Source organism: Mangifera indica, chromosome 4 (assembly GCF_011075055.1).
Source record: "Mangifera indica cultivar Alphonso chromosome 4, CATAS_Mindica_2.1, whole genome shotgun sequence".
In the NCBI taxonomy this organism is placed as follows: domain Eukaryota; kingdom Viridiplantae; phylum Streptophyta; class Magnoliopsida; order Sapindales; family Anacardiaceae; genus Mangifera; species Mangifera indica.
This window is the reverse complement of record NC_058140.1, coordinates 8,230,307-8,302,395: the sequence shown is the minus strand read 5'-3', so window position 1 is coordinate 8,302,395 and position 72,089 is coordinate 8,230,307. Positions and strand designations below refer to the sequence as shown.

Here is a 72,089-nt window from a genome sequence, read left to right as displayed (position 1 = left end):
CATGAATATTTTCTTGTAATTAATGCATACTTGATATGCCATGGTGTAGCTTTTGATACTACTTATTGTTAAGATTTTTTTATTGATGATAATTGCTGACGAAAATATTAGAATTTTACCAACCTCATCGGCTAGCTTCTTTTATTTTTTTAATAATTTGGCTATATTTTCTATTGTTTTATTAGTTACAATACTTTGAGAATTACTAAGTATTTATAGGGTTCTCTTAACCTTAATCATGTCATCATTTGTACTAATACTCAATGATTTAATTTCTTGATTACATCAATTTTTCTTAAATTTATTTGTTAGAACTAGAATTTTCCTTTTATCCGAACCCAAGTCTAATTCTTCTTTCGCTAGGACTAATTATTTTTCCAACACCGTCCCTTGATTTTTAATCTTCTTCAAATTCTTATTACCTCCATCTTCTATTTGTTTTTTGCTTCAACTTCATGCCTGGGTCTCTGAACACTTGTTTCTTCTTGAACGGTTGCATCAGTATTACTTTTGCCTTTTCAGACTTTACTTCAACTTCTTGAATCTTCAATGGAGGGAAAAAAAAAGTAGCATAATCTGATTCTTAAACATCAATTAAAGATTCAACTTCTTGTAAGATTTTTATTTTAGGAGTTTTTAGCGTAATCTTCTAAGTGAGCTGTTAAATTGTGTTCGCCTTGAAGGTTGATTTCTTGGGTAGATTTAACTTGAGGCAATGTTGATCCACCAAAAGCAATAGATTTCTTTTTCTTGAAAAATTGGCATAGAGTAAAAAAAAAATTTGGTAAGATAGAGGAAAAAATTGTTCTCAAATATTTCAATAGTTGTTAATATAGTATTATTCTGTGGATAAATGATTTTGTATCTATTGCTATCAAAAGAGATTGAATATCCACTTTATGTTATTTAACCTACACTAAAAGGGTTTTGAGTCAATTTAGAGACATATAAAACATCACTAATAAGCTTTATGCTATCTTTTTATTTCATATTTCAAATGTAACAGTCTCTCCAACCAGATGCCCTCTAGATATCCCCTTATGGCAAATCCAGATGATTCACACCTGGAAGGTGTGCAATGACACAAAAATCTCACCTTTTTTAAAACAAGCGATTTGGAATATAGGATTTTTCTTTCCAAACCTCAAACATATTTGCATTACATCAACCCCAAATACTTGTACTCAATCTATGCTAATACACAGACTCAGGTTTTAATATTAATTTTTTAAAATTAGTCTAAATATATATAATAATTATAAAGTGGAAACATGTGAAATGTTTTTTGTTCAAATTTTCTTAACATAAAATAGCATCTTTGATAAGTATGGTAATATGAGACTTAAACCTTACATAACAATCTTAAATACTTTAACATATAAACTTTCATTTTCATCTTATCTTTCCCTCATGTAATACCTAAAATCCTTGCATAAACCATCCTTTATCTATTACCTGCAAAACATTTAAAAAGGAAGGGTAGGCCTGGTTATGGACACTTATAAGTTAGGGTATATATCTAAAGCCAATCGTCATAACTATTTTAACAATTGAAATCATAATTTTAAAAAATAAAATGAATTTACTTTTTTATTGTAAAACTTGTATGCAAAAGTAGATAAATGTCTTTAAAATGGTTGATTCATGACAAGAAGATTAGTGTCTATAATTGATTGTGAAAACTCTATATTCACATGAATTGATCATTCTAGAAACGTCTATAATTTGATATTACCTTGACTAAATGCACAAATAATATTGTTAGAATTATTATAGTATTGTACGAACCCATAGAATGGTGGTTACAAATCTCACATATCACGGTTGTTTGAAGACAACTTGGTGTAATACATTGATGCACATTATGTAGACGTGTCCAACAAACTAACCCACTAAAAAGATTATACATGGATGGTTAGTCTAGTATCTATGGAACATATCCTCTAACAAGCAGTAGTACATGTGATCCTTCACTTGAGGTCATCAGATCGTCTTATATAATGATCAATATGGTTTGATACTAGTCCAATATAGTTTTTGAGAAAAAAATTATCAAAACGGTAGTGATTGATATATTGAGATAATTTTGTACTTAAGAATGGTGAATCTTATCGTCTTAAATAATAATCAATATGGTTCGACACCAACCTAATATAGTCCTTAATAAAAAATTATCAAAATAATAGTGATTGATATATTGAGAGATGTATAAATGTTATGGTGGATTGAAAGAGGATTCATCATCCTTAGATACAAGAGATAATATCTCTACTAGGCCTATTAATGACCACTTGAATCTACGGTCATAGTAGGATTGAGTTGTTATTTAGTCTAATATTGTTCGGTCACTGATATAAACGTCAATTAATGCATATCGATGGTGCCCTAAGAAAAGACATTAATTCTATTCCTTAGTCTCAAAGAGATGTCTTATGTGAAAGGATTGAATTGTACAATAACCATCTTGTTGACATGTAGAAGTTAATCACTAACACTTTGTCATTTGGGTGGTCATGATGCTTATGTTAATCAATTTTTAAGAAACATTGGGTTGATTAAGATGAATTAGGTCCAGTGTCTAGATTATCGGTTTCAAGTCCCGTAAATTATAGAACTTAAAGTATAAGTTCTTATATTTTGAGGAACAAGATAAAATAACCTAGAATTACATGGGTAAGGGTGCAATTAAGAAGTGTTGACTTTATTTAAATTGGATAAAGGTGGTTTGAAAATAGATAAGTACTAGAACAAGGCATACGATAGTGCATGGTCGAATGCAAGCTTGTGCATTATCTCTGGTTTATCTTATCTATCAATCCTATCACATATCCAAAATATGGATAATCATATATTCAATAGGAGATGATAAGGATCAGATGCATAGTTGTGCATGATGATGAATAGTCATGCATTGTATTCTCTAAAAGAAGACGAATTTTCAATATTTTAGAACTTTTTGCCAAAACATATATAGTTACACTCGTCCCAAAATACTCAAACCTGTGCACAATTGTACTAGTAAACCAAGGTTTGCACGTTTTGCCTTCGATTTCTTATGCCTTGTGTGGATACTAAGGCATCATCCTCTTACTAGATCGACAATGATTTTTATCATTATTCCAACGTTGTAACAAATGAAAAAGTTGCAAACACAAGTATGAAAATCTTAAGACATTCTATGATTGTTTAGATTGTTTAACATGAATACATGTTAATAATCTACAAGCAGATCTTGCACGAGAGTTTATGGCAATTGATGTGTGATATATTTTGTAATTAACATTTTTGTATAATTTCTATTACGTACAAGTTTCTTTTTTTTCTCCATAAATTTCCAATAGTGGTATCAAAGTCATGTTTGAGATATTATCATGCATATAAATTTGTTTTGAATATCGATATTATGCATGTCTATATACATGTCTTTTATAATTTTAATATATAATGGATTGATAACATGCGATTACATGTTTGATATCCTTGGGAACGTAAATATGTTGATTATTATTGATTTTTGCATTTTTAGTTTTTGTAGAATCCAATTGCATAAATGCATTATTGTGAAAACAAGTCGATTAGTCAATTTTGTATTATCACTCGAAATCACTTTCATCATGTGTCGTTGTACACAATGAAAGTTATCAACAAGATGAGATGGGATTTCATGTCTTGTTGTCTTATTTTAGCAACTGTTTGCTAGAAAATGGAAGATTCTTAGCATTTCGCGTTATAACAAAATTATGGAGAACATGCTACGTATAGTCATGCACCATGATTGTATGCCTATGCACAAGCATACTATTATGACTCACGGGTTGTGACCTTCCTCTTGTGACGCTTTGCATGGTCATGCATTTAACATGCATACCCGTGCATAAAATTGTTTTCACAAACATATGGATCATGACACCTATCTAGTTAAAGGCTCTAGAATTTTGCCATATTTCATATATAATGGGATGAATGATCATGCATGATGCATGTATGCCAGTAAATATATAACATCAAATGCGGTTTTAACTATATTGGCTAAAATAGGGACCAAACTGCTAGTTTTGAAACCATTGGGATCTAAAAAATTATGCATAAATTAAAGATGCAAAGAATTTGACGAGTGGGTAAATAAATTAAAATTAATTTTATTTTTAATTTTCTATGTATGTTAAATGCCAAATACACAATGACCAATACACAACCTATAACTTATGGATTATGTTTTTGTTTTGGGAAAGTATGTTTGTAAAAATTAAAATAGGACATGTGTCTTGCCTTCTCTTAAAATTTTATTGTCTATTCTTATCTCACATCTCTCCCCTCGAACATGACTCGAGATTTCTAAATTTTGTATGTAAAATCAGAGTAGGTCTTATTTTATATTAGAATAAAATATAATTAGGAGATTTCTTGTAATATATTTTAGGACCAAGCTAAGGAAGCACTAAAAATAGGGGCTTTAATGAGAGAATAAATATCTTGTCGTTATATATCCTATTGTCATAATTTTAATGACTAATTACAAGAAAATATTATGTCCCAAATACCCCGCTAATTTTACATAAGAAATTTATTAAAGTATGTTTCCTTAAGTCCAAAATACCAAAAAAGTGGGAACCCTAAGTTGACCTACCGACCCTTTTTGGCTTGAGAGAGTCGACATTAGAAAAAGCTATATATCGACACATTTATTTACGTTTTAAAATACATGGTAGGTTTTATTATAAATCACATCATATGCGGATGAAAATTAATGAAACAAAGAACAAATCCCTCAAATAATATCAAGTCTAAAATAACTAAATACTTTCCAACATGACTCCTAGATTAATCTATTGTTTGATGGAACCCTGTCTCCAAAACAAAAGGTACATACCTACCAATGGAAAATCAAGCATTTTTTCCTATCGGGTCCGACTTAACTAACATGAATAACTAATTCACCAAAGTGAAGGTGAAACGTGTTAAAGGTTGAGTAAAGACATACAATAATTAATGTATGGTGATATATATTATCTACCTAAGGATGGCAATGGGAAAGGAAGGGGTCAAATACCTTATTCCTCATTCTCGTCCCCATCCCCAACCTATCCCCGTTACAGGGATGACAACGATTCTTCGTCTCTTACTCATAGGGATAAATCCTCTCTCTGTCCTCTACTTATAGAAAAAAATCCTCTCCCCGGCCTTGTACCTGTACCTACGGAGAAAATCCCTTCTTCATACTCTTTAAACACAACATAAATATATTAAATAAAAAAATTAACTAAAAGTAAAATCAACTCACTAGTTCAAATACCACAAATGATAATATGCACAACAAAAACCATAAATAATTTAAAATTATAAGAATATATTAATATTTTAAGTGAAAATATTAATATAAAGAGGAAGCAACGAGGATGGGGAAGATCGAGGAGGGAATACATAAATCCCAAATTGTGGGGATATTTTTTATCCCTATCTCTGTCTCTTTCCCCATTTTTATCGAGAAGAGTCAGAGACCTTAAATTTGGTTTGAAATTGTCATCTTTATATCTATGCTACTTAAATTGGAGGTCACAATTAAGGTCATATGGTTTGTTGAAGTAACAACTTGACTTGAGACCATGAACTTTTATTATTTATTTTTTGACCTACCTAATTGACCAATTTAACTTGTTTGTCAAAATAAAGGTTGAATTTACTTGATGGGATCTCAGCCAACTAAGAAGTCCACTAGGACTTCCCAAGTCTAATAGTAAGGGTTATTGACTTGAGAAAAATAGGAGCATTAATTTAATAAAAACCTATTTTAAATATATAATTAATTTAAAATATGAATACTAATAAACCTTATTTGCATATATAGATAAGCCAACACTATGCCAACATTTTTGTATGATTTATATTGGAAAAAGACAATAGATTGGATGATAGTAACTACTTATACTAGTATATAAATCTCATGATTGTATTATGTCAAATAGAAAACTACATGTCCTTAAAAGGGTCATACCTTTGAGCCTGGTTTCTCAATGTCACTAAATAGCAACATGATGCTTATAATAAGTATCTTGAAAACTTAGCTGATGTCCAAAGCCTCATGCTAGCTTCAATGATACCTTATAAGCTGAAAAAAATGTATGAAGAGATGAATGTGTCATCTATCCTTCTTCCTTTGTAAGAGATGTTAGCTACTCATTCGAGAAGAGAAAGATATAAGGAGTCAAAGGCTTTAACAGGTGCAAGATGATTGAGGGAGTTCAAGTTGGACCTTATGTAATCAAGATGACTTGTTACATTAATAGGTTGGCATATTTGGGCAACATAATAGACAATGACTTGGCCATTGACTTGGTCTCGTAGTCCCTATCTAAATCGTATTCACAGTTCATGATGAACTACAATATGAGTAGGATAGAAAGATCTTTACTAAGCTCCTAAATATGCTTCAAAATGTAAAGTAAAGTAAGACATAAAGAAAACTACAAGTATGTTTTTGGTTGATACGAAGACACATACAAGCAAGGGTAAGGCCAAAGCCAAGCCTAAGTCTAAGCCTAAACCTCAACAACAACCTTCTACTACTTTGTAACCCACTTCTGGTGTAGGAAAATGAAATATTGTATTCTTCTTTTATAGCAAGTCTAATCACTATAGTTGACAATACAAGGCCCTCTCAAAAAGTAAAAAGAAGAAGTCAATTACTTCAACTTAATGTACAAATATGGTTAAGATTAACTTCTCTCTTTCATCATCTTAGATTGTAGACATAATCTATGGTTCTCACATTTGTGTTGATATGCAAGAACTAAGGTAAAGTATATTACATGCCAATAGAGAGGTGGGACCTATGAGTGGGAATGGAGCACACATTGCTACTTTAGTTATTGAAATTTATTATTTTAAGTTTTCCCATAAGACTTAAATTAAAACCGAATAATTATTATTATATTTCAATATTTTCTAGAATTATAATTTATATGTCTGTTTTGGACAAAAAAGGATATTATTTTTTAGATTGCTAATGGTATTTTGACTATTAGCTTAAATAATATTCACTATAGAACTACACATCTAAATAACAGTTTATATGTTTTAAACTTAAATAAAGATGTTCTCAACATCAATGATAAAAGGATTAAATATCAAGATCTAAATGCCACATACCCAAGGCATTGTAGACTTGGTCACATAAATCTAACCAGTATATCAAAACTCTAAACATGATAGAGTTTTGCAAAGATTTTTTACTTATTTGATGAATGTGAATCATTTCTATCAACAAAATAACCAAGTCACCCTTCATTGAATATAATGAAAGAGCAATTGAATTTTTACACATCATTCATAGTAATGTGTGTCAGCCCTTGATAGTGGAAGACAAATATGGACTCTCCTACTTCATCACATTTGCTAATCATTTCAGTAGATATGGTTATGCATTTTTTATGAAACACAAATTCAAACAATCTAAGAGTATTAAAATCCTGCAAAGTGATCAAAGAAGTGAATTTTTAAGCACTAAGTTCAGAGAAAACCTAAAGAAAAATAGGATAATGTCCTTACTAACTTTTCGTAATACATCTTAACATAATGGTATATTTGAACTGAGAAATAAGACCTTAATGGACATGCTAAGGTCTATAATAAGTTTCATAAACCTATTCTTATCAATATAGGGCCACGCTTTAGAAACTCAACCAAGTCTCATCTAAGTCTGTGGATAAAACTCCTTATGAGTTGTGGACTAGGTGAAATTCCATTCTAAATTACTTGAAGAATTGGAGAAGTGAAGTTTATGTCAAGAATTTGACTTGAACAACTTGAGTTTCAAATCTAAAAGGTGAATCTTTGCGGGGTATCCTAAAGAAACTAAAGGATATTGTTTCTACCACCAATAAAGAACAAAAGGTATTTGTTGCTCGATCTAGTGTCTTCTTAGAAAGAGAATTAATTCTCAAGAGGATTAGTGGAAGGATGATAGAATTTGATGAAGTTCTAATACCACAAGAAACCTTTGATAGTAGCCAAGAAAGATGTGCCATATGAAATGGTTAATTATCATGAAGAGGTCATACCACCTACAATAGAACAAGGTGAACCAACTCAACACATGTAACAACTACATAGGTTAAATCGTGTATGATACAAGCTTGTAAGGTTTAGGTCTCTTATAACTTAGCATGGTGACATACTGGTGATCTATGATAACAAACTTAGGACCTATAAGGACATTATATTGGATTCAAACTTTGTAAAGTGACTTAAATCTGTAAATCCAAGATAGATTTCATGTATCAAAACCAAGTATGGACTCTAATGGACTATCAAGTCATAATAGACAACTATCATAGGGAGAGGAAGTTCATAAATATTATTGCAATCTTTACCAATAACCCAGACATATTATATTTAATTTTCAAAGTATAGCCTATATGTTTAGTACATCATCTTTACGTATATCTACCAGAGGCAATAGACATACCTCATCGCATAATAGTTATGGCTTGTCATCAAGTAGTTAAGGGTAATAATAAAATGAATATAAAAAATAGTCAAATATTGTAACTTGTATATTTATTCAATGATTATGTACAAGAATGAGAACTTTGTTGCTATCGTTATGCTAGAAATAAAAGCACCTTTTTTTTTTTTTTAGTCAAGATTATAAAGCTAATGACATCTTAAAATACTATTATCAGAGCTCTGATACCATTTTGGGCAAACCTTAGGAGTAGTTTATCATTCATGCGCTCTTTTGTGAAAGCACCAAAGATACCTATCAAGATCGTAACACAACTCCATAAGAGCGTATGCAACATACCACAGGCGGAGAGTCCTACTTCGCTTCACAAAATTTTCAAAAGTGAGAGTTCTTGTGGGTGTCATGCCTATTCTCATACAAGTCGACGGTTCATGATACCATAACATGGTTCTGATACCAAATTAAGATCATTAACAAACAAACAAACAAATCACACTTACTAAAGCAGGAATTGTTTTTCATCAAAATTTAATTAATCATTTTCAATATCTCATGCATATATTTCATTGAAAATTAAACAATTATATTGTTATAATATGCATGAATCATGAAGCATAATATAACTAGAAAAGATATAAAAGTACCTTGCTTTTGATTCTTCAGAATATTTTGAAAGAACAAATTTTGCAAGCTTAAACAAAAACCTCTTTTATTTATCTCTCTCATATTACAATTAACTATTTCCTTTTATAGAAAGGAGAATATTACTATTCTAAATTCTAATTAATTTTGAATCCATAGACTTAATAATTAATGGCTTTACATGTGGCTCATCAACCGACGCAAAATGATAAATATAAAGCTTTACACATGGCCTGTTGACCAACGCAAAACAATAAATATACAAACTTTCTATAACAACACTGGGGCCTTTTTCTCTCACATGCTTTATAATATTTATTTCATGGAAGTAAAGTATCTAAGTGTTGACAGCATCTTAGATGTTGATTCGTTGAGTGTTGACAACATCTCATCCTTTCATTTATATTCTGCTTATTGGATACACGTCGTGCCTTATGTGTCGATCATTTAAAGGTTTATCAAATCTTTTTTCCTCTTTTAGGCCTTAGACAATATTAAGTTTTATCTATAGAGTCCATAAAAATTTCAAAGGCATCTTTGTTTTCTACTTCCTCAGTTAGGATTTTAGCCTGAGCTTCTACTTAGGTTTAGCCTCAATTTCTGCTTGAGCCTCAGCTTCCTAAGTTAATACAAGCTAAAACGTCTCCTTTGTTGTCTCCATCGAGCTTTATTGAGAGATATTCTAGATTTTAAATCCACCAGCTATCTCTTGGAGTTAAGCTCGATTCCTTTTTAATAGAGTATTTCGACCTCTTGTGTATTTACTTGGTAAGGTTAATATAATTCCTTTATCCTTGTAAACTATAATATCCCTCCTCAAAAGTTCTTCAATTTTGGACTAGACTTGTAATAATTTACTTATGTGAATTCTTAACCAATACTAATCCTCTTTATCAAGGTTTTTTACTATTTATTATAGTTTATATCGTCTTATTTAGACGTCCTCTTAAACAATTAATTCATACCATGATTCTCCTACAACAAACTCCTATATCTTTATAGGTTGTACATCATCATCTTCTTGGATAGAAGAAGTGATAATACAAGTGAATGTGTGAATTTTTCTATCTAAAACATACAATGCTTATTTCACTACGTCTGATATATAAGGGTCTATCATCGCTTCCTGTATATCTATTTCCATTGCATCTATCCATCCTCATTTTAAGAGTTGTTCAATATTTCCTCTTCTAAAAAGTATCCAAAGAATATATAATTCTATAGCTTCATTTGTAAAAACAAATAGTCTTGTTAGAAGATCATTTACCTCTTCTTTTTACCAATAGGCTATTAATGTTTCTATTGTAACTAGATTCAAATAAGACATATTGAAATCTGTCATCTCCCTAAATATCCTAACTTTTAAAAGCAACTATCTCTGAAGAATATATCTTCCCACAAGTTATTCTTCTTCATAATATACCTTATTGGCTTCAAGCCAAGCTAGTCTTTTTGCTAACTTTCGCATTAGTTGATTAAGTTGTATGAACCCGAAGCCTATTGTGATAGCTATTTAGCACTGAACTTTTAGGTCATCCCACAATGTTTTACTAGCTTCTGTCAGCTTAAAGTTTTCAGGAAATTCGAAGCTATCTATAATACTTATCATCTTTTGTAGCTTCTTCTTTTCCTTTTCCTGCTTTGTAATAGTTTTACCCTACCTCTAGGTAGTCTCAACCTTTTCAAGTTTTTCTCTAGTCTTTTCAAAGTTTTCCTTCTTATTAGTGTCTAAATTAATTTCAATTTCTCTATTTAATATAAAGTTTTTATTAGAGTTAACTTTCTGTTGCACTGCCAGCTTTTGTATATCCACCACGTTGGTTGTGCTGACTTTTTTATACTTCAGGTTTCTCCAATTAGAATTTTCCTTTTCTAGTGAATGAGGGGATCTGGAACATATTAATCTTTGTGGTGTTACAAGTTTTCCCTGTTTCTAAATAATAGTGTTAGTATCTTGCATAGAAATAGTATTTTCTCTTAGCACAATGATTACCTGTTTAATAATAGCGTTTAAGGTCTTCCTTTTGTTCCTGCATTTTCAAAGATTGCGTTTTTCTGTTTGGATAGTTTCTCCTCAAATAGGTCATTAACCTGCATTTAGAACAGGAGAAGTGTCTTTTAGTTTCCTTTTGATCCATTTTCCTGTAAGGGTCTAGATAAAAAGTCTATCAAAAAAATAGATTGATTAGATATATATTCAATCTTAATGTTATATTCAGCAAATCAGATTTGTCATCTAATTAATCTAGTTTTGTCATCCTTTAAAAGAAGTTTCACTAACGAAATTAAATACTTCAAATCCATCTTTAAAGTAAACTTTTGACTGATTACGAATAATCAAAATCCGTCAATATATTCTTTAGCAGCTAAAACCTATTTCTCATGAGTGGGATAGTTTATTTCAGTTGCTGAAATTTTCTTGATGTATATTGAACAATTTGTTCAATATTATTAGTTTCTTTGGCCTTAAGAACTTCTTCCCAGTAATAATCAAAAGTATCACTTCTATTATCATAGAATTTGCATCTTCAAGTAGAGTTAAGTATTATAGGTTTTTAGACAAGTCTTTAGTTCGGATTATGCAATTAGTATGTTTATTAGTCCATTCCCATGATACCTTTGAACTTACTTTCTTTGTTAATCTGTTTATAACCTCAGTTAGATTTGAGATATACTCCCTCATCTGATTCGCTAGTACAAGAAATTGTTATAACATATGTCTTGATTCTAACATATCAAGGAAATTAAACAATTTCTTTGAAATGTGGTCCTGGAGTTGAATGCCTCTTTCCCTAAAGTGTACTTCTAAGAATTTGACCTCAATCTAGAACCATTTTATTTTGCTTTCAGATATAATCATTTCATTTTCAAGGAACCTTTTGGTCACTTACTATAGATGTTTTATATAATCTTTCCTAGTTTTACTAAACACTAGTACATCATCTACGTAAATGACACAAAAATCAAATAAGTCAAGAACACCTTATCCATTTTCCTTTTGAATATGGATGGCGCTTGTTTTAACCCAAAAGGTAAAACTAGCCATTCATATAGTCCTTTTGGACATGTGAATATCGTCAAAGGTATACTTACCTCAGACATTTTGATATGCTAAAATTCTGACTTTAAATCAAATCAAGAAAAGATTTTTGCAAACCTAGCTTTATTTAATAAAGCATTTGTTAGGTATTTTATACGCATCATTTATAGTTTTGTCATTTAAAATCCTATAGTCGATAAGCATCCTAGTTTTTCCTTTAATCTACTCTATTCTATATGTTACCATAAAAGCAAGTGAAAAGTAAGGACTATTACTTTCCCTTATTAGAGCTTTAGGTAGTAATTCTGGGATTTGCTTCCTAAATTCCTCTTTCGTATTAGGAGAGTATCATCAAGAGTATGTTTTGACCTTATTGTCTAGATTTTTTAATTTTATTTCTACAAATATATAATTCCTTTCCCACAATTTTAATGGTAATTCATTAAAACAAGTAGAAAGCTCTTCTTTAAATCTTTTAATTTCTTGTAGATTTGGAGAGTATTCATGACCTTCGACCATTTCAGAGATTTCTTGTTTTCTAAGGTATGCTTTAGAGGATTTTTCTTCCTCTTTCAATCTACCTTGCAAAAATCTTTGAAATATTCTTTTGCAAGTCATTTTCCTATTTTCTTCTAACTCAACTTCTATTATCCATCAATTTTCTCAAGGCTTTATCGAGAATACAATATGATCAGTTTCTTGCCTTAGTTCTAATGGTCTAAAACTATTTCTGATTTTAGCTATTTCAAGTTTTGCTAGAATAGGAATAATATGTCCTCTAAAAATAAATAGTCATTATCTTGGATAAATGGTCTCACTTCTGTTTCTCCTCACAAAAATGAGTTTCTAATAATAAAGTCGACCTCAAGGTACTCTAATAATAAGACTTTCCTTAGGATAAACCTTTTTTCTAGTTAATAGTATGGCTACGTTTTGGACAAATTTCGTAATCATAATTTATCCTTTATCAGTGACTGTATTCATGATAGACTATTCTAGTAGTTTCTATAATTCTTGTAGAAAACAACATTGTCACGTTATACATTTCAGCACTTCTATATCTATCAGAATATCTAAAGTATAGAGTTCATATTTTGGAAATTCCAGTTCCATGGTGATATAAGTATCTATTGTGCATTGTACCAATGCATGACAATGAACCTTATGATTCATTATCATTCGCATTGATGAAGTATCTTCTTCTTCATATACTGGTATCTGCACATATTTATATTCGATTATCTTTTTTATAGAAAAGTTCCTTGAAATGTGATTTTCAGCATCCGAGTTGTCTAATCTTTCTTTCTTCAGTATATTGATCCTTGGTCCACTAGGTCTTACATCTTTTCTTCTTTTAAAAATTGAATTTCTTGGTGAATATACATTCCTTGAAACTAAGTTTCTTGGAATTGGGAGAGTTATGTCGACCCTATCACCAATTTTCTCAATTTTTATTCTAGGTTTATTTTTACTTCCACCATGCTTGGCTATGATGTGAAGGTTAAAACCCAATTCTTTAGCCATGTTAACTGTCTAGGATTGACTATGATAGGATTTATTAGAATAATCGACTTTGATCCTAGCCCATGAAATTTTATATTTGATTGAGAGTGCATTGATATAGGATTAACAGAATTCACTAATCTATATATCATCCTATATTGAATTAATATTCCGTTACTAGATTGTAATAAATCTTTCAATCCATAAGTATGAATTTATAGTACCATGATCCTCTTAAGGCTTGGGTTTAGACTGGCCATAGATCTTGGTCGAATTATCCTATAAGAGTCTTCTAAAGCTAAGTTAGTATGAAATTTTCCAACTAATGCTTTAGAAAAATGGTTCATGTCTTATCTAAGAGTGTAACTTGGACAAGAACATTCATACCTCCCCGAAATAAACCCGGAACACAAACTTGTATAGCTCCTAGTTGTATATAGTGATACTTGTTATTTACTAATTTCATAAGTTCATATAGCTTTTGTAACCATTCATCATTTGACAAAATGATTTTCCCTTCATTTGATTGGGTTAAGGCTACTCTAATAGGTTTTTCCTATACATCTTCTAGTCTTCGAGCCTGAAATATCCATCATAAAGTTTTACAAATACTTCTCTTGGAGAAAACTTTGGAATCACCTATTCATTTGGGCTTAACATAACTAGTAGATGAGCTAATTACTAATTGTGGATTAGTCTCAATTCCAATGAAATGAGTCTCTCATCATCAGTAAATAGATTAGAAGGCTCTTGTAAATTTTTTATTCTATACATAAAAATTTTTTAACCAACTTAGAGTAGAGACCTTTTTTTCCTATCCTAATGAATAGTCTTCACTTCCCTTGATTCTCTAAAGTATTCCGATATCAATTTATAAATTGATTCATCATCTAAGTTTACCTCATATCCTAATACAATCTCATATTTCGAAGTTCTAATGCTAACATCTATATTAAGTAGTTTAGTACTTCTATTATCCACCATTTTTCTCGAAGCTTTATTAAGAATACAATGTGATCAGTTTCTTGTCTTAGCTTTTTAGGTCTAAAACCATTTCTAATCTTAGCTATGTTCGGCTTTACTAGAGTAGAAATAATATGTCCTTTAAGAATAATGTAGTCATTATCTTGGATAAATGGTCTTACTTCTGCTTGTCCTCGCATAAATGAGTTTCCAATAATAAAGTCTACCTCAAGGTAGTCGAATAATAATATTTCTCTGAGGACAAACTTTTGCTTCTTTAACAGTATGATTACATTCTGGAAAATTCCGTAATCACAATTTGTCCTCCATTAGTGATTGTATTCATGATAGGATGTTCTAGCTATTTTTATATTTTTTATGGAAAATAGTATCATCGCATTATACATTTCATTGCTTCTAGTATCTGCACAGATTTATAACTGACTATCTTTGTATGAACTTTATGATTCATTATCATTCACATTGATAAAGTATCTTCTTCTTTATATACTGGTATCTATACAAATTTATATCCGACTATCTTCCTTGTAGAAAAGCTTCTCAAAATGTGACTTTAAGCATCCAAGTTGTCTAATATTTCTTTCTCCATTATATTAATCATCGGTGCACTAGGCCCTACATCTTATTTTCTTTTATAAATCAAATTTCTTGGTGAATACACATTCCTTGAAACTAGGTTTCTTGGAATTGAGAGAGTTATGTCGACTCTATCACTAATTTTCTTAATTTTTATTCTTAGATTTATTTTCATTTCCACCATGCTTGGCTACAGTGGACATTAGAACTCTGATAATAGTATTTTGAATAACCTTGTTGTTGGTTTATTGAATACTATTATAGACAAACTTGAGGATTTAAATCTAAAAGTGGAAAATCTAGACAAGAAACTAAATTACACAATTTATCGTATATTTGTAGTAAGTCAAGAACTGACTAAAATAGAGGAATCAATCTCTAAAATAAGTTCTGACTTACAAAGAATAATAGCTCTAGAATCTAGTCTTACCGTTTTACTAAATAGGTAAAATATGGAAGATTGACCAATAATTTTGACTTTTCTAACACTATCATAAAGATAGGAAATTATCTTATGTTACTAACCTATAATGATATAGAACAAGTATGTTTGATTGAAAGATATACTAAATAATATATCAAACAGTGTGTACTTGATCTTTGCAACAGGAGTCCAACTATTAGAAAAGACTATCTAGTTAGGAGTCAAAAAAATGATTGATGCGGTACGTAAAGCATTGCAACAAGTTGTTATGCGGATACTCCGATTTATACCAACACGGATTACAACCATTGAAACTTACGAGTTAGAATTTCAAAATAAATGGTTGGATAAAGCTGAAACTGTCATAGGATATTGGTACAAAGAATCTCAAAATCCTAAAGAACCATCAACATCACGTGTTATATCTCTTGACTAAGGAAAAACATGGTAGACGAACGCTTAAGTAATTCATTGCTAGCCTACAAAATAAATATCCTAGTCTTCCACCAAGATATGCAAATTTTGTAGTTCATGAGTCCCAAGGAGATTGGGACAAAGCTGAAAAGTTGTATTTAAATGTAATAAAGGAAGAATATTTTATTTCTAAAGAATAAATAAAATAGAAGGTAGAAGAAGAACTTTTGGATATAACTATCTCGGATGCTAATAAAATCAGCAACTATTACGAAAAGGAACTTAAGAAATAAAAGAAAAATGTCGAAAAGGGAAAAACTTTTGAAAAGATATCTCTAAGACCAAAAATAAAAGATCTAAAGAATCTGATCTCAAAATCTCAGGGAAGTTGAGGTTAAAGATAATCTTTTAAAAGGAATGAAAAATTCTTTGCATCTTTTGAATGATTTCTACAAGAAATCTCAAAGCCTAAATATGATCATACAAATTATCCTACAAAGATAAAGTCCGAATTTATGTCTAGACCTATACTAAGATTGGTGGAAATACCGTCTAGCAGGAGTTTTCTCGATATAGATTGTATCAGTAATGTATCTGATGTTATCTCAAATTAGGAAACTGTAAACTGGGTTTATATGCAAAACAAATCTTTTGACCAAGGACAGACCTATTGTTTCCTACAGTCTACACTGCAAAGAGTTGTAGGAAGCTTCTGGATAAACCTAGAAGCTAATATTGGAATTTTGGATACGATGAGATACTTGAAAAGCAGAGAAGGAATTTTCGCTCTTTTTAAAGATATGCACTCTAGGGAATTTACAGGTACTACAATATCTAGTAAAAGCTTAGTAAAGGTAGTTATTTTAGAAGCATTAACTAAGCTTCAACTTTACGACATGTGTTTGTTTGAAAATTTCGTTTGTAAATACAAATGATATTTTTGTCAATTACCCGGAAGAACGCAAGAGGTTATGAAAAACACCTTTTTCACAAAGTTAGCCAACGGGTGGGATAAAGCGTTAACAAGACCTTCAAACTACTCTTGGAAAAAAATCAAATAGTTGATTCCTTAGGAGGTAGAATAGAAGCAGTAAGACAACTCGTAAGAACAAGGTGTCTCAATGGTAAGCTTGATAAAGAAGCTAAAAAGCTTAATTTCGATGATGCTTACTATTACAACTTTGAAAGACTCCTAAGATAATACGGTTGTAGTAAAACCAAACCGAATAAATTTCAAAGTAAAAAAAACTCATAGGAAAAAGAATAATTTTTTTAAAAAAGATAAGTTAATACCTAAGCACTTTCAAACTATGAGGAAAAAATCTATCTATAATAAATCTAACCTTCTTAACCATGGTAGATTTATGAGAAAGACAAGGAAGACTCTCCTAACAGCAAAGGAAAGAAAAGCAAAGAGATATGAGCCTGTATAGATGTTAGCACTAGAACTTTGGAATATGAGTTTGTATTAGGATACGAGGTAAGCTCAGATGACTAATCAATTTATGAATTGATCTCAAAATACTTTGGAGAATCAAAGGAAGAGTCTTCAACTGATGAAGACTATTCATCAAGACAAGAAGAAGAGGTCTCTACTCTACATTGATTAAAAATTTTTATGAATAGAATAAAAAATTTACAAGAGCCTTCTAATTTATTCATCGATGATGAAAAACTCATTTCACTAGAACCTGAGACTAATCCACAAATTGCAATTAGCTCGTCTACTAGTTATAATGACACATTAGTAAGCCCAAATGAATAAGTGATTCCAAAGCTTTCTTCGAAAGAATTATTTGGAAAAATTCATGATGGATATTCTAGGCTCGAAGACTAAAAGATGTACATGAAAAACTTGTTAGAGTAGCCTTAACCCAATCAAATGAAGGGGAAATCATTTTGTCAAATGATGAATAGTTACTAAAGCTACGTGAACTTATGAAATTGATAAATAACAAGTATCACTATGTACAACTAAAAGCTATACAAGTTTGTGTTCAAGGCTTATTTCGAATAGGTATGAATGTTCTTGTCCAAGTTGCACTATTAGATAGAAAATGGACCATTTTTACTAAAGCATTAGTTGGAGGATTTCATACCAATTTAGCTTTAGAAGACTCTTATAAGATAATTCGATCAGGATATATAGTTAGTTTAGACCCAAGCTTTAAAAGGATCATGGTACTACGAATTCATACTTCTGAATTGAAAATTTTATTACAATCTAGTAACGGAATATTAATTCAATATAGGATGATATATAGATTAGTTAATTCTTTTAATCAATGCACTCTCAATCAAATATAGAAGTTCATGGGTCGGGATCAAAGTTGAGTATTCTAATAAATCTTACCATTGTCAATCCTAGATAGTTGACATGGCTAAGGAATTAGATCTTAACTTCACACCGTAGACAAACATGGTGAAAATGGACATAAACCAAGAATAAAAATTGAGAAAATTGGTGATAAGGTCAACATAACTCTCCCAATTTCAAGAAAGTTAGTTTCAAGGAATGTGTATTCACCAAGAAATTCAATTTTTGAAAGAAGAAAAGATGTTGGACCTAGTGCACCAAGGATCAATATACTGAAGAACGAAAAATTAGACAACTCGGATGTTGAAAGTCACATTTCGAGGAACTTTTCTACAAGGAAGATAGAAGGATATAAATTTGTGCAGATACCAATAAATGAAGAAAAAGATATTTCATCAACGCGAATGATAATGAATCATAAGGTTCATTATCATGCATTGGTACAAGGCACAATAGATATTTATATCACTGCAGAATTGGAATTTTCAGAATATGAACCCTATACTTTAGATATTTTGATAAATATAGAAACGTTGAAATGTATAACATAACAATGTTATTTTCTACAAGAATTATGGAAACAACTAAAATAACCTATCATGAATACAATCATTGATGGAAGACAAATTGTGATTACGAAATTTGTCCAAAACGTAGCCATACTGTTAAACAAAAAGAAAAGTTTGTCATAAGGGAAGTCATATTATTAGACTACCTTGAGGTAGACTTTATTATTGGAAACTCATTTCTGCGAGGACAAATAGAAGTGAGACCATTTATCCAAGATAATGACTATATTATTCGTGGAGGGCATATTATTCATATTCTAGCAAAGCTTGAAATAACTAAAGTCAGAAATTGTTTTAGACCTAACAAGCTAAGGCAAGAAACTGATCATATCGTATTCTCTATAAAACCTCGAGAAAATTGGTGGATAACAGTAGTTGAGCTAGAAGAAAATAAAAAAATGACCTATAAAAGAATATTTCAAAGATTTTCTCAAGGTAGATTGAAAAAGGAAGAAAAATCCTCTAAAGCATACCTTAGAAAACAAGAAATCTCTGAAATGGTCAAGGGTCATGAATACTCTTCAAATCTTGAAGAAATTAAAAGATTTATAAAAGAGTTTTCTCATTGTTTTGATGAATTACCATTAAAATTGTGGGAAAAGAATGGTATATTTACAGAAATAAAACTAAAAAATCCAGACAAAAGGGTCAAAACAAACTCTCGATGATACTCTCCTAATACGAAAGAGGAATTTAGGAAGCAAATACCGAAATTACCAACTAAAGGGCTAATAAAGGAAAGTAATAATCCTCACTCTTTGTCTGCTTTTACGATAATAAATAGAGTAAAGTAGATTAGAGAAAAAGCTATGATGGTTATCAAATGTAGGATTTTAAATAGCAAAACTATAGACGATGCCTATAAAATACCTAAAAAATCACCTTTACTAAATAAAGCCCGGCTTGGAAAAATCTTTTCTTAATTTGATTAAAAGTCAAGATTTTAACAAATCAAAATATCTGAAGAAAGTATACCTTTGATGACATTCACATGTTTAAAAGGACTATATGAATGGCTAGTTTTACCCTTTGGGTTAAAACAAGCATTATCCATATTCTAAAGGAAAACGGATAAGGTTTTCTTTGACTTATCAAATTTTTGGATCGCTTATATAGATTATCTACTAATGCTTGGTAAAATTAGGAAAGATCATATAAAACATCTACAACAAATGACTAAAAGGTTCCTTGAAAATGAAATGATTCTCTCTGAAAAAAAAATAAAATGGTTCCAAACTAAGATTAAATTCTTAAGAGTAGAGTTTGGAGAATGAGACATTCAACTCCAAGGCCGCATTTCAAAGAAATTGTTGGATTTTCCTGATGTGTTAAAATCAAGACACATGTTACAACAATTTCTTAGAGTAACGAATCAGATGAGAGAATATGTCCTGAATCTAACTAGGGTTATAAATGGAGTAACAAAAAAAATAAGTTTAAAGGTACTATGAGAATGGAACTAATGATGACACTAACTGCGTAATTCGAACTAAAGACTTGTCTAAGAACCTACAATATTTAACTCTACCTAAAGATGTAGATTCTATGATAATAGAAAATGATACTTCTGATTATTACTAGGGAGGAGTTCTTAACGCCAAAGGAACTAATAATGCTGTACAAATTGTTTGATATACATCAGGAAAATTCTCAGCAGCTAAAATCAACTATCCCACTTATGAGAAAGAGGTTTTAGCTGCTAAAAAATGCATTGACAAATTTCAATTATTTGTAATCAGTTTAAAGTTTACTTTAAGAATGAATTCAATGTATTCAACTTCGTTTATGAAACTTCCTTTAAAGGATGACAAAACAAGATTAAATAAAGGGCCAAAGGACTATTTCCCGCCCAAGGTATGTTTTCTTTTCCAAATTCCCCCCGTTAGCTTTGAAAATTCTATTTACCCACCTATAGGCCATTAAAATTAACTAAGTTCGTTAGTCATATCATTCCCCCCCCCCCCCCCAAACCTTAAAAATTAATAATTTTTTCCAAACTCAAGTTTTCAAAAATTGTATTTTTTCCCTAGGGTTTTCAAACCTTCAGATTCAATTTTTTCGGCTATGACCAACAATCTCCAAGCATCTACTCTTCCTCTCTGAGGGCCTCTACCTCATCAACGAGGATGTCATCTTCGTCTCTGAATGAAGACGATTTGTCTTCGTCAGTGTTACAGAATCTGTAAATATGTGCATTAGTGGATATAAAGCTTAATTATAGGAATTAATTATGGTAGACGTTGATTTTAGGATCTCAATTATAGGAATCAAATATTTTGTTTCCTAGTTTAGAATACCTAATGTGTATATATAAACGTATCTTTGTACTAGTAAATATATGAATAAAAATATACTCTGAATTTCAGTTTCTTCATGGTATCAGAGCTCGGTTTGCCCTCGTAAGCAAATTCAGAAATTTCTTCTAGCCTTAGTGGGCAATTACGTAGTCCACCGGTGTAGAGTGACCATTAGTTCTCACCGCCACCCTAGAAAGGAGCACACTTCACCGATCGTTAGTTTCCCAGAATCCGACCATCAGAAGCTCAACGCGTGACCCACACACGTCGTCTGTTCCTTCTAAAAATGAACACTCAGATCTCCTTTTCTATGGCAAGTTGATTCTCACTGCCGGCACAGTCAGACTCAGACAACGTCGACTATTCAGATCCTCATACTTCCATCGCAGTTCACCGTCGCCCGCATCGTCGCCATCATCAGAATAGTCATCGTCGACGAATCTTTCTTCTTAACCAGATTTCTATTTTTTTTTCACTGGTCTTGATCGTCTATGCAATGTTTTCAGGTCCTAGTTGCTGCAGAAATCAATTTGTGCAAGGGTTTCTTATTATTCCTTCTATTCGACAATTTTGAGAGTTATTATGGCAGACATTAAACCGATAACTATGTCAGAGATGGTTCCAGTAATGTCAAAGATCACTGAACACAAGCTTAATGGTTCCAATTATCTAGAGTGGAGTAAAACTATTCGACCATATCTGTTAAGCCTTAAGAAGGATGATCACCTTACGCAAGCTCCTTCTATGGATGGTACTAGACAAGAATGGCTAAGAGATGATGCTCGATTATTCTTACAGATTCAGAATTCCATTGAAAATGAGGTAGTCAGTTTAATTAATCATTGTGAATTGGTTAAAGAACTAATGGAATATTTAGATTTTTTGTACTCTGGAAGAGGTAACCTTTCTCGTATATATGAGGTGTGCAAAGCTTTCTATCGTGCAGAAAAACAAGATAGAACCATCACATCTTATTTTATGGATTTCAAAAGAACTTATGAAGAACTTAATATTCTGTTACCTTTTAGTCCTAATGTGAAGGTTCAGCAAGCTCAATGAGAACAAATGGCCATCATGAGCTTTCTAGTTGGTCTTCCATCTGAGTTCGAAACTGCCAAATCTCAAATACTTGCTAGTCCTAAAATTTCATCTTTGTATGACACATTTACTAAGGTACTTCGTATAAAAAACACCCCATCATTTTAGAGTAACAGTGCTCTTATTAGTCGAAGTGGTGCATCTGAAACTAGACGCTCATATAATAATAATAGAGGAAGGAGCAACAACAACCATGACAAAGTTATTGATCGTAATCATGAGTCAAGAGGGATTGTGTGTTATTACTGTCATGAGCTAGGCCATACAAATTGCACTTGTAGGAAGTTACATAATCGGGCTCTAAAATCCCAGTCAGCACATGTTACAGTGACCAATATTGCTACCAATTCATTATCTAGAGAGACTACTATAATTTTTACAGATGAGTATGCCAAGTTCTCCCAGTACCAAGAATCACTAAAGTCTTCATCAACTCCTATCACTGTCAGTGCTGAGTCAGGTAAACTAAATACATGTCTTGTTTCCTCCTCATCCAAGTGGGTCATTGATTATGGTGTTACAGTTCATATGATAGGTAATCCTAATCTTTTTTCAACCTTTCAGTTATTTGCATCCTTTCAGTTATTTGCATCCCTTTCTAATGTTACGTTAGCAGATAGATCAACGTCATTTGTTCTTGGTTCTAGAACTGTTAATCCAACTCTATCAATTTCATTGTCATCTATTTTGAGTTTACCATAGTTTTCCTTTAATTTAATTTCTGTGAGTAAACTCACTCGTGCGCTTAACTGTTGTGTCTCATTCTTTCCTGATCATTGTTTATTTCAGGATCTTATGACGAAGCAGATTATTGGTAGAGGACATGAATCTGGTGGTCTCTATGTCCTAGATGTGCAAATGTCAAGGTCCATTGCTTGTTCTAGTGCCTTAACTCTATTCGAAGCTCACTATCGGTTGGGGCATCTTTCTCTACCTGTGTTAAAGACCCTATGTCCACAATTTCATCATGTATCTTCGTTAGATTGTGAGTCATGTCAATTTGCCAAACATCATCATCTGTCTTCAGGTTCTAGAGTCAATAAACGAGCTAACTTTCGTTTTGAGTTAGTTCATTTAGATGTTTGGGGTCCTTGTCCTAGTTTGTCCAAAACTGGGTTTAAATATTTTGTTGCTTTCGTTGATGATTATTCTCGTATGACTTGGCTTTATTTAATGAAAAATCGTTCTGAAGTGTTTTCTCATTTCTGTGCCTTTCATGCTGAAATAAGAACACAATTCCATGTTTCTATTCATACCTTATGTAATGATAATGCCAAAGAATATTTCTCTAAATCTTTTCAGTCATATTTGATCCAAAATGGCATTCTTTATCAATCCTCTTGTGCTGCCAAACCATCTCAAAATGGAGTAGCTGAAAGGAAAAATAGACACTTGTTTGAAACAACTTGAGCACTCTTGTTTCAAACGCAAGTTCCCAAACAATTTTGGGCTGATGTGATTTCCACATCTTGTTTTTTAATTAACCGCATGCCATCATCAGTTCTCCAAGGTCAGATTCCTTACACTGTTCTTTTTCTAGATAAACCTTTATTTCCTATTGAACCCAAAATATTTGGTAGTACGTGTTTTGTTCGTGATATTCATCCTAGTGTCACAAAGTTAGATCCTAAGTCTTTAAAATGTGTGTTTCTTAGCTACTCTCGTCTTCAAAAAGGATATAGGTGTTTTTGTCCCACCCTAAACAAATATCTGGTATCATCTGATGTTACATTTTTCTTTCTTTTCTATTTCTCCTACTTACAACATTTAGGGGGAGGATGATGATTTGTTGGTGTACACTATTACCTCATCTCACCCTCTAGAGGATGCTTCTACATCTGTTAGTTCTCCAGAAATTTCTCTGCCTGAAGAGTCTACTCCTACTAAACTACCTATTATACAGGTGTACTCTAAACGACAATAACTTTCAGATACATGTCCTGAACCATTCTCTTCATCATCTGATCTAGTTTCTAATGATATTGATCTACCAATTGCTCTTCGAAAAGGTAAAAGGCAGTGTACTTATCTTATCTCTTCTTTTGTTTCTTATGGTCACTTATCCCCTATTTCTTGTTCCTTTATTGCATCACTTCATTCTATTTCTATTCCTAACACCACTCATGAAGCTCTATCTCATCCTGGTTGGCATAAGGCTATGATAGAGGAAATGAATGCTTTAGCTGATAATGGTACTTGGGACTTGGTCAATCTACCTGCAAGAAAGAAAACCATTGGATGTAAATGGGTGTCCACAGGTAAAGTTAATCTGAATGGATCAGTGGCTTGCCTTCAAGCTCGGTTGGTTGCTAAAGGATATGCATAGACTTATGGAGTGGATTATTCTGATACTTTCTCTCCTGTTGCTAAGTTGACCTCTATTCGTTTATTTATTTCTATGACAGCTACCTATAATTAGCCTTTACACCAGTAGGATATTAAGAATGCATTCTTGCATGGTTACCTTCAAGAGGAAGTTTACATAGAGCAACCACCTGGTTTTGTTACTCAAGGGGAGTATGGAAAGGTTTGTTGGCTTTGCAAATCTTTGTATGGTTTGAAACAAAGTCCTCGTGCTTGGTTTGAAAAATTTAGTCAAGCAGTTCAAAAGTTTTGCATGATAAAGAGCAAATGTGATCATTCAGTTTTCTATAAACAGTCTGAAACTGGTAGTATTCTTCTAGTTATGTATGTTGATAATATTATCATTATTAGAAGCGATACTGTGGGAATTTCCTCTCTTAAATCATTTCTTCACACACAGTTTCAAACAAAAGATTTAGGGGGATTGAAGTATTTCTTGGGCATTAAAGTAACAAGAAGCAAGAAAAGCATATTCCTATCTCAGAGGAAATATGTGCTTGACTTATTGATTGAGACAGGAAAATTGGGAGCCAAACCATGTAGCACTCCGATGGTTTCTAATCTACAGCTTACAAAAGCTGGTGAACTATTTGAAGAACCTAAGAAGTATAGAAGATTGGTGGGAAAGTTGAATTATCTTACAGTGACTCGTCCTGACATTGCATACTTTGTCAGTGTTATAAGTCAATTCATATCATCTCTAACAGTCGATCAGTGGGCAGCCTTAGAGCAAATTTTGTGTTACTTGAAGGGTGCTCCTGGACGTGATATATTGTATGGAAATCATGGTCACACTAATATTGAATATTTTTCAGATGCAGATTGGGTAGGTTCTAAGGTAAATAGAAGATCCACCACTAGTTATTGTGTCTTTGTTAGAGGAAATTTGGTATCATGGAAGAGTAAGAAGCAAAGTGTTGTATCCCGATCTAGTGCAGAATCAGAATATAGAGCTATGGCTTAGTCTGTGTGTGAGATAATCTGGGTATATCAACTCTTGATGAAGTAGGTTTCCAGATGTCCTTACCAGCGCAATTATGGTGTGATAATCAAGTTGCTTTTCATATTGCCTCTAATCCTATGTTTCATGAACGAACTAAACATATTGAGATTGACTGTCATTTCGTTCGAGAGAAGATTTAGCAGAACTTTATTTATACAAGATATGTGAAGACTAGAGAACAATTAGGGGATATTTTTACTAGGGCTATAAATGGGGTTTAGATTGATTATATTTGTAACAAGTTGGGCATGATTAACATCTATGCTCCAACTTGAGGGGAAGTGTTACAGAATCTGTAAATATGTGCATTAGTGGATATAGAGCTTAATTATAGGAATTAATTATGGTAAACACTGATTTTAGGATCTTAATTATAAAAATCAAATATTTTGTTTCCTAGTCTAAAATACCTAATGTGTATATATAAACGTATCTCTGTAATAGTAAATATATGAATAAAAATATACTTTGAATTTCAGTTTCTTCAGTCAGAAACAAAGATGAGTCATCTTCGTCGATGACAACGCCTAAGAGGGGAAGACGTCGCACGGTCAGAAAAAATAGATGTCGAGGAGGAAGAGACATCATCTAGAGATCGTCAATCATTACCAAAAAATTCAATCTGAAAGATGGAAACTCTAGGGGGAAAATGTTATTTTTGAAAACTTGGGTTTGAGAAAAATTGTTAGTTTTTAAGGTTTGGGGGAAAAAATTAAATTAAATTTAAGTTTATTTTTAATATTATAGATAAAATGACAATTTTGCCCTTGAAACTATCTAAACAAGAAAATTAAATTCTCCTATTCTAAATACAGGTCAACAACCCATTTGAGGAGAAACTATCTAAACAAGAAAATGCAATCTCTGAAAACGAAGGAACAAAAGGAAAAACCCTTGAACACTGTTATTAAACAGGTAATCATTAGGCTAAGAGGCAATATTGTTTCTATATAGGATACTGACTCTATTGTTCAAAAATAGGAAAAACTTGCAACACCATAAGGATTAATACGTTCTAAGGCCTCTCATTCACTGGAAACAAAAAATTCTGATTGGAGAAACTAAAAATATCAGAAAGCCAACACAACTAGTGTGGTGGATATACAAAAGCTAACAGTACAACAGAAAGTTAACTATAATAGAAAGAGGAACTTCGAAATTGACAAATACAGTAATAAAAACTCGATGTTAAATAGAGAAATTAAAATTAATGCAGACACCGATAAGAAGGAACCCAAAAAGACTGGAGGAAAACCTTAAAAGGTTGAGACTACCCAAAGGCAGGATAAAACTGTTGCAAAACAAGAAAAAGAAAAGAAGAAGTTACAGGAGATGATAAAAACTATAGATTGCTTCGAAATTCCTAAAAACCTTAAATTGACAAAAACCAATAAAACATTATGGGATGACCTAGAAGCTCAGTGTCGAATAGCTATTGTGACAAGCTTAAGGCTAGTAAAGTTTAGTCAACTAATGTGAAAGTTAGCAAAAAGGCTAGCTTGGCTTAAAGCCGATAAGGTATTTTATGAAGAAAAAGAACTTGTGGGAAGATCTAGTCTTCAGAGACAGTTGCTTCAAAAAATTAGGATATTTAGGGAGATGGCAAATTTCAATATGCCTTATCTGAATCTAGTCAAAATAGAAACATTAATAGTCTCTTAGCAAAAAGAAGAGGTAGATGATCTTCTGGCAAAACTATTTATTTTTACAAATGGAGTTATGGAATTGCATGTTCCTTGTAAACTCTTTAGAAGAGAAAATTGTGAACAACTCTTATAAAGAGGATGGATAGATGCAATGAAAATAGATGTACAGGAAGTGATGAACCCCCACATACCAAGCGTAGTGAAACAAGCATTGTGTGTTTCAAATAGAAAAATTCACACATTCACTTGTATTATCACTTCTTCCATCCAAAAAGATGGTAATGTATAACCTATATAGATATGAGAGTTTGTTGTAAGAGAACCATGGTATGGATTAATGGTTCAGGAGAACGTCTCAATGGGACAATATGCACTATAACAAATGGAAAAGAACCTTAATAAAAAGGATTGGTATTGGATAACAATTCACATAAGTAAACTATTACAAGTCCAATCCAAAATTGAAGAACTTCTGAGGAGAGATACTACACTTCACAAAGATAAAGGAATTATAGTAACGAGCGATACTACACTTCACAAAGATAAAGGAATTATAGTAACCCTACCAAGTAAATACATAAGAGTTCAAAATACTTTATTCAAAAGGAATCGAGCTCAACTCCAAGAGATAGTTGATAGATTTAAGATCCAGAATATCTCTCAACAAAGCCTGATGGAGACAATAAAGGAGACTTTTCAGCTTGTATTAACTTAGGAAGCTAAGGCCCAAATAGAAGCCAAGGCTAAAGCCCAAGCAGAAGCCAAGGCTAAAGCCTAAGCAAAAACCCAGGCTGAAATCCCAACTAAGAAAAAAGAAAATGAAAATGCCTTTGGACTCTTTATGGACTCTATAGATAAAAATTAATATTGTCTAAGGCCCAAAAGAGGAAAGGAGATTCAATCAACCTTCAAATGATCAACACGTAAAACGCGACGTGTGTCCAATAAGCAGAATACAAATGGAAGGATGAGATGTTGCCAACACTCGATGAATCAACATCCAAGACGCTACCGACATTTAGATACTTTAATTCCATAAAATAAATATTACAAATCACGAGGGAGACAAAGACCTCAGTGTTGTTATAGAAAGTTTGTATATTTATCATTTTGCGTCGACCAACAGGCCATGTGTAAAGCTTTATATTTATCATTTTGTGTCAGCTAACAAGCCACGTGTAAAGTTGTTACTTATTATGTCCACGGATTCAAACCTAATTAGAATCCGAAATAGTAATATTCTCCTATATATTAAAGGAGATAATCAGTTATAATATGGGAGAGATAAATAAAAGAGATTTTTTTTCAAGCTTGCGAAATTTGTTCTTTCAAAATATTCTGAAAAATCAAAAACAAGGTGCTCTTATATCTTTTCCAATTATGTTATGATTTGTGCATATTATATTAATATAATTGTTTAATTTTTAGTGAAATATATGCATGATATATTGAAAATGCTTAATTAAATTTTGAAGAAAAACAATTCCCACTTTAATAAGTGTGGTTTGTTCGTTTGTTTGTTAATGATCATAATTTGGTATTAGAACCATGCTATACTATTTTAGGTCGTCATTTGGTGGACATTAGAACTCTGATAAAAGTATTATGAATAATGAGCTAAATGGAGGCAAATGTTTAAATAAATTTTGTTTTCATCTAAATCATGGAATTGAAAATAAACTTGTTATTGATTTATTGAGTACTGTTATAAACAAGCTTGAGGATTTAAATTTCAAAGTGAAAAATCTAGACAGGAAACTAAATGATCGACAACCTTCAAATGAAGAAAGAAAATTTGATCAAACTTTAAATGATTGACATGTAAAATGCGACGTGTATGCAATAAGTGGAATACAAATGAAAGGACAAGATGTTATTGACACTCGACGAATCAATGTCTAAGATGCTACCGACATTCACATTCTTTACTTTCATGAAATAAATATTATAAAACACGTGAGAGACAAAGACCCTAGTGTTGTTGTAAGAAGTTTGTATATTTGTCGTTTTGCGTTAGCCAACATACCATATAACAAGAAAGTATTAAGGACATGTTAGGAGTTGGATTTGTCTTATCCCTTTTCTTTTTTTTCTTTTTTTTTTTTTTTTTGCATATCATGTCAATAGTCTATCAACGAATTTCAAAAATATACAGTATTATATGAACACACAATAATACTAGAGTAATATTTAAAATTATAAATAATTAAATAATCAATTATCATAAATAAAGAAACTTTATTTAAATTCAAAATAGTAAAAATAATTATGATGAAAAATGAAAAGTATTGATTTTTTTCAAGAACATAGGATAGGACCAACTAAGCCCAATCTTGTGCATGTGAAAATCTAAAATGACCATTGAAAGGTAAGTAACAAAAGTTGTATCAATAATATTATTTATGTATGAGTAATGTTATATACACATATTTTAAGTATATAATTAAAAGCACTATTATATGTATCATCATGTGATTAGAGATTTTTTTACCCTTATTCAAAATCACTCAATTATATTATGACACAATAAATATGTACCTACACACACAAACACTTACATCCTCTATCAAGAATTGCCCCAACGAAATAAAGTGTCCAAAATTGTTGTCTCACAAGGAAAACCTCACAAGAGTCATCATCCAAAGCTGAGTCATACCATTTATGAAATACCACACATAAAGCAATGGTGTCATCAATAACCATCTTAAACTACATTGATTTCTCCTTAATGTTTTTAACCGTATAACTAATAATAAATTGTAACTAAAGTTGGATTACTAATAAATATTTGAATTTTTTAAACTTAGTAAATAAAAATTTGAGAATGGACCAAACCTTAGATAAGAATAAGTTTTTTGGCTTTCATATAATTGGACAATTTCAGCAAAACAAATTTTCTTAGGTGTATCCATATAATTTATAAAGCGCTATCTAATATCAATTAAATCCAATAAATTTAGGTTATTTTAATTAATTTCTCTTTAAAAAAAAAGAAATTAATTAAATTGCCCCAAACTTAAAGGGGCAAAACAAAATTACCCATGTAATTAAATTTTAAACGAAAATGCCCTAAATTCGTGCAAACACAAAAATGCCCCTTATATCAAAATCAACAAAAACGACACATACCTCCGTCAGACACACGAAAACAACAAATCCAAACACACGTTTTCGCGTAGTCGACATCTTTGATTTTCTGAAGCGATTTTCGTGACATTTCTGAAGACGAAAATGGACAAAAAGGTTAGCAAAACAATCCTTATCATCTCTTTATGCATTTCAGTTCAAAATTTGAGTGATTTGATGTGAAATTTGTCTATTTAGCGTTAGGGTTCTGATTTGAAAATTTTGATGAAATTGTTTGATTTGTTGGTGATTTTGATAAATCTTTTTAGGGTTTTTGTGTTAAATTAGGCGTAGAGTTAATTATTGTTGAAATGGAGTTTGAAAAACGAAGTTTGGGAGGTGAAATGTAACCACACGAATTCGGTAATGGCTGCGTGAATGGCGCACTAACCATACGAATTCGTGTGGTGAGATTTGTCAAAAACGAGAAGGTAATATTTGGTCTCTAGAACATTTGTAATGGCTATCCAAACAACGTAATTCAAAACTATCACTTTCTCCCACCCTAACTGCCCGTGCACGCAACTTACACTCTTCGTTAACACATTTAACCACCCAACTACGCGTGTCTGATTTATCCACTGCAAACTGATATCCCCTCTAAAGAGCATCTTGACATATCGCATCAATGACATGTTGTTTACTTAAAAATAATGTACCAACTTTTGGAGAATCACTATCACTTGACACTCTTGGGCTTCTGGATGTAAATGGTTGGTTAGGAAAAAGAGGTAACCAATGAAATGCATCAATACGAACATTGCCAACATCAAGATTTATTTCCGAAAAACTACTTGTACCTTCGATATCTTTATTAACATATGTCTTCTCTTCAACCTCCGATTCCTCGACTAGAATATTATGCACAACCTTTCTGTCAAATTCACTCCACTCTAAAAATTTTTTTTCGTTGCCATTAAGAAATTCTTCTGCATGATATAATGCATCAACATCAACAACATTTATATACGCAAAATCTTCCTTTGAAAATTATTGTTTCGGATTGATACTGATATTTTGAATCTCTTCTATACCAATAGTTTGATTTTTTGGATAACTACTCGACTCACCACCTTGTAAACCTTCATCTGTTTGTTAAGCCTCATAACTATCATTATTAATTATAGTTGTTACAAAAACTAAAACACATTTTTTGAAAAGGTTAGATAGACTATTAAGAACTTCAACATCTTCATCATTCGAAATTTCTACTAGAATGTCATTGTCAAAATGTTTTGGTTTCATGCTTAACTAAATATTAAATATCTTTCGATCTATATTACACTTGTCGCTCACCATTTGGATTAATTCTTTGAATGTCGTGTGTTTTGAAATTTTAATCAATTTCCTATTACCTCCAACATATTTTATAACATTGTCATCTCTTTCTATCCATTCCCCCCCATATCTAATTAAAGTATATCCAATCATTTAAATTAATCCTCCAATAAAATATATAATTAACATAAATAATATGACTAAAAATATTATTTACAGATTTCTATTGCACAATTATACCTATTCCATAATTCAATTATATATTTCAACTATTAATATACTTTGATTAATGTGATACTGATTTGTGAAAATATCACTTTACCCCTATATTTAAAATATTATTTTACCTCAAATATTATCTAACATATCTCTAACACCCTTCATTGTAAAATAACATTTTACCCTCTAATATTATCTAATCTAATCCTCTAACATCTTTTATTGCAAAATATCATTTCATCCTATACTACTATAATATTTACAACATAGCCCATGTAATTTTTATTATTTCACTTTTTACACACCATTATAATTTATTATATAAAACATCACATATAACTGCATTATTAATAAAATAATAACGATTGAAATAATAGTAGATATAAATACCACGATATTACAAACTTTTTTCTTCTCCTCGAAATCCTAAATACAAACTTCTTTTCTCTTTCTAAAAATCTCGCTCAAATATGTTAAAAATGAAGAAAGATATATGATTTATACAGAAATAAAGGAATGGTAGTTTTTGTATTATTTTGGGACATTTTTGTTTACATCCCTTAAAATAAGGGTATTTTGTTTAAACCCTAAAATTAGGGGTAATTTTGCTTATACCCTTAAAAAATGGTAATTTAATTAAGAATGTTAGTTTTGGTATTTTATAGGATATTTGGGGGATTTTTGTTTAAATCTTTTAATATATGAGTATTTTCTTTAAACCCCAAAATTTGGGATAAATTTTTTATTACCCCAAAAAAAAGGGATAATTATTTTAATTTCCCTTAAAAAAAATCAATTCATGGGGATTAAAAACAATTCCCAATAGTATTTTTCTTGACCAAAGCCAACAAATATAGGTTCACAGATGGCCCATAGAATTTAACTAGCTGTCTATCCATTGATGACGATTATTAAAATCTATTTTCTTGATTACATTTTGGCTTTCGAAGGTTGCGCCGGAAGGAAGGTCCAATAAATTAGAAAAATAGCACTTACGCCCTTTTCAGAGGAAACTGTTTCGAGAATTTTCGTTGAAAAAATTGCTAAAATACTCATAAACTGTTTCTATTTATTTTTTACACTTAACAAAATCATTCTAAATTTTTAATAGAAGTTTCCAAAAATAATTTTTTTTTTTCTTGATTCTTTTAATATTTGAAGTTAGTTCTATAAGACTTCTTCCCCTCCAAAAAAAAAAAAAAGGTTAAACACTTGTTAACAAATAAGGGGCAAAGTGTTACTTCCAAATATTGTTGGATCCACCATGCCTTCGCTAAATATCAAGGACCGAAAGAACTCCCTGATTATTTCACAATCGGAAAAGCAAACATAAAATAAAATATAAATATACTTTAATATAAAAAAATTAAAAAAAAAAAAAAGGAAACCCAATCACAGTAGAATGTCAGTGAAAAATAAATTCAATTTTTTTACGAGGCAAGGTATCAATTGGTTATGCAAGTAAGCAAGGAACCCTTTTGTTCCGTCTCTTTATGTAGATTCACTCTCTGCTTCAAGTATTCTTCCTTGCCTTGATCGCCACTATTACTATATAACTTTCTTCTCTCATCCCAATTTGCTCACACACAAAGAGTGTAGCATGGCTCACAACACCAATGTACCTCTCACGCTCTTATTCATCTTCATTACTCTTGCATCAGGTAATATTCTCTCCTTATTCCTTAATTGTATGATGTGTATGCACCTTTTTAGTACTAACACTTTTCCTTGTTGGATAGTGGCAAAAATTTTTGCAAGCGCTAGAAGAATTATCATAGTGAATGTGTGCAAAGAGACAGTGTGGCCTGGGATATTTGCATGGGGTGATTATGATGGTGGTGAAGGTTTTGCATTGAAACCAGGCCTATCTAACTTCTATAACGCCTCAGATAAATGGAGTGGCCGCATATGGGCAAGAACTGGTTGCAGTTTCAGCAACAGCACCAGCTCTTGCCAAACAGGAGGCTGCGGCCCTTCCATAAATTGTACAGGACCAGGGAGTAAGCCGGTCACAATTGCTGAGTTTACCCTCAGTCCCGACATCGATTTTTATGATGTTAGCCTTGTAGACGGGTTCAACGTACCTATATTGATTCAACCTCTCAGTGGCAAAGGAAACTGTAGCAGAGCAGGTTGTGATGGAGACTTGAGGCAAAGTTGCTCCGATGATCTTGCTGTTAAAGATACGGGGAAGGTGATAGGCTGCCGTAGCGCATGTGACAAGTTCAACACGGATGATTATTGCTGTAGAGGCATGTATGGAGAACTTGGCTCATGCTCTCCTTCCAACTATTCCAGGAGCTTCAAAAAAGTGTGCCCTGCAGCGTCAAGCTATGCATTTGATAGCAATTCAAGTGTTATTACATGTTCTGGTACAGATTATGTTGTTGCCTTCTGTGCAACAAGGTAAGTTGACATTAATTTAAAATATAGAAAAATAATTAACAAGCTAACAATTATTGAAAGATAGCATATAATTCTTATTGTTGAATGCAGGAACCAAACAGTTTGCTCTTACCAAGCAAATAAACTTTCGTGTAATCAACCGAATGGCGTAAAAGCATTCTCTCAGAACCGGTGGCTCCTCCTGATGCTGGTGTTGCCAATTACATTAAATCTACAAGCAATTCTTTAGAAAATCATGTACACCAATTGTGATCCATGAAATTATGCTTTAAGCTCCTGTTCAATGTCCATTTTGAAATCTAATGAAATGATTCCTGCAATTCACTTTGCCTATAATATTCTTGCTCATCAAATTAATTAACGGACAAACAAGCAAATCCCCATTCACTTGGAAATGGAAATAAAACCTAGCCAAAAATAGAGGGCAAATAGAGCATATATGAAGAATCATATTATTTAACAAGTAAAATGAAAACACTAAAAATATACAGGCTTACAGGGCAAATTTCGATTAGTATACTTCAAGTGATTCTCGATACCTGTCTTCACAAAGTGTCAAGATCCTGAGTAAGGTATCCTTTTGATAACAAATCACTTACATGCATTTATTCCAACTTCAGCCTAAGAATATGCGTGATCTCAATCCCTTTCATGGAATGGTCAAACAATATGCACCACCTGGGTACATAGACTGGTCAAGTAAGCTACTCTGGAACACCGGTACTTTGCAGCCTCATACAACCTTTCTTTTACCACAAAGTTATATAATAAAAGGCCTCTTGCTATTGCAGAAAGTTGATGACAAGCCATCTTTGAAAATTCGCCAACAACAATGAGTTTTACAGCTGTCTAGGAACATTTACAAAAGCTGTACTTTTCCATATTTTAAAAGGACACAGATACATACATACTAGAGACTTACAAAAGAGATTACATCCTACAGGGAAAACAGTTTCCGTGAAACTCCCACCTGATTTAGTACAAGAGATAGTAGTTGATCATAATATAGAACATGTTGTAATCTCACTGAATAACAAGCAGGAACTTGCCCCAAATGGAAGTATTGTAAAATGTGAAGCACCTACTGAATTATTGATCAAAAAATAAAAGAAAGAAAAGGTCAGCCTGCCGGCAAATTTAAGATGAAAAGACAAAAGAGAAAAGAAAAGAATTCATCTACAAGTTTTACCTTGGTCAACCATAAATCATGGAGCCCTATCAGTTGAAGATTGGATGCATTCAACTCCATAAATGTATTCAAAGCTCAAAATGTTATCTGATGTTCTGCAAAGATCAGCAACAAACCTGGATCCTTATCCAGTCAAATCTTTTTGGATTTTGATTCAACTGGTGACAATATATATCAGCATCTCATTAGATCTAATAATTTCTCCACCATGTCATTCTATCCTGGCTGATGTGCTAATCCACTCAAGCAGTCAAAATACTGCACCCCAAAGAGAAGTACATTTCCATACTATTTTCCATACAAAAGAAGTGAACAAGAAAATTGTGTACTACTGTTAATATTTTCATTTTAAATGAATGTAGTGCCTGATTACACTTACCTGTAATGCATGGCCCACTACCTATTCTTGCCACGTCTCTAACTTCTTTTTGATAGCTTGTTCAGTTGTTTCCCTTGTTTGAATTGCTGCTCTGGACTCATCACTTTCAAATGGTAATACAATTACAGGGGCTGCAGGAACTGTGTCCCAACGCTCCTTCAGGAAAGTTATGAACCTTTTTACCATTTTCCTTCGAAAATCAAGCTCCCGTGTGAAGAGATCCATGAGAAGGAATGCAAGAATGTACTTGAATGGAAAAATTAATAGAACGGTTGCAGAAGTTAACAATACCAGAGCTACCTCAGCTGTTATCTGTTAAGAAGTTCAAATTGAGTTTCTTTTGCTTCACCATGATCATAAAAGTTAAAAAGAAATATGAAATTTATTTAAGTACTAAGCACAATGTGAAATTAACAACACAAACAAACAACTTCTAACAAATTAAAAACTTTAGTAAAGAAAAAGATCCCAATGGTCATGAAATTATCTCATTTAGTTAGAGCAGCATATGGAGCTGAAAGCACAGTCACAAACTCTTAAAATCTACAGTAGGTTCATTTGAAGCTTTGACTCATAAGAAGTAAACAAAACTTAGAACCTAACTATGCATTGTTAAGCAACCAAACTTTAGAACAGGAGCAAGAAAGTGAGTTTTGAGAACAAACTCCAGGGTCGTAGCATTCTGTGTAGCTGTGAACTGTAAGTTGTGAAGTTATGGAGATCCTCAAAGAGAAATTAGCACTTAGAGGTAGTTACAAATTTAGGATTTATTTTATTTCATTTTTTTTTGGCTATGTATTTTCAGGAAACTAGACATTTTCTATATAGATAATTACTATCTAGAAACTTGCAATTGTTTCTAATAATTTCTCATTAGTGTGTGCCTTGTTTAAATTTTGGCCTTAGCTTATAAGTAGGTATCATGCTAAAAGCATGAAAGACAATTTGAATTTAAAAATAACAATGGTTTTCTCAAAACCATAATTGATTAGCTCTTTTTCTTTCTCTCCTCTCCATTTCTCCTCCCCCTACTACACACATGGACAAAATTTAGAAGTTCATGAGTGTCATCAAAACACTAGTTAACTTGTCAGACTTTGGTACCATAGTTGCTTTTCCTGGTACAAATTCTGCACATGCTAAAACAATGTAAACTTTAAACGGAGACACTTATTAACCAATCGGACTATGGACTGTAAAGCCCATGATGTTGAACATAAAAAAAGTTTTACATAAAACTTAGTACAACAAGAGTTTTACATAAAACATCAGACTTGTAAACTAAATTCAAGTTCCATCTTGGGCATCAGTCACCATTAAACTTGCAGTCATATGCCCAGTTAATTTTGGTAATTGAATGAATTTATAAACCCCCATGAATCATGGAAACATACCTGAGGCTGCCCTGAAAGAAATATTGTGCGTATTTTTAGAAGCGTCACATTCAGATTCTGGAGATAATTTTCCACATCGCGCATGGCATCTTTTACTGCTATAATCTTTTGAATAGTATTTGAAGGAGGCTGATCGCGGATAGTAACTTTTCCAAAATTTCTTCCCAGGCGGCCTTGCACCTTCAACCCCTTAAGTGTCAGCATACCAGCTGCCAAAACCATCAGTGAAATGGGAAATATATACGACAGCAAATTCCTGAAATAGGAAAATTGAAATGTAAGGTTACAGTCAAAGTACAAAGTAGAAATGATATGGAGAATATATTGAAAGACAAATCAATTCCAGGAATACCCTCATGCATTGGGAAGACGAATCCTGTATCCCACTTGACCATCAAATCCTCATCATGTAATGTTACATCAAAAATATAATTGACCAAATTTTGGAAAGAAACATACCAAATACAAAACCAAAACATTTTAATTAAGCATGAAAGTTTGACAAAATGAAGAACAAGCTGTCCTCTGGGACTTAAAAAAAAATTTACTTACAAACACAGCCATGTAATTTCCTATTTAAAAAAAAAAAAAGAAACAGGACACTCTAAAAGATACCTGACAATTGTCAAAAACTAAGAGGACCCCTAAGAAGACCTACAGAACAAAAATTAATGAAACCATAAAATAAGCAAAATCACAGAGGCAAAAATTTGCAGAAGATCTCACAAGGAGACATGTCTATGCTCATTTTCAGATGTGAAGAACTATGAAATAATCACAACAGGAAAAAATTATTTTTAGCATTTATTACTAATTTATTGTATCAAAAATTAAAAAAAAAACTGTTAGTGGCATAACTTTGCAAATAAGAACCTAGCACAAAATTCTTTTAAACGCATAACTTTAAATTTCATCAATTAGACAGCAATATATCCAACTAAATTGGCAATGATTGCAACAATATTATCAAGAAAGAGTTCAATCACTCAAACCAAATTCAGAACGAACGAAATGATGTCTAAGGAGAAAACTAAACTCACAGATTATACAGAAAACAAAGCAAGACGTATCAAAACTAGGAGAAAAGCCATAACATGAAGTATGCAAATAATTCCTAACAAATGATCAACAAGTTAATCATTTAATTAACAATTTTACCACATTCTTGGCAACACATGACAAGTTAGAAATAATTAGGCCTTATCTCAAAGTTTGGTCCAAAATATAAGTTGTCACAAACACAACAATTCTTCCAAGCAGCGGTACCTGAAAATAATAGTATAAGCAAATGCAAGAAAGGAGATAGTCAGGTGTGGCTCCTCCCAGCGTCTAAGTTTTTCAAATTGCTTGGCTGTTAAAGTCAAAGGAAGCATAAGTTCCTGCAAAAGAGAATAATACCCACCTTCTCAACTATAATGAAATTTGATGGTTCATTATGCAGAAAACGAGAAGCATAAGCAATATAAACTCAAACTTATGTAAATACTATATAGTTGCAAATTCAAAATACTATAGTACAATACATATGAATGAAAAGTGTTCTATTATTTTTAGATTCCCATCTCTTTTCTATTTTTGACAGGTAAAGGTTCATTAAAGACACTAAATAGAGGCATAACCCCAAGGATACATAAGAGAAGCATCACAACCTAGATCAAAAAAATATAATAAGAATTCTAAAATAGAGTACAATAGAAAGATGTCAGTCAGAGCCATCCATGAAGTAACCAAAACAGCTCTGTTTAGTCATTGCTATAATGTTAGAGTATATAGTGCCCAAAAACTGATACAAATGTTTAAATCTTTCAACTTTTGAAGATGCTCTGATGAATCAGATAACATTAAGATTTCAACAGGCTGAATCATGAAAAAAGTGAAGCAACAAAAGCATGCCCACATGACAATCATGGCAAGGTCCCCCATGTTTTCTGTTGTAAAAAGATGAAGCATATGGTGTCTATGTGTCAATCTGAATATTAAGCTAGAGGGTTATTGTCAAAAAAGTAACCTTTCAACAACACAGAATCATAGTTAAGGATTTGAAAGTAATAATGACCATGACATGATAATATACTTCACAAATATAATACTTCAGAAACTAATTAGAAAATACAGCTCAATCAATTATTCCCAACAAGCGCAATTGAAAACTCTAAACATTGACCATTCAAACTAATGGCTCAATTAGTATTAGAATTGGGAAAAAGCAAAAGCAAAGATGAGGAATGCATAATGAACAGAACCAGGAGTAAGTAAGAAACAACAGACATTTGCCATGAATGTTAAAAAGAAAAGTTTGAAAGGAAATAAAATAGAATAATAAAAACAAAGCTGAAACTGGAGAGGTAGTACGAAATTCAGTATCAATCATGAAAACATGCCTGAGAAGAAACTGCAGAGTGATTCCATTGGGTAATTTAAACCCAACACAACTCTAGGTAATATTTCAGCCTCAAAGCAAAGAAACAAAAGAAACTAAAATTTCGAAGTCACAACCTAGGCTATGATTGTTCGTTCAAACAAATATGAGGAATCCTTTTCAAATTGCACAGACAATAAAAAGAAATGGTTTGTATCTTTTTCTGTTTTCTCATCAGAAATACTTCAAAAGTAGCACTGGATATGGACAAAAGAAATGATTATTAACAAAAATCATGTTAAGCATCATACAATCTCAACTTGTGGCCCCAAAACCTATGCTGATCTTCAGAAGAATAGTTGCATAAATTTTCACCTAGGTGCTCCAAGGTTTCCAACCTGGCTCCTTGAAAATTCCAAACCCCTCTAATAATATTACAGAAGAGTTTCACATATAATATATTGGTTAAGTGTGATCTCCAGGATGGCTACTATCATTCTGGTTAGTCCATCCCCCTAATATCTTAAGCTTTTGGTTTGAATCTGTCTTATATGGCAAAGAAGCCAAGTTTGTTAGGCTTACTATTCTTGTGTTCAATTGCTCTTGTTTGATTTAGTCTAATCTGTGTATCGAAACCTGTTTGGTTGATCTCACTAATTTTTATCCACAGATTCTCTTAGTAAATCTAATGGACCCCAAGTTCATCTCACTAATTTTTACTTTGGCCCTGATAGTAGCAAAACCTTTTTCGCCTCTTATACAAGAGAAAATGGTTACTTGTACCTTGGTTTGTTCCTTCAATTAAAAGCCTGAGCTTTTCAATTGGATTTCTCTGAGATGATTAAAATTTCGAACTTTTACTTGTGTTATTGCTGAAGCACTTAAGCCTAGGCGGAATATGACTTCAGAACCTAATATTCAGATAAACAATTATCCACTAATTTTAAAGGTCTCATTATGATGTTTAAAAATCGACATAGAGAGCAATTACTCAGTGATAGAAAGAAAATAAAATGATGATTACAAAAAACCAACAGAAACTTAATTATTCACCACCTAGCAACCGAAGACAGTCTTTCATTAAAATTTTGGGCTAAACTTTGGTATAGAATGGATATGTCTTAGTATTGAAATCTGGTTACTGAGAAAAAAGACACATAATCAAGAGGCAAAAGAAGTTCAATGAATTTCCAAATGGCAAAACCAATTGTTATCCCAAGATTTCTAGATTTTCTGCTTTAGAGGAATTAAAGTATAATAACAAACATAAGAATGAGGTAATTCAGTTTCATCAAACATATGGTTATTCTAAGTGCAGTATTTGTTATACAATCAAATTAATTATTCACCACATAAAGAAAAATGTAGAAAGTTTCTTCTAGGGAAAAAAATAACAAGAATGGAAGAAAAGGGATAAACTAGCACACCTTGAAAAGGTCAATATTACACGGTATCCCTTTAATCATTGCAGCATTAATTGTGGCTTGAGTTTTTTCTACTGTCAGAGACTTCTCTTTGCATATTAATGCTGCCCTTTCTACCAGAGTCATACCTGCTACAACAAGATTTTTGTTTAATATTACTCCTTGTCTTACTGAAGAGTTTTTCCAGAAACTTGTAGAAACATTGGAAGCCCAGGATGGAGACATCATCCACTTCCTCAAGTAAACACTTCCATCAACGTCAAACACATGATAACTACTTTCATATGTCGCATCCAAAGGTTTTATTTCTTGAGCAGGTTTTCCTCCTGCCTCTCTGAATTTAGTAACCAAAGGTCCACCCCAATAATATACAGCAAGAGTTTGGCAAACAATATCACCATGGGGTGCATTTTGCAAGTATGAGAATGGTACAAGTTTTATAGGATCATCCAACAACTTGCGCATATACTGAAGGGCCTGCAGTCTTGCAACACTGTTGGCAGCACTTGTGATAGCCCTTTCCTTCCCTTTGTGGGCACCATATACTTGAAATATTGATTGATCACTATCCCTGGGTCCATACTCACTAATAAACTTGTGTGAAGCAATAACTTCATTGATGAATGCATGCCAAACATCCCGTCTTAACTCACCTCCCAAGTCAACAAATTCCAGCACCCATGTCTCTGACCTGATTATTAAGAAGTAAATGTAAAGAAGGTAAAAGAATCTACCATTTAGTGCAGATAAATACAAGACCATCAACCATGTGACTCAATACTAAAGATACATTATGTGACTCCTGAGTTTGGTTTGAGTCATTTACCTCTTTATATGTACCCTTTTATTAAAGGCATCTGTTTGCAGTGACAAATCAAAAGAACAACAGAAAGAAATACCCTATCTGCTAATAAACTTTAACCAAAATTCAAGCATTGACAGATGTACTGGCATACAGATATGAATCAAGGAGAGTAACATTTTAGAATGACTTCAGAAGCACTCCATTTTTCTCAAAAAAGAACATGAATAATATGTGATAAGAATTCATTTTAAGGCAACCCAAATATTGAATGGAATTTTAAAAAATAAAAAATAGTAAAAGGATCCCATGGTGGATAAACAAACTGTAAGTTTTGTGTCCAAAACATGTACATTTTAGCAGCAAAATGATAAAAATAAAATATACTTTTTTATTTTTATAATAATATAAGATAATTGTAACCGATTATACACAGTTATACTTCAAAGGACAAGGACTGGCAGACTAGCGAAAGAAGTCCATGAACACCAGAGGTTGAGCCATGCCTATGAGAGGGCTGGCTCAGGCTCTGAAAAAAATTATAAATTAACTGTGAAGCTTTCTATATTTCTTTTTTGCCTTCTCTTATTACTACCTTGAAATATGAATTCACTTCCAGTCTTCCTTATTCACTCTCTTAAATTAATAATAAATATTAGTAATCATATTTTTTTTTTAAAAATTCATTGGTTATTCATAATTATTCTACAAAGATCAGAGAAACTTCAAAGTGGAAATTTCAACCTCAAATTATCATTTGACTTCTCGATATTATAGTTTGGTTTAAGATTTAAATTAATCTAATCTTTAATATGTTTAAGTTTTTATTTTTGTAAAATTTTTCAGAGTAAAATGTATATAAAATAATAATTTACATAGCCTAAATCCATTTATGTGTTAAATTTAAAATTTCTAGAGAAATTAAAGTTCATCCACTTCTGAAACTAAAACTCCAATAAGCTTAAATTTATTTCATGTAAAAATTTCATGTAAAAATTTCATTTTGAGAGGCAAATTAAAGTTTATGAGTTCCCTATAATTAGGTGTGTGTGTTTGTGTGTGTGTGTGTGTGTGTGTGTGTGTGTGTTAATAAATTTCTCTTCTATCATCCAGATGGTTTTAAAAAAATGGTCTCCATGAGGCAAGTCTATTATCCTTTAGGGGGCGTTTGGTTTGGATAATGTTTTATTACCAAAATAGAAAGATTACCTTAAAGATAGATTACTTAAAAGATTACTAGATATAAATAATTACTATGTTTGATAAAATTTGATAGGTATAAATAATTATTGTGTTTGGTTAAAGGTAATAAAAGATTACTAGTAAATTATTTTACTTAAATACCCTTAAATATAATTATTTTTATATATTTTTTATATTATTTGTCATATTAATTAAAAATAAATTTATTTTTACATAAAAAAACTAATAAATAATAATATAATTATAATAAACTCAAGATTACCTCAGTAATCTTTAAATACCTAAGGTAAAGGTGGTAATCAGATTACCACCTATATTACCTGCCACGTCAGCATTAGTAATAGAAGATTATTATAATCTTTTATTACTGACAAACCAAACAAGGGAATAAAAGATAAATTACCAAGGTAATCTTACAATCTCCCAACCAAACGCCCCCTTAAAGATCAACTTAGTCAGGGTGAAAAACAATTCCTAACTACGCACCTGTTGAACACCCACCAAAAATAACACATGATGGCTCCTTGCAATCATATCACTTGCAAATGAAATCAATCTTTAAATAGTCTTGACCTAATTTTTTAATAAGCAATATGTAAAGGTTTTTTCTTTTTTATAAATCTCACATTCTCTGGACTATATTTACTACTGAACAGAAAAAAGAAATTAACTTTAGAATAGCTCTTTCATTCTTCACTTCATGAAAAAATTCTTAACCATAATAATGCAATTTTAAAGTTTGCATCTGATCCACAACACTTATTTATGAACCTTCACTCCAGTAACCAAGGAACTTGACAGAAAGCTTACTCACTTGATGCCAGATGAAACAGAGACAGCTGAATCAAAAAGATCAGAACCCAAAGGTCCAACTTTTGCTTTCTCCACCCCTAATCCATCTATTGTGAGATCAAGCCTTTTGGCACCTTTCTGCCCCAGCAAGCCAACGGCCTATGAAGTGGGTAAAATGCAATAAATGATTAAAAAAAAATGGAAACAAGAAAAGGATTATGTTTTACCAGGTCTAAAGTTGTTTAGGAACAGAGATGACAATAATTTTTATTATACATCCTTCTTAAATGGCTGGAGCAAATATAAACAATATTAATTAAGCCAAAAAGCACCAAAAAAGTAAGTATACATAACAGAACATTTTTTTGAACATAAGTGAAAAAAGATAATGAGTACCTTGTATTAGTTCCATATTAGTACAACTGTAAGGCATAGATGAGAGTGCAATTTTACATAACAGAACATTATTTGAACCTAAGTAAAAAAAGAGAATAAGCATCTTGTAATTGATTAATCCTTTTTCCTAATCACGACACTGCCCATAGTCAGGGAGCAATTTCTGACTTGAAGTCAGGAATTCAGATTAATACATATACTTTAAAGCGTTGTATTTTATCATATGTTCAGAAATCTAACAATTTATGTAAGAAACAAATTGTTAGGCACCAATTACTAGAGTCTACAAGAAGAAGGGTAAGGTAGGAGTAGAAGAACTTTGCCTTTTGGTGAGGTGGCAAATATCCAAAAGGAGAGCATACGTGTAAGGCTAATGATAGATGATGAAAAAAACTTTTGCATTGGTATAAAAGTAAAGAAGAAAGAGAAAGGAAGAGAGGAGAAAATTACAAGAGAATATATTTTGGTTTGATGCAGCTTCGATTGAAAAGGAGGTCTCCAACTCCTCAAATTGTCGAAACTATCCATTGTTATTTACATTTGTTGTTGACAATAACTATGAGTGAAAATGTGTAATTACCAGTCGACATTCATTGAATATAAGGTAGTTTCTTCATTCAATTTCTTGTGTATTGCTTGATTGATTTGTCGAGTTCTATGTTAGATATTTGTGCGTATTGTTGTTGGATTGATTGCGCGGGACCAATTATCTACCAAATTGGTATTTGAGAAACTTTTCTGCAATAGATTCAGAGATGGAAAACCAGACTCAAACGAGGGAAGCATGGATGTTGAGAAATACAATGTTTCCTCTTATTTAGGAAAGCATAAATTGTTACTATTTTCTTAATGATTTACTTTCAATATCTTTATTTTGTTTCTTCTCCTTTATTTTGTTTCCTATTTTTCAAATAGAAAATTCAATCAAATTAGTTCTTAGTTTCCACAATTAGTTCCTAGTTTCCAGTTCTATGTTTCTATTATCAACTATATATAAACCAAGATTATTCCTAAAGAATATAAGATTAATTTACTATTCAATTTGTATCATGGCATAAGAATCCTAGGTTCATTGTTCTTGGACTAAGCAATATTTTTGTTAACTTGGAGAAAGGTAAAGTAAAATTGTATTCACACTGTTTACATTTTACAATCTGGTTTAAATAGAAAACTAGATGCCTAACTTCTAGGTGTATAAAAGGCTAATTACACAATTTATGCTAATCTATTCTATTATGGAAAGAACTAAAATAGCAAGTAAATTTCTGTCATATCTTTTCCTAAAAACATGAGATCTGGTCAACTATCTTCTTCAACACTCCCCCTCAAGCTGGTTTGAAAATATCTCTCATTTCCAGCTTGGACACCAACTCATCAAATTGTCTTCTTGGAAGGCTCTTCGTAAGAATGTCTGCTACTTGTTGTGCAGTAGGCAAATAAGTCATGCATATCTGTCCTTTGTCAATTTTTTCCTTGATAAAGTGCTTGTCAATCTCCACATGTTTGGTCCTGTCATGCAGGACTGGATTGTGAGCTATAGCGATGGCAGACTTGTTGTCGCAGTATAGCTTAATTGGAGAAGTTAACTTGATATTTAGGTCTTCTAATATCTGCCTCATCCAAAGACCTTCACAAATGCCTAGGGCTACTGCTCTATATTCTGCTTCAGCACTGCTCCTAGCCACCACATTCTGTTTTTTGCTTCTCCATGTAACTAAATTCCCACACACAAAGGTGCAATACCCAGATGTTGATCTCCTATCTGTTATGTCTCCTGCCCAATCTGCATCTGTGTAGATATCAACCTGAAAATGTCCATTGTTAGCAAAGAATAGACCCTTACCAGGTGTCCCCTTTAGGTATCTCAAAATTCTCACTACTGCCTCATGGTGTTTCTGACCTGGTGAATGCATGAACTGACTTACCACTCCAACAGCAAAGGTAATGTCAGGTCGTGTATGAGCTAGGTATATGAGTTTCCCTACCAACTTTTGATATTGCTCCTTATCAACTAGTTCCTCAGGTGTAGATGCTTCCACTTTCAGATTAGGTTCCATAGGAGTTTCAGCAGCCTTACAACCAAGCATTCCTGTTTCACCCAAAAGATCCAGTACATATTTCCTTTGGCATACTGAAATCCCATGTTCTGATCTGGTAATTTCCATGCCAAGGAAGTACTTCGCCTCTCCTAAGTCTTTAACTTCAAATTCCTTTGCCAGCAACTTCTTAAGTCTGTCTATTTCACTGTCATCATCCCCTGTTAGGATAATATCGTCAACATACACAATCAAGACAGCTCGTTTTCCCTCACTAGAGTGTTTAACAAATAGGGTATGATCTCCCTGACTTTGTCTATACCCTAGTTTTCTTACTACTTCTCCAAATCTCTCAAACCAAGCCCTTGGTGATTGTTTTAGTCCATATATGGACTTGATTAGTTTACATACTCTCCCCCTGCCAACTAAATGCTCAAAACCTGGTGGTGGTTCCATAAAAACCTCTTCATCTAGATAACCATTTAGGAAGGCATTTTTTACATCTAGTTGATGCAATGACCATCCAAAATTTGCAGCTAAAGAAAATAGGATTCGAATTGAGTTTACCTTAGCCACAGGTGCAAAAGTCTCTTGATAATCAAGACCATGTGTTTGTGTAAATCCTTTAGCTACCAAACGTGCTTTATATCTCTCTATGGACCCGTCAGCATTACATTTGACAGTGAATACCCACTTGCATCCCACTGCCTTTTTTTCTCTGGGCAATACAACACTTTCCCATGTGTTATTCTTCACTAGTGCATTCATTTCCTCCATGACTGCCTCTTTCCACTTAGGACACTCTAACGCCTCTTGTATGTTTCTAGGAATAGAAAGATGAGAAATTTTTAAGGTAAATGCTTTATGTTCACTAGACAGTTTGTGGTATGACATGTATTTGGCTATAGGATGATTAGTACATGATCTAACACCTTTCCTAATAGCAATTGGAATGTCCAGATCTGTGTCAAAAACTCTGGTATTGTGCTCTGTATTTGACTCTGTAACTGTTGGACCAGAATTAGTTTGAGAGGAAAAAATTGGTTCAATAGTAATAGAGGGATTACCTGTGTTGTGTAGCTCCAGACCAGGTTCCATGGGGTTAGCTGATTGACTTTGGCCTTGAGTTGAAGGATGGTCTCTATTATTTTGATGTCTCCTTCTGGTGTAAACCTGTATCTCGGTTGTAGGGTCCTCGTTTAGTACCTGTGATGTTGTATCTCCCCCTGTAGTTGGCAAATTTTGACTCAGAGAAATGGTCTGATCTGTAGGGTTTATTTCTATGGGTTTATCCAAAACACTAGGGAGATGAGGAAGATAAGGCACAGGTGAGCTAGCACCAGTACTGGTCTGATCCTGGAAGCTTTTTCCAATACCTGTTCCAGTCCATGCAGCTTCATCTTCAAACACCCTGTTATACTTCTCCCCCTGAAGATGATTTTCAAAAAATGGTTGTCGTTCAAGAAATACAACATCCATACTAACCTGTATTTTCTTAGTTTTAGGATTAAACACTTTGTACCCTTTTTGGTTAGTTGCATAGCCTATGAAAACACATTTTTCAGCCTTAGGAGCAAGTTTTGATCTACCCACATCTGTAATATGCACGAACACTGTACAACCAAAAACTTTGAGAGGTAAATTTGAGTGCAATCTATTGTCTGGATAGAATTCCTTTAAACAACTCAAGGGAGTTCTATGATTTAGGACTCTAGAAGGAACTCTATTAATCAAATATGCAGCTGTTAGAACTGCATCTCCCCATAAATAATGTGGAACATTCATAGCTAGCATGAGGGCCCTACTAACCTCAAGAAGGTGTCTGTTTTTTCTTTCTGCAACCCCATTCTGTTGAGGTGTATGACCACATGAAGATTGATGTTGAATGCCTTTTCAAGTAAAAATTGTCCTAAAATTTGATTGAAGTATTCTTTACCATTATCGGTTCTTAGAATACTAATTTTGGTTTGAAATTGTGTTTCAACCATATTATAAAATATTTTGAACAATTGTTGAACTTCTGATTTTTGTTTCATTAGATACACCCAACATAGTCTAGTGTGGTCATCAATAAAAGTCACAAACCACCTTTTGCCAGATAAAGAAGTGATGTTACAAGGCCCCCAAACATCACTATGAATCAAATAGAAAGGTTTTGAAGCCCTATATGGTTTTGAGTTGTATAACTGTCGGGTACTCTTAGAGAATGAACATATATCACAATGCAAGTACTGATTTTTTAATTTCTGGAACAAAACCGGAAATAAATGCTTTAAATAAGGAAAACTAGGGTGACCTAACCTATAATGCCAAGTCATTATTTGCTCTCTAATTGAGAGAGAATTTACATCACAAGATAACCCTACTGCTTGATCTTTTCCTCCAAAATAATAGAGCCCACCATCTTCTCTAGCACTGCCAATCTCCTTCCCCAAGTTCCTGTCCTGAAAAACACATTTTTGAGGTGAGAAAATGACTAAACAATTGGAGTTTCTTGATAGCTTGCTGACTGACAGTAAATTACAAGACAGATTAGGAACATGCAAGACAGATTCTAAGGTGATAGCGTTAGAGATTTTAACAGATCCTTTCCCTGCTATAGGAGTGAAGCTACCATCAGCAAGTCTGACCTTTTTGTTACCAGGACATGGAATGTATGTGTGGAATAGAGAAGACATGCTTGTCATGTGATCGGAAGCACCTGAATCAATGATCCAAGGTGTGTGATCGGTGAGACTCAAAAAACTGGTAGATAAATTACCTGTGTGGACAAGAGAGCAGTTAGGAGTTGATGAATGGTTTACTAGTTTCAGGAGCTGATCTATCTGTTCCTTTGTGAGAGACACTTGTTCTGCTGAATTTGCATTAGGGAAACTCCTCTCCCTCGCCTTCCAATTTTCTGGTTTGCCGTTTAATTTCCAGCATGTCTCTCTTGTATGGCGAGGACGGTGACAGTAGTCACACCAGACTTTCTTCTTATCTTCTGGTTTGCGAGCAGCAGCTTTAAGAGCCGTATTTTCTTGTGAAACCAGGGCTGAAGTTTCAATAGAAGCAGGTACTGGCTCCTTTTTCCCTAACATAACAGACCGTCTACTCTCCTCCCTTCTAACTTCTGCAAACACCTCATTTAGAGAAGATAAGGGACGTCTGCCTATAATGCGACTCCTAACTTCATCAAACTCTACATTCAAACCTGCCAAAAAAGAATATACTCTAGAATTATCCACTTCCTTCTGATAATGAGCTGCATCAGAAGGATCCTTCCAAGTATAGTCTTTAAAAATATCCAGCTCCTGCCATAACCTCTTCATTGCTGAGAAATACTTTGTCACAGTCTCATTTCCTTGCTTTAATTCTCCAAGTTTCAGTTGCAACTCATAGATCTGAGATTGATTTCCCAGATCTGAGTACATTTCTGTCAAGTTATCCCACAACTCTTTGGCTGTTGAATATCCTAAGTAGGTTGCGCTTATATCTTCCTCCATAGAGTTGGTAAGCCACGCCATAACCATTGAGTTTTCTGCCTCCCAAGTTGCATATTCTGCATCCTTCCTGTCTGGTTCCTTCTTTTCACCAGTCAAATACCCAATCTTTCCCCTTCCGCGAATATACAAGCGGACAGATAATGACCAGCGATGAAAATTGTCTCCATTAAGTTTTAAATTGGAGATTCGGACAGTATGTTGATCGATTTGATTTGACTGGTTTTCTGGGTTGGTTGTCATTGTGGGGTCTCAAAAAATAAAAGAAAAAACAGCCTAGATCTCAGAGTTGAGAACCTAGCTCTGATACCATGTTAACTTGGAGAAAGGTAAAGTAAAATTGTATTCACACTGTTTACATTTTACAATCTGGTTTAAATAGAAAACTAGATGCCTAACTTCTAGGTGTATAAAAGGCTAATTACACAATTTATGCTAATCTATTCTATTATGGAAAGAACTAAAATAGCAAGTAAATTTCTGTCATATCTTTTCCTAAAAACATGAGATCTGGTCAACTATCTTCTTCAACAATTTTCTCCTGATCTTCAACCTATACCATGTCCTAATATCACCCTTAAGATCACAAAACCATGATGGACACAAACTGAACAAATAGCATATCAAAAACGACAATGACAATCATGTCCGTTGGAGGAAATGTCTCAATTCAAAGCAGCAAGTTGCAGAATACCTAGGTAGAGGCAGTGTATAAGTTGAATGAGAAGAACTATTTAAAGTGATCTCAATTGGTTCACACATTCTTAAAGGGAAGAGGCAAAGTGAGTCATACATTTGGAACTGGGCCTAAAGAAATCAATCCAAAATTTTATGTATGGGATGAAGAAGACTATGGTGATGTCTTGGCTATAGAATTCGATAGCGTCGAAGATAAATGATACTATTATGTTCCTGAGTACCACTAGGGAGATCTAAGAAGTTGTCAAGATTATATATTCAAAAGTTAATGATGTTGCCTATATTTACTAGATCAAAATTAAAGTGATGACTACCAAACATGAAACTTGTTCGATCATTGGATACTCCAATCTCTTGCAAACGTTATGGCATGAGATGAATTATTATCAGTGTATCCAAACAAAGTGTAGTGATAATATAGCCCTCTTCAAACGATTTGCTAAAAAGGAGAGCATCTATGATTTTCTTGCTGGTCTGGATTTTGAATTTGGTACAGTCCCAGTACAAATTCTCGAGAAAGAGGATTTGCCCTCCTTAAATGAAGTCATTGCCATTGCTCGTGTTGAAGAAGGAAAGAGAGGAGTAATGCTCGAGTCACCTACTATAGAAGGATCAGCCTTGGTATCTACGTTATCAAATGCAAAGAATTTGGGTTCAGATCAATATTTTGACGAATCAAAGAAGCAATCTAACCTATTGAAGCCAAACAATAAGGACTCCTTCCGAAGCAATTATTGTAAAAAGGCTCATCACATAATAGACAAGTGTTGGAAACTCTATGATAAACATCCTAAGAATGGACAATCAAAAGGGCAGGGATAAGCATATGTGGCAAATACTCATCAAACAATTGAAAAGGGTCCTCAAGCACACTCAAGAACAATTAAGTTCAACAAAGAAGCGATTAAAAATTTGAGAAATGTGTTGGAGCCATTGGAGAAACCAATAGGAACAAGTGCTTGTACTCCAACCTTCACAAGTATTTTTTCCTCTTCTCATGCACTTAATGCTTCACATAACCCATCCAAATGTATAGATAGTTGACTCAAGAGCCATAAACCATAGGACTTGTTTTTACCACAAATTTGTTCCATATGCACTATGGCCAAGTAATAAAAAAATAACCATTGCTAATGGTTTAGTAACTACCATTACCAATCAAAGAAATGTTTGTATAAATAATTATCTCACTCTAAAAAAAGTACTTTATGTGCTTAGGTTGTTTACTAATCTTGTGTCAATTCAAATACTAACCTAAGATTCTAATTGCAATGTTATTTTTATCCATCTTATTGTAAATGTCACATGAAGAGGATGATTAGATGTGCTAGAGAAAGAAATAGATTATACTATCTTGAAAAAACCAACGAGCAAGTTAATCCAACAATTGTTTCACCCCCTTATCATTTCATGTTGAGTCATTCAAATACAATACACGCAAATTTTGGCTTCACCACCTTCGTCTTAGTCATCCCTCCTTTAGTATTCTAAAAATATTTTTTTTTATCGTTCAAACGATTAGTTGTTGACAATTTTCATTAAGATGTCTGTGAACTTGCAAAACATAAGCGAGTCCAATTCCCAATTAGTAATAAAAGAAGTATTTTCCCTTTAACAATTATTCATAATGATATTTGGAGGCTTTCTGCCATTCCTAATATTTCTAAGACTCGATGGTTTGTTTCTTTTATTGACAACTATACACGTGTGACATGGTTATTTCTTTTGAAACATAAATCTAAAGTGAGCTAATTTTTTCCGATTTTCTATAATATGATCAAAACACAGTTTAATGTTGCAATTAAAAATTTTGTTTCAAAAGATTACTTCAATTAGTCTTTTGCTCTTTATTTTCAAGAAAAATGTGAAATTCATGAGTTGTTATGTGTTGATACACCCCAGCAAAATGGGGTTGTTGAAAGGAAACACAAACATTATTTAGTCATCACAAAAGCAATTATATTTCTTACTAATGTTCCAAAACAATATTTGGGGGAAACAGTTTTGACAACTACCCATCTTACTAACATATTACCCTTAAGAAGCCTTGATTCCTAAAGTCCAGTACAACTCCCCACAAAATTCTTTTCCACCTTTAGGGTTTGGTCCCTAAAATCTTTGTTTGTGTGTCCTTTGTACGTGTCCATTCTCAAACCAAAAGCAAACTTGACCGATGAACCCTTATATATATCTTTGTTAGTTACTCTTCAACTCAAAAAGGTTATATGTATTATCACACTCAAACAAAGGGATTTTAAGTTTCTATCGATGTCACACTTGTTGAAAAGGAACTCTATTTTGCTAGTCCTCTTCAAGTGAACATATTACTTTTGGAAGAGGACAATTTTTACGTTCCTTGCCTGAATTTCCAAAGTCTTCAATCTCTAATCCTATATTGCCTTACACTCTTACTCTACCTGAGTTTGAATCTCCTACTCTACGAGTCGCTTAACGTTCCAACTTCCTCTAAGTCAACTTCTCACATCAACTCACAAAAGTTGATAAAGGAAAAGTAATCAAATATGATTCATCCACTATAGGTGTACTTAAGGAAAAAAGAGGCCAAGAACTCAATCTAGATGGGTTCAAATACCCAAATTTAATCCAAATTTTGAAACTTTTGAGGTAAACACTGCTTTCAAATCTAGTGAAATTAAAATCTCAGATCTAAATGATTTAGATGTTCCTATTGCCATTAGAAAAGGCACTACAACATGGACCAAAGCTCCTTTACACTTGTTCCTAACCTACAAACACTTATTCCCTAAGTATAAAGCTTTCCTTACCAACCTAAACACAATTTTCATACCCAAGACTTTATCCGAGGCACAAAATGAGAATAATCAAAAAGTTGCATTGAAGGTGGAGATGGACGCTCTAGAGAAAAACAAGACATAGGAGTTAGAGACGTTGTTGAATAGAAAGAAAAAAAAACTGTAGAGTGCAAATGGAGCTCAAAGATGTCATTAAAAAGATGAGATATGGAGCAATGGATGAGCCATCAATGCTTCCCTAAGGAGCTAAGAAGTACAAGCAGTTGACCAATATAATTAGGAAACAACCTAAGGGGTGAATGACAAAATGCTTTTTGAGAGTTTACTTGAAAACCTGCAAAGAGATATACGAAGACATGTTTCAAATTTGTGAAGAAAGAAAGAATTTTTTTTTGTGATGGACGAAACAATACTAGAAGCAATTTGTGAGAGATTGAGACAAATAATATATTAAGAAAAGCAAAATTTTATATCGTTGTGGTTTGATAAAGAAGATAGTGTGCATTATGTGTGGGAAAATGGAGAGCACAAGAGAAATGGGACAAGAGTTCTCTTATGCGAGGGGCATGTTTGTGGAAAGGTACTCCTTACATGGTGTCTTGAACACTCATCTATAAATAGAGAGGTAAAGAAACTAAGAATCCTCGGGCAACGATTGCTTAGCAACAAGATAGTAGAATGTTTAACAAATGCAGAAGCATTTTCACCCCCAAGCATCAGCCATTGAAGAAGTTACAGTCTTTTCGCAAGATTCTGATGGAACATAGAGCTGAAGGTGCCATAAGGTGTGAATTATCGAATTCACAAGACTTTGTTACTATGCATATTCAATTAGCATGGCAATACAAGAAGAAACAGTTGAATCGTGCTAATACAACACAATCTTGTAATTGGGACACGATTAATTGGGAGAGCTTTGAAGCAATTAATACATTATTCCCACATTTACATCTTGAGGACAAGGTGGCTTTCATTGGGTGAGGTAATGTTAGACACCAATTACTAGAGTCTACAAGAAGAAGGGTAACGGTGGGAGCAGAAGAACTTTGCCTTTGGGTGAGGTAGCAAATATCCAAAAGAAGTGCATACATCTAAGGTAAATGATGGAATTAAAAAAAAAAAATTGGCATTGGTATAAAATAAAGAAGAAAGAGAAAGGAGGAGAGGAGAAAATTACAAGAGAATATATTTTGGTTTGAGGCAGCTTCGTCTGAAAGAAAGGTCTCCGACTCCTCAAATTATCAGAATTATCCATTGTTATTTACATTTGTTCTTGTTTGTAACTTTGAGTGAAGGTGTGTTGTGACTAGTCGACTTACAGTGAATATAAGCTAGTTTCCACTAGTAATTTCTCGTGTGTTGTTTGATTGATTTGCTGAGTAGGATATTTGTGTGTGTTGTTGTTGGGTTGATTGTTCAGGATCAGGAATGTAACACAAACAAGACAACATTAAGCATCTGAGTTGTTTTCTGCAATTCACATTTTTCATTGCATTACTAAGTTCAGCAATTAAAATATAGTATCTAAACTCATGTAGGTCATTTTAGCCATTGAAAGACACATCTCATTATCATGAACAGAATTTCTTATTAATCTTAAGACTCCGTTAAGCAGGCCTACAGTTTGTCTAGTTGAAAACTTCACCTTTCGTAAAAACATATTGGATTGGAATACACAGGATTTTTATTATTTACATCAATAACTTTGGAGACTTTCATCCAAAATAAAAAAAGAAAGAAAGAAATAGAAAAGATACTAACCTTCAACATCAATTACTAACCTCAAAGAAAAACAAAAAAAAAAAAAAAACAGAAAACAAATACCTCAAAATACAGTGCTCTATCAGTTAAAGTAAGTTTTCCTGGCAATGCCATACTATTCTCCCATTTTATAACAGGCCTTTTCCTGCTGGAACCAATGCATAGGATCCTCTCCCTTGAAAGCTGAGAAGACTCACGAATCTGGTATGATTTTCGCCCTTCATGCACTCTGCAACAAAACAAGTAAGAAATGGAGCATACTAGAATATAACAAGAGATTATTTAACCCCAAACCAAAGGACAAAACAAAATTGGTATCCCTTGTCATCTTTTCATAAATTCCTTGAGTTATGAGTCTTAGAAGGAAAAGAATAGTAGAATCAAATGCCATTTTCATATTATCCATTACAACTTACAACAGTACAGGCCTGAAGAAATAATAACGTTGAAAAATGTTAAGTCACTAAGAGAAATCAAAGTTTTATATAAACCAAAACAAGAAGTGCAGTTGAGACTAAACCAATTTTTTTCTTTCTCCAATTAATGTTATGAACAGAAACACATAAGCTCCATTAAATTTATGAGAAATCCTTCATACATATAAATGACATTACGATGGATTTATGTAGCTCACTTGAGAAGTTCATTGACAAAATTTAACCACAAGCTTAGAGATATGCCCTGTTCATCACCAGCAAGAGCCTTGAAAAGGTTATGCACCGTGGCTCGATCAGCCACACCAGAGACAGCAGGAGCTATACGAACAAAAGCCTCTTCTCCTACAAGCTTCTTCTTCAGAAATAACCAAAAGTAATAACTGTTATAATGGATGAACAGAATCACAATAATAATAACAAGAGAAAAACAACAAATCAAAAATCATGGAGCACTTGCCACAACAGGAACAAACTCAAATGATACGATAGGTCAACCCCAAGGGTTAGGCTTAGTGGTAAAAGCCCTTGATTTCAACTAAGACATCAAGGGTTCAAATTCCCTTGGGTCCACCAACTTAGGATATTAATATTCCATAAGTCTCCTAGCAACCAAGTTTTTAAGGATTTGGAAGTACTCTCCAGTTTAGAGTTTGGTGCACTAAGGGGGACGGCGACAAGTTTTCGAGTATCAAAAAAGAAAAAAAGAAAAGAAAAGAAATTGATACAATAGGTCTGAAAACTTTATATTTCAGGTTAGAGGTATTAATCCTATAACTAATTTACTAACGATCAAAAAAGTTTTTTTTTTTTGGGTAACCGGTGAACCCCGCCCGGATTGATTAAATGGGTAAACCCTAAAGCACAGTAAGTGGACCCACAACCACTGCTTGTTGCTTGGGCCACAAGTAGATGGAAATTAAAAATTTGTTCACAATCTGATGAAATTGAAAACAAAGTAACCTATTCTACATGGGAAAAAGTGTGCAAAAGCCAATTAGAGGAGATGAAGTCTTTACTTGACTTGAATCATGATGTGCAACTTGAAACCAAGCTATAGTACCTTCACTTCAGGTTTGGCAAACCCAAAAACTCCCAAGAGTGAGGTAATTACAGTGAGGAGGCTATTCTAGATTCTACAGTGTACTAAACAGGCCTATTTCCTTGTTTTCTTTTATTATTATTATTATTATTAAATTTGTATCGTATGGCATACCATTCTCCTACTTCAATAGGATAGCATTTCATAAGAAAATATAGAGAAGATTAACAAGTAATATTTCACATAAATACCCCTAAACTCTTCTGAAGAGAAAACCAAAACTGTCAGGTATATTTTGTGCTCAATAATCAGATACATGAAGGCTTACTTAACATGTGTAGTGAAGCAGTAATTTACATAATTTTTAGTGAGAATCACAATGCACTGACACATATTAGCACTGATTAACTTTCTTATGCCAGCAGAAAGAGATCAAATGAAAAAACAGTAACATTAGTTGCTATGCCAAAATGAAACAAAATCCCAGGATGAACAATGAGCTGAAACAGGGTCAAGTAGCAACAACAGCAAAATCATTAATAACTGTCCTCTGCAGAAAGTCAGGTGGCAAAGTCCCATTATTTTTATATTTAAAGAAACTGGAAACAAATTTTTCTAACAAAAGCAAAGGAAGTGTGACTGAGTGAAAATGGGATTCCAGTTCTTGTTTGTAAGTGAGCCCATCAAAGTCTAGAATGATGAAGTAAAACTGAAACTGCTTTATTCCAGAGGGAGAGATGTCAATTTCAATCCGCAAAAGTTCCAAAAGCAAAATACAGGCCAACCAAGAGTATGCAGCAGTGCCAACACCCTGAAATCCCAGCAACTTTATATAGCAGAATTATATATTTAGCTTTAATGTTAAAAAGTAGTGCCCCTGAATTGCTCATCAATGAATTCTTGATTATATTTTTATCAAAATACACAATTTAATTGACCGTTCCTTTTTAATCAAATATAAGTACCAAACAGCCATGCAACAATTCAATCACTGGAAATAAAACACTGCCATACTTCACAAGGTGATTCTGACTAAAAGAATAGATGATATAAGAGATAAACCTGAAAAAAAGCTTTCTCTGGAAGATAAGCCAAGGAATTTTTTTCTTCACAGTAAGGATTCTCCCATGCAAGCATTGTGATGAAAATTAATCTTTGAAATGCAGGTTCCTGAAAACATATCAAGGTTTATACCTTCTCAACAAAAAGACGACAAAAGTAACTAATTAATTAATAACTATATTAATTCCTTAATGTTGACTAGAAAAAAGAAATAAGGAAAAGAGACTAAGTACATGATGACGGAACTGGTACAGTGATTTCTATAAGTAGATCAATCCTTAAACCTCTCACTACACCACATGAAATCTAAATAAATATCATTTGTCATATAGTTACAGTTCTGTCACATGTAATCCTAGTGTTAATTTTCCGAACTCCCACATTGCAAAAAAAATTTTTAAAGTAAATTTCTCTACCTTGGTTAAAGAAAACATCTCCTATATGAAATTGGAGGAAACCATCCTCAAAACAGTTATTTTGCACTGATATTCATCTGAAGTGAAAAGCCCAGCTCAACAAGTGTACGGATGTATGCAAGAATAGAAACGCAAATTAATTTATCTTAGGTTCACAAACCTTCAGGCAGGGATGGATGTCTGAGTTATCTCTTGACAAAAACCTAAAGCAGCAATATTCGACTAAGTTACGGGCATCAGAGTATACAGGTTCAGGAACAAGAGCTTTAAATATCTTCTGCATTTTCTGTCCAGTCAAACCATTCATCCTGCATTTCTTAAGTTCCAAAAGTCAAATCCTAATTTTTCAAGTTATCTGAAGGGCAGAAAACACTCAATCAAAAGGAAACTCACATCATTCATCTCATATAAAAAGGCATAACTTCAATAGCTATAATATAACATGTTTCATTATCCACTATATATTAGAGAAACCTTTAAAATATAGAATAAATAAATTGAAACGAATTATGGACAAAAAATGCCTCCATTCTCAACAACGAATTTAGTTTGACAAACGATGATTTTAATAAGATGCTTATTAGATCCTTACATCAAATCCTGTTTGAACCCGCACATAGCTGATTTTGGTTAGGGGAGAAATGAATATACACAAGATGACTTTTGTTTTTCACTTTAAGTTGTCATGATACTATCTGTAATTTTCTTTTAAAATATCTTACAAAACTCCTTTTTTAACAGAAAACATTTAAGAATAGTAATTTAAAGGCAAATTTGATCAAAATAATACACATTTCCCACCTGCTAAATTGCTCGATAGACACAATAGCTGCTAAAGAAAGAATCCCACTGGGGGTATTACTATCAATGGTTTGTTCAGTCATAAATATATCCTCCATCGCTTCAATATCAAATTCATTTCCCGGCTCAGGCTTCCCACTGTGACCGGTCTTCACCAGCGCCTCGTTGAAGAAATTCTGAGTCTTTGATAGCCACGAATTCAATCTGTCTTGCACTGCACCTGTCAACCCAACAAACAAATCCGAGAACCATAAATCAACAAATAACAATTACAAACAAAGACAGTAACAATTAAGGAATAATTTCATCATAATTTACTAATAGATAACAACAATTTACAATAAAAAATTCCCAAAAGAAAGAAGTTAAGAACTTACTGGTGTCAATATCATTAAGCTTCCATCTATCTCCAAGAGATTGACCCACAATCTTAAACCTTAACCTGTGGACTGAAGAATAAGATGTTCTTTGGGAAAATCCCAACTTCGAAAACTCTCTATGGCGCAAAAATGAAGAATTGGAAGCCGGTGGGCACGGTTCCACGGGGGAAAGTGAAAGCTTTGAGACCATTTTTGTTGATTTCTATTGGGGGTCTGTTAGTCAAGAGTAAAGAGTGGAGGTCCTGGTGAGGTTTAGGGAGACAAGGCGGAGACTGCTGCCATTATTGGAGAGGCAGAGTGAAGACAAAATGAAAGACGAAAGTAGCGTGCATGAGGACCTACACAAAGACGCCGCCTTCTCTATCAAGTAAAAGATAAACATTGAAGAGTAATTCACATTTTTCCACCAAGATTTGGTCTTACTACTCTTTTACACCCTTAGTTGCCCACATAAATAACATTTGGTTTTTCAAAACTTAAATGGTTAAAATGTATCAAGTCATCCCACTCTTGGACGGGAAATTATCATTTGGCCTCTGTAATTTGGGGTTACTATCCTTGAATGATTTACCAAATGATGAGTATCATCCGGGAGGACTTTGACTACAGTGATACCAACACAATTAGTACACGTGTTCAAAGCAAAGTCATAATTTTAACCCTATGTATCAATATCCTATAATATAATATAATATATATATTTTAGATACAAATAAAAAATATATATTTTAAACTAATATAATATAATAAATATACCATATAATATAATATATATTATTAATATAAATTAGTATATTTTTTTAATAAAGTGATAATATAATACAACTATATATAAAAAATCTTAAATATTTAAAGACATTTATGATATAGTCTAAAATAATATATATTAATTAGATTTTTTTATTATTTTATTTTTAAAAATTATATCATACGATACTATATTTCATATATAATATAAAAAATTAAATTTTTAATATACAATATAATACATATTCGGACTATTATGACTTCAACCTAAATACACAAAAACCAATAGCTTCAAGCCATCAACCAAACTCCAACTTTTTACACAATCAGTGCACCACCAACAGCTAAATGCCAATAACTTGAACCAATAAACAAGAAACAACTCAAACCTTTACCATTTTACCAAAAAAGACCTAGAACTTAGGGGTGGATACGAGCCGAACCGGCTCGAGCTAAAAATCGAACTCTGCTCGATCGAGCCCAAAATGAGTCAAGTATTAACGAGCCCAATCCCGAGCTCGAGCTTCAATTTTCAGAGAAACCAAGCTCAAGCCTAAATACAAACTGTAAGTCAAGCAACTTGCTTTGGCTCGCGAGCCAGTGCTCGTCAAGGCTCGCGATCTAATGCTCGTCAAGGCTCGCAAGCCAAGCAGCTTGACTTGGCTCGCGAGCCGATTCGATTTTGACCTTATTTAAATCGCAATACAAGTGGGTGCTTAATTTTTATTATTAGATTAAATAATTTTAATCTAATTTTTATTATTTATACAAATATAATAAAAAAAAAATTTGTCAAAATTACCCATGTGTCACGCCAACATGTTTACTGTTTTGTTAAAACTTAAAATAATTTTATTTTGTTCATTTTCAATAAGTGATTAATATAATATATAAGAGGATTGATTCAATATAATCAAATTTAAAAATTCAGTTTTAATTTGAAAAATTAAATAACATATAGTATAACTGTATAATTAAATGTTTATATAGATTAAAGTAATTTTGATGTAAAATTTATTTTATTTTGAATTTTAGATGAAATTAGAGATGGGGTTAAAATGATTATTAACTCAAAATCTTTTTACATTTGTATAATAAATAAAAATTAAGGTAAAATTGTTTATCCAATTAAAAATTTATTTTAATTTATTTAAAGAAAAAATTCTAGTTAAAATTAATGTATACAGATTAAAATGGGATAAAAGAAGTCAAGTCAATTAAATTAGTACATGAAAAATTAAAAAATTTTATGAAAACCAGAAAAATCCTCGTTGTACACAACTAACAAACAAGAATGGAAGTTGTAGGGATTGATTATCTGCTGAATTAGTTTTGTGTTTATTCTTGAAAATATTTAAAATATATAAATAGATTGATTTACAAACAATGAAAATATATTAAACAATGTTTAAACGAAAATAACATTTTGAAATTAAAACTGTGATCTTGTGAACAAGCTCGTTAGGCTCGGCTTGACAACTTGCTTGATAGCTCGGCTCGATGGCTCGACTCGTTAAGCATAAGCGAGCCTAGCTCGATATCTCGGATCATGAAACATATTCGATTTTCAGCTCATTATATGCTCACGAGTAGCTCGGCTCGGTATGTATTGCGAGTCAGGCTCGTTAAAGGCTCGCGAATAGCTCACGAGCCAACGAGCTTGAATACGAGTTGCATTTTCATTATGTTCGATGAGCTTGAGCCGTGGCTCGAGCTCGCATTAACAATATCGAGCTGATACTGAGTTTGCCTGTGTTTGAGCTCGGTTCGGCTCGAATCCACCCCTACTAGAACTTAACATTTATAAAACAAATAACTTTTGTGAATTAATCTTGTTTTTGCTTTTTTTTTTTATAACTGAGGATTCTTTTAAATCAAAATCGGCTCTAAAATTTTTTGGTTCTTTGAAATGGTGAAAAAAAGTCGAGCTGATGATATTTTTTGCAAAATTCCATTAGGTGGTTATATAAGTATAGGCAAACATGTCTATGGGCTGAGTCAGGTTTTACGTTGATATAGTGATAGGTCTTTGGGTCAGGCTAACTCATAAAATTTTAAAGGCCCAAAATATGACTCTATATATATAGGGTCAGGTCTTAATCAAGTCAAACTATTTAAATAATTTTTTTAAAAGAATTTTTAATTAAAAAATTTAAACACAAATTAATTTTTAATCATTAAAACCGATGACAGTAACTCGAGCATTTTATTTATAATCTCTCACTTGTGATAAAGAAATATCGTAGTTACATGATGAAAAATATTATAAGTTTATAACATAGTACAAATAAGTTAATTTACATATTGTATAATTACAAACATAAATAAAATATATATACGATGTCATTTATCTACTCATCTTCAAAGCCCAAAATAATGAATTCTTCAAAGATATTTTTTGTCATCTAATTCTATAATTTGAAATCAACTTTGACCTAATCTTTCATATACATTATCACTTCGACCATGTTTTAGTGTAAATTAGATCGTCTATCATCCAACACGTATCAACATGCACTAAAAATATATTTCGATACTACAATCGACACCAAAGGTATTAGTAGATCTTGGGTCATAGCAACAAACACAAGAAAAGTTTATGTCGTGTCTTTCCATTAAGACAAAACATTTAGTTTTTAACATTATATCTTTAAAAAATTTCTATATATGGTTAATATTGATATAATTATAAAATTGATCATAATTTATATTTTGACTGACAGACTACTTACCTTTGCACAAAAAAGACCATATGCATGAGTTTTTTTACCGAAACTACGAGAACTTATCTTTGATACAGAACTTCATCTAATCCTTTCATATTTTTGTTCATCAATATTATACATTTCAAGTAAAAAATTTTGAACATATTTAACAGAATTAAGATTGTTATTAATTGACAAATTTTTATTAATAACATCAAATAAATTTTGTACTCTATTAGTTTTTCTCCTAAGATCTAAAATAATAGCTACAAAATAAAGTAAAGGTATTTCAATCCAATATTTTTAAAATTTTTGTTTCATTTGCCTATATATATTCTAAAAAGTCTAATAAGAGTCATGAGACCCATGTTCTTTTAAAATGTCACTTATTTATACTATATTATATTTTTATTGAATAAGTCATTGGATAATACATACCTGAACAATGGTTTGTGACTATCTTCAATGGTTCTAATATGTTTATTAGAGTCATAGCTATCTCCCAATTTTAATCTGTCAAAAAAGTAGGATTTGTCAAATCTTTTGGTTAAGTATTGAACTACCGTGTTATAAGAACTTTCTATCCTGACACACTTTTAACATAAAGTATGTTAAATTCTACCTAGTTTTAATATCTACTTATAATTTTTTTCTTCTCAACCCTATTGATTTACATAATTGATAATATGTTTATACTCATAATGAGAATGATGAAATGTATGCAATGACATAGTTTATTACTTGTAAATGTTTTTTAGCCAAGTTCAAGCTTTCTTGAGCTATTAAATTAATAACATGACATGCACACCAAAAATGAAATAATTTTTCATTAAATAGAGTAGATAAATAATTATACATATATTCAATAATTTTATCATTATTTTTGGTATTATCGAAAGTAATTGAAAAAATAGAATTATTAATTTTACATTCCTCAAAAATATTTATTAATACATGATAAATTGTAAGATCATCATGTGGATATTCTAAATTTTTAAATGCAATAATTTTTTTATATAACTACCAATTAGAATTAATATAATAAGTAGTTGCATAAGGATACTCTACATTTTGATTTGTAACAGTTCATAAATCAGAAGTTATTGAAATAACACTATTAAAATTACTTAATTCTCTAATAACTTTTAATTTCATTAATTTATAATTTTCTCAGGATGTCTAATCTAAAAGTTGACCTAGAAATTTTTCTAAATGTCGATTGAACACTATATAACATAATCTATTCTAAAATTTCATCTTCTGTATAATTAAAAGGTTGATCTGAAACAACTACATACCTGGTCATGCAGTCACACATTTTTATTTGATTGTATGTAAAAGTTGACATTTCTCTTATGTGTTCAAAACCGTTTGAACCTACTACTAAATTGGCATTGGGACCAACGGATCGTGAGAAAATGAATGCAATTTATTTTTGTTCTTTGAGCTTATGTGGAATTTTTTTACAATAATCAATAATGTGTCGATGAAGATGTCTCATGCTACTCGTACTTATATATGTCAAATTAGAATCACAATTTCCTTCTATTGTTTCCTCTATTTGATCGAAGTGTTGTCACACTATTGACGTTTATTTTTTTTTTCTCTCTATCAAGTGCGAACCTGTACCTATGCCACTTTCATCTATTGTGTTCCACCTTGTGCATCATCAATAATATTATCAGTATCAATATAATAATATTCAAATAGATTGAATTCATTTGACATCGTATCTATTTGTAATATTTTGTGATAATAAAATTAAAATTTAAACGAAATTATAAACACAAAGAACTATTATTTGTGAATTCAGATAATTTTTAAAAGAGAGTTTATGAGAGAAAATAAAATTGAGATTATAATGAAATAATTGAGATTGAAAGATTTATAAATAAAATTGAAAATAAAAAATATTTGAATTGGTTTATATAGAAAAAGAATTAATTAATTAAAAAAATTAAACAACGGCTATTGGTCGGAGCCCATTAGTCGTTGATGGCTTCTACCTGTGTGGCAGAAGCAACTGTGAGTGAGGCAGTTGGCTTCTGCATTTAATTTTTAAACAGTGTTGGACTAGATCGAGCTAACCCATGGTCTTAATATTAAAGTCCATAACTTACCTCGAAAGCCCATGGGCTAAGATGAGCCTAAATTCTATATTTCGGATTGGGTCTCCATTTGGCTCAGCCCAATTGACGTGTATAAGGTTTAAGATCTTGGTCAATTTTTATAACATCAAAGTTTTTGGTAATTTTTCAAATACTCTTTATAAAAGTGCCCTCGTGTTAATGAGAAATACTATTCGTATTCACTTTTGTGTGCACACATGATATATTATTATATGATTGAGTGATACTTTATACTTAATTTAAAATCACACAATCACTTGATGATACATATTTATGTATTTAAAGTAGATACACATAGTTTTGTTGCGCATAAATACCAAACCTCTCTCACTTTTCTTCTTAAATTTTGAATTTTGAGCCTTCTTTTTTCATTCTTAAAACTTTCAATATGCCATTTCTTATCTTGAACTTGAATATAAATTCTCATTTGATTAAACCAACAAATGAAGTTTAGACTGAGAAATCAGATTGATGAGTAGAAATTGAATTGATGTATTCAATGTGGCATATTATTATACAAGGACAAGAAGATTTTTTTTTTCAGTTAGTTTTGAAAAAATGTATATCGTAGAGTTACACATTTTGATTATCCTCTCACATGTCATAACATACTAACTTGAGTCTTCTTATATTCTAGTCGTTGTTATTGTACTTTCTTTTGTGCAATGCTCTTAATTGTATATATCAATTGATAACAAAAAAAAAAATTACATCAAAAGTTTGACACTAGAAAGAGGGCATAAATGTAACATCTCTCTCCAAAAATACTGTCCTCAAAAGAAAAAATGTTACTAATATATCTATGAGCGTAAAAAAAAAAAAAACTTTAAAATAAACTCGTCACTAAAAGAGTTTAGAAATTGTTCTATGAAATCTGAAACTCTAGAAGTGAACAAAAGATATGTATATCACTTATAAAAACTCATCTGAAAACATTTGAACACATGGAATAGTCATGTACATATCCTCAAATACAATTGTACAACTATCTAAAAACTATATCTAAAGAAGGTCAGAAATCAATAATATCATACGACCATACACATGTAACATAAAACATAAATAGATTGCTCCAACCTAGATTTATCCTCGCTGACCTGACCCTGTCTCGTAGTGACCTCGATCACCTGTACCAACAATCATAAAAGGAAAAGAAGTGAGGGATAAAAACACTCAGTAAAAGGGGAAGTAATAAGTAAAATATCTTCCTTCATATTCTTAATCACTCATGGGACTCAATCTTACGTAATAACCTCCTTAAGGAATCAAGAGAATAATCTATCTTATTTTTTACTATTTGGGTCATACTTTGTCTCATCTGGTGTTTATCTGATACTTTCTGGAAGCTAACTATAGGGATTCAACACTTTTCTAGGCTCGAGCTCTCTTTCTTTTTCTTACTAAACATCTCAGAATTTGAATTGTGCTCTACTACGAGTATGCTCTACTACAAACAGACCTTACTACAGGTCTATGTCCTTTCACGGACATGTCCTATTACAGACGTGCCCTATTGTAGATAGTGTAACGTAAAGTGCCCTTTTATAATTCATAGCATGCATGCATTATCTCTTACTGGTTTTGTTTCCATCTAAAATTGAAACTTGTGCTTGAACCTTTTCTTTCTTTTTAGGCACGTGGGATACAATTGAGTATCTATAATCCACTAAACTGTACTTTTAAGACGACCCTTGAATCCTAAGCCCCAAATTTCCTTTCTTTTTTGTCTTTCTTTTCTTTTTCCTTCCTTTCTTTCCTTTCCTTTCTTTATTTTCTTTCTCTTTTCTTTTTCTTTCTTTCTTTCTTTCCAGAAATGGTCATTACTATTCATTCGATAGGGTAGTCTTTTTGTTTAAGCAATTGAACGGTCTAAACGATCTCCAAATCATACAAACTATATATCATTGAAAATAGAATTTATACAACTTCCAACGAGTTATAACAACACTCATGATTCATCAGATAAAGTAGTTAAAATGAGCTTTTTTTTTCTCTTTCTTTCCAAAAACTGTAATTAGTGCTTATTTGATAGAACAATCTTTTTGTTCAAACAATTTAATAGTCCAAATGGTTTCCAAATCGTACAAACTATATATTATTGAAAAGAGAATTTACAGAGCTTTCCAACAAACTATAGCAACACTCATGATTCATCAAATAAAATAATCAAAATGTGGGACAAAATCAGTGGTAAAACTTTAAATATTTCTCAACTCTCTGTCATGAACCAAAATCATACACATAGATACCCTAAATGGCAAAACAAGATTTCTCAACTTCAAAACTCCTCAACCATGTCATTTAACTCAACTCAATCAAATATATATGTCTATTTATAACTATATATATATCCCTATGTCCCTTGTCATGACCTTATCATTTATATATATAAAAACCTTTCTCTTTTGCTTCCAACCATGACCAATGTATCTATATAACAAAAAATCATCATTTATAATATAGAACAAAGGAATCAAAGACATAAAATATGAAACATAGAGTTTATTTAGCAAATTTAGGGGAGAACAAGAATGATTCCACTTACTTTGCTTAAAGCTAACATTTGGAAACTTGTTCCCTCCTTTTTGCCTTACTTATTTTCTCACCAAGGACCACCTTAAATCACTACCAAAACACACTAACATATTCATATAACATATTTCAATATATAAACATAGGTAAAGGAAAAAGAAGAAGATCTTTTTGTTACCAAGACCTCTAAAGTGTTTCATCTCCTTCTCTTTCTTTAATTTTTCTTCCAAAACCTCTTCAAACCCTTCACTTTCCTTCAAAAACAAAGAAGAAGCATGCCTTTCTCACCAAGCTTCTGGAAAGGACGAGAAAAGGAAATGAAAAATGCATAAAATCTTCTTTTTTTTTGTCTTTTATCTCTTTATATATATACATACATTTTGGCTTCTCTCATATATACATTTGGCTTTATATCCTTTGTCTTTTTTTGTAGTTTTAGTTTTTATATATATATATACACACACACACACACACACACACACACACATACATCTGAACATATATATTTGAGACTAGAAATGTATCAAAACAGGGTCAAAAGACATAAATGCCCCTAGAATATACTTAAGAGTATTACAACAAACATGTTTCACATTGATAATCTCTTGCAAATTCTAACAATGGCTTGTAATAGATGGCATTAAAAGACCCTAGATAATCAATCTTAAAATGACATTGAAAGTAACTAAAAACTTATCTACTCTACAAAACAAGGCCAAATAATCTTCAAAGCTAGTGTGTCATAGTCTAAGTAAGGTACCATTCTTAAACCTTAAAATGATCTCCCCAATGTTGCTCAACAAGAACACGACTTTGTTTCATTGCTAATTGCCCACTAGGCTATTTTAGAAAAGGTGGCTGACTATAATCTAATGTTTATTCCTACTTAAGTAATGAGCCAAACTCCTTACCTCCCTAGTTACACTCATTAACCAATAGTTCAAACCAACTTGTTGTCTAGTTACAATAGGTGAGGTAACCTAAGCCAACCAACTTGTGGTACAAAATAACATTTAGTGGATAACATCTACAATTGTGAGGAGTTAGCCTCTTGTCTACTAGATAACATTTGCTTAATATCAAGGACATATTTGTGATATAAATGACCCAAATACCTCAATTGGAACAAGTGATTAGACTTATAAACTAGAACAATTATTTATATATTAAATTTATGCAAAAACTGGGTGAGTCCTTAGTATTGTTATTATTATTTTTTCTTTAGTTTGATAATTGTTTGCTAGTGTAATAAATGTTTGGGCTAAAGAAAAATATAGGACAATACAGTTTTAGTTTCCTAATGTCATGTGCATTGGTCAAGGATATCAATGATAACCATATAAACCACACTTTGTAAAAAAGGAGTGACAACATACCAACAATCTATAGAAAAACATTAAGTTATAAATAAAATGAGTTATGAAAAATAAGTAAGGTTATATAGATGATAATTTGATTATTACATTTCTCTTATGTATTAAAATATTAGGAATGTAATTATAATTTTGTTACAATTTTGTCATTAATAAATTTAGTTTAACATATTAAAGATATTTAAATAAAATAATATATTAGTATTTTTTTAGTACTATTAATCAAACAAAATAATTATTTATACATACTAATTAACTCAAATACATAATAAATACCTTTAGAAATTGTTTGGTTCAAGTATTTAAAAATTAATATGATAATTTATCTTTTATTATTAATATTATTTTATTTATTTTGTCAAATAATAAAGGATACTAGTTATATAGCTGGTAATATAAGAGCTAATTTGATTACCATGTTTTTCTTAGGTATAAAAAGATTGTTAAAGTACTCTTGATTTTATTATAATTTTATCTTTATTAAACTTTTAGGACAAAAATACTCTAATTTTTAATTAATATAATAAGTAATATAAAAAATATTTTAGAATAATATACCCAAAGACATTTTAATAAAAAAATATCTTAGTATTATTTTATTACATCCAAGTGAACATAATAATTATTTATATCTACTAATTTTTATCAACAAATTAATAATTTATATTGAGTAATTTTTTAGATATCTATCTTTGTGGTAATCTTTTATTTTTTTATGTAATAAAACATTAGTTAAACAAAAGCACTTTTAAGATAATATATCTTTGTGGTAATTTTCTAATGGTGATAATAAAAGATTATTCAATTCAATCACACATTAACTGCACACTACTAATCTTGTGGCATTACAAGTGCTATGGTTGTAATTAACATGAGCCCAAGTTTGGCATAGCCACCTTAGGAAAAAAAAAATGGAACTTATTATGTTTCGTACATTAACACTTTACATAATTACTATAGGGTTTTTAGAACACCGATAACCGATAGCACAATGAAATTTAAAAATTTTTAAATTTAAAAATTTTTAAATTTAAAAATTTTGAAATCTTAACCAAGATACCTGTTTTAGAACATATATTCATGAACATGTAAAACACTTATATGATGTTTTAGAATTTATACCTACACTGATAACTTCTCCATATCTTCACATGGCTTAAGATTAAATGCTATCCAACTTTCCAGAGACGACGCCTTGGTATCCATGCAGAGCATGAACACGATAACGACAATCCAAGTGAAAAGGCTATTAGAGCTCTCTGATTGGATTGATGTGTTCACAAGAGAAGGATAGTAAAACATAAAACCTTGCTTTTTGGGTTTTCTATGATATCTTTTTTTTTTTTGGTTTATTTTAATGCACACTTTTTATATATACAAGTGTTTGAGTATGACAAGAATTTGAACCGAATCTGACTCGTTCAACACACACATGCATAGGTGGCATCACAAATGTCCTGTCTGACATGTCTTTAAGTCTTGCATGATTGTATAATTTTTTTACCCAGTCGTGCCATGCTTTATATTTTCCATGGTGCTAGTTGGCATCATGTACACCGAATGTACCTTGGTCAAAGCACGGTCAATTAAATTCTTCAATCCAAATGGATAAACCCAGTTTTCAATGATTTCTCTCTCCTCTTAAACACAAGGATTATCATTGAATAATCTCAACCTCTAGGTTCGAATCAATCCTTATATGTGTATGACCTATAAGCTCTCTATCGAACTAATAATGTCTAGATTTAGATTAAATTTAGACACAAACCAAGATTGATCTCTAGTAAAATATCATGACCACTCAGATGATAGAGTGTCAGCAGACATCTCTTAAACTTTCACAACATCATAGTTATGTGCAATTTAATTATTTTATCAAACAATATCACTTGAGGTTGAGATATAGAAAAATGTTTATCTCAGTAGTTTCTCAATATGAACTTATATGTATTAATGACTAACATGGATTAGACTACAACCTCAATCCACTGTGACCACAGATTTAAATTGTCATAGATTTTATTTAGTATTCTTATATAAGATATCTTCTCTTGTACTCAAGAGTGATGAATCTTTTATCGATCATCCATAGTCTTCATGTATATCACGATATGACCAATTGCTATCGTTATAGTTATCTAAATTATGACAACATATTAGATAGTGTCAAACCATACTAATACTCATATAAGACGGTCTGGTGATCTCAAGTCAAAGGATCACGTGCACCCGTGGTGTTTAGAAGATTTATTCCATCATCATCCATGTGGATATCCTTAGGTTAGGTTCGGTTTGATGAACATGTTTATAATGTACACCTATGTGTTGCACTAAGTTATCTACAACAACTTCAACACTTGATAATTGTCACCACTTTTAGTGGAGTCGTTTAACATTATGATAATCTCATTATCATTACACATGCTCTTATTCATTATAATATCGAGATTACAAACGTTTCTAAAATGATCACTTAATATGTACATAAGATTCTCACGATTAGTTATCTAATCCCCTTGTCACAGTTCTATCATTCTAAGGGTATGTTATTCGTACAATTATATAAATAGTTAACATATAAATTGAATAACAATAAATCTTTTTATTAATGATTAATATAGAATTACATCTACAAATATCAAATTCAATTAGTTTTAGGATACTTACCATAAAAATTCCTAATTAGTCCCTCAAGGGGTAACATAGTTCAGCTACAAATTATTTTTTAATTTTAAAAAATTATTTTTAAAATAAATTTAAAAAAAAATTGTCTAACAAAATATCAGAACTAATTTAAAATTGTTTTGAGAAGAAAATGAGTAAATTTATTTATAACAAATGGAAGTCAATTGTTAAAGTGTTAGTTTTTTTAATTTTTCAAAAATCCAACAATAAAAATAAACATTTTAATAAACCATCATGCCCATTATAAATGAGTATATTCTTTTACTTTTTCAATATAATTTAATCTCATTAATATAATTATTACAATTAATAATGAATATGTTTAAGATTAATAATTAGATTTATAAAAATCATATAATATTCAACTAAAGTTGAGTTTTGACTCTTAAAATATTGCTATACTCCTCCCAGCGTAGCCAAACTCTAGCAAATCTTAATTTAAACTCAATTTGGATCGAACCTATTCTCAACAATGAAAGAGAATTTGCTAAGATTGGATATAAATTGAATTAAATTTGAATACTCTTTAATTTGAATTCAACTCAAATAAAAAATAGTTCATCTTAAATTCAGTTTAAGTTTGTCGAATTAAAATTAAAGATAGTTCAAATTTAACTCAAATAAAAAATGATTTAATTTGATTCGATTTGAATTATGCTTCAAATTTATAATTTAGTTCAGTTTAAATTTTGGCTTAAATTGACGATTTGAATTCATGGTTTA

The 72,089-nt window shown here is 31.9% G+C and overlaps 3 protein-coding genes across 8 annotated transcripts; 1 reads left to right on the top strand and 2 right to left on the bottom strand.

Moving 5' to 3' along the window:
• Positions 1-33,272: 33,272 nt before the first annotated feature.
• LOC123213134 (pathogenesis-related thaumatin-like protein 3.5) lies at positions 33,273-34,690 on the top strand. Of its 2 annotated transcripts, none has more exons than XM_044632499.1 (3): positions 33,273-33,625; positions 33,707-34,370; positions 34,461-34,690. In XM_044632499.1, exons 1-3 carry the CDS (start codon positions 33,565-33,567, stop codon positions 34,597-34,599), a joined length of 864 nt encoding a protein of 287 aa, XP_044488434.1. In that variant the 5' UTR covers positions 33,273-33,564; the 3' UTR covers positions 34,600-34,690. The 2 variants fall into 2 exon arrangements, with proteins under 2 accessions (XP_044488434.1, XP_044488433.1); XM_044632498.1 differs by having other exon boundaries at positions 33,274-33,625; positions 33,704-34,370.
• Positions 34,691-34,788: 98 nt separating this feature from the next.
• On the bottom strand, positions 34,789-59,596 carry LOC123213132. 5 transcript variants are annotated; one of them, XM_044632491.1, is made up of 13 exons: positions 59,193-59,596; positions 58,816-59,035; positions 58,175-58,322; positions 57,599-57,706; positions 55,695-55,855; positions 55,124-55,289; positions 43,935-44,071; positions 41,119-41,806; positions 38,599-38,711; positions 37,333-37,588; positions 35,939-36,250; positions 35,560-35,817; positions 34,789-35,454 (listed from the first exon to the last, which is right to left on the bottom strand). In XM_044632491.1, exons 1-11 carry the CDS (start codon positions 59,383-59,385, stop codon positions 35,960-35,962), a joined length of 2,481 nt encoding a protein of 826 aa, XP_044488426.1. In that variant the 5' UTR covers positions 59,386-59,596; the 3' UTR covers positions 34,789-35,454; positions 35,560-35,817; positions 35,939-35,959. The 5 variants fall into 5 exon arrangements, with proteins under 5 accessions (XP_044488426.1, XP_044488427.1, XP_044488429.1 ...); XM_044632492.1 differs by having other exon boundaries at positions 34,789-35,451; XM_044632494.1 differs by having other exon boundaries at positions 55,695-55,849.
• On the bottom strand, positions 48,558-55,117 carry LOC123213133. The gene is made up of 2 exons (XM_044632497.1): positions 49,106-55,117; positions 48,558-48,788 (listed from the first exon to the last, which is right to left on the bottom strand). The coding sequence occupies exons 1-2, from the start codon at positions 50,067-50,069 to the stop codon at positions 48,754-48,756; spliced, it is 999 nt and encodes a 332-aa protein (XP_044488432.1). The 5' UTR covers positions 50,070-55,117; the 3' UTR covers positions 48,558-48,753.
• Positions 59,597-72,089: the final 12,493 nt, after the last annotated feature.

Coding starts and splice junctions, on each gene's coding strand:
- LOC123213134 (XM_044632498.1), top strand. CDS start 33,565: ATGGCTCACAACACCAATGTACCTCTCACGCTCTTATTCATCTTCATT. Junction 33,626..33,703: donor CTTCATTACTCTTGCATCAG/GTAATATTCTCT, acceptor CTTGTTGGATAG/TGGCAAAAATTTTTGCAAGC. Junction 34,371..34,460: donor GTTGCCTTCTGTGCAACAAG/GTAAGTTGACAT, acceptor TGTTGAATGCAG/GAACCAAACAGTTTGCTCTT.
- LOC123213133 (XM_044632497.1), bottom strand. CDS start 50,069: ATGACAACCAACCCAGAAAACCAGTCAAATCAAATCGATCAACATACT. Junction 48,789..49,105: donor CTGCTCTCTTGTCCACACAG/GTAATTTATCTA, acceptor TGTGTTTTTCAG/GACAGGAACTTGGGGAAGGA.
- LOC123213132 (XM_044632491.1), bottom strand. CDS start 59,385: ATGGTCTCAAAGCTTTCACTTTCCCCCGTGGAACCGTGCCCACCGGCT. Junction 44,072..55,123: donor ATAGAGCACTGTATTTTGAG/GTATTTGTTTTC, acceptor CCCACTTCATAG/GCCGTTGGCTTGCTGGGGCA. Junction 38,712..41,118: donor GTAATATTGACCTTTTCAAG/GTGTGCTAGTTT, acceptor TCTCTTTTGCAG/GAACTTATGCTTCCTTTGAC.